The sequence below is a fragment of the Vulpes lagopus genome, chromosome 2, assembly GCF_018345385.1.
Source record: "Vulpes lagopus strain Blue_001 chromosome 2, ASM1834538v1, whole genome shotgun sequence".
Lineage (NCBI taxonomy): Eukaryota > Metazoa > Chordata > Mammalia > Carnivora > Canidae > Vulpes > Vulpes lagopus.
In genome coordinates, this window is record NC_054825.1 from 84,723,642 (window position 1) to 84,784,589 (window position 60,948).

The following is a 60,948-nucleotide window of genomic DNA, read 5'->3' on the forward strand; positions in this document are numbered from 1 at the left end:
GCAACATCGGGGCTACCCCACCCCTGGAGCGGAGGCGCGGTGCTCGGGGACGTGGACTGAGCCCACTGGGAGGAGGCAGGTGCGCGAGGCCGCCCGGGACCCCCGGAGAGAGGCGACCCCGCCCCCCCAACACAAAGTTAAATTAAACCCACATTCTGAGTCAACCAAGTGACTGCTACTATAAAAGCTTTAGTTGTTCATATATATTTACATATTTACACGTCCCCTAGGGTTTGGACTGATTTTCGGGGCCCACCCTTCCCCTTCCCAGGTCGCCGGGCCACCTTGGGTGGGCGGGAAGGGTTTGCCCCGACGGAACAGTGATAAACGCCGTCGGTGGGCCAGTGCTCAGCACCGCCCGAGACACGATCTGAGACCCATTTCTAGTAACCAAAACAACATTTTCAATTCTAGAAACAAAGGAAAAGTGAGATTTGTACAGAAAGCTAAGAGTAGATTCTGAGAGCCTCTGTTAACACATCACAGTCTTGCTCTGCAAACTCCTTAGGAACAACTGGCTATCTGAAAGAATGAAATAAATTGTAATAGCTACAATTTATTTCATTCAATTATCCTTCTCTAGATACCATGTTTCCTACACTAATCAACTAAATAGTAATTAAAGCCAAATTCTAGACTAAATAATAAAGTTGGTCCAGTTTTTGGCTTTTGGTGTTCTAGAACATATTACTGACAGAAATGAGAAAGAATCATTAATTTCTTAGGTTTCAGCTCTAATCCCACAAAGACTTTCTGAATATCTATACTACTAACAAAATGTATGATTGCATTTCATTTTGTGTATTAGGATATAATAAATAAGATTCTATATCCAAGTGTCTTGGCAGACCGAATGATCTTTTTATATCACCTCATTCTCCTTCCCTCCCACCTCAACACAAGCAGAGGCACACATTTTTCTGAGATTTATTAATCTAGTTTTGATTTGCTATAACGATTAATTTTATCCTATGGCAGTAGTTATCATTTTTAAAAAACAAAAGTCAGGGAATCTCTCTTTTACCAACTTTTTAGATAGAAACCTAAATGGTGAAATAAGAGACTTCTCTTTCTCTTCCCCTGGAAGCTGTTCTCGGAGCAGTTTGAAACCACTGACATAGTGAATTAAACTTTTGAATCTAGAGTTATTATAGACAACATGAAGCATATAATACAGTAAGTAAGATTCATAAGAATTTTAAGGTCAAAAGGACTACCTTTATATGTGGCAAGTTCTCAATTAGCTTCAGAAAAAAATTCATAGTTAGACTCTAAGATAGGCATAGGCAAACAATATAAAGAAGAACAATTCTCTTGGGTTCTTAGAAAAGCCAAAACTACTGTAGTGCAAATTCTATTTATTGTACAGAACTATTATTTCATGTAGTTGGGTTGGAAGTCCTCATTAAATGCCAGTTCTCTACTGTGAGAATCCACCTCTCAATTCAGAACCTCATGAGAACTACACTGAATCCCTATCTTACCAATCCATGGCCCATCAACCTGGCTTTTAGTAGCTCCTCCAGCCCCACCTCCTCAATCACCCAGGCCATGTACTGTGCTTTGGAATTCTCTCTTTTTTTTTTTTAATTTTATTTATTTATGATAGTCACACAGAGAGAGAGAGGCAGAGACACAGGCAGAGGGAGAAGCAGGCTCCATGCACCGGGAGCCCGATGTGGGACTCGATTCCGGGTCTCCAGGATCATGCCCTGGGCCAAAGACAGACGCTAAACCGCTGCGCCACCCAGGGATCCCTGCTTTGGAATTCTCTACAGAGGCTCCGTCTGATGGGAATTTCCACCTCCTGGTCCCCATCAAGTTAATTGGCATGTTGTTCTGTTTTAGTTTTAATTTAGCCTCAAACTTGCCTGAAGTCTTTCCTGAGAATTTCTGTCTGTAAAGAGCTCTGCCTCCTTTTAGGGCCCCTTGGACTTTCTGCATTGAGTTGAACTAAATCATTGCCTTGTCTTTGTATTCTTGTCAAGTCGTTCCAATGTGTAGGTGAGTCACAGGGTCATCCCTAAAGGACAAATTCCCCAAAGACAAGACCCTATTTTTTCTCCTTTGTTCCCTATCTTTTGGCTATAAGACATACAATAACTTTGCAAATAATGCTTGCTAAAATAGAATTTCGTATATAGTTAAAAAAACAAACAATGGATGATTATGAACCCAGGCATCAACAGGCCAGTCATGGGAATAATAGCACACTTAGCTGAGAACAGAGTATTTATGGTTAATGCTATGTAATAACTTCACTAAGACATGGGATGTCCAGATGTTTGGCCAAACATTATTCTGAATGTCTCCATGAGGGCCTTTTAGGATGAGATGAACATTCAAATCGATATGCTCAGTAAAGCTAATTACCCTTCAAAATGTGGGTAAGCCTCATCCAGTCAGCTGAAGACCTCACTAGAATAAAAGTCTGATCTTGCTCCACGTAGGAGAGAATTCACCTGCCTTTAAACTTGGACATCAGCTCTACAGATTTTGGACTTGACAGCCTCCATAATAGCCTTACAATTAATTAATTAATTACTAATTAATTAATTAATTAGAATATGAATATGAACCTATGGGTCTGTTTGTCTGGAGAGCCCTGAGTAAATGAAGAAGAGTGACTATCACAAGACCCTATATGAGCATGCTAGATAGGTCCTGTGAACTTAGCCCAGACCCCAAGAAAAGAGCAACAGAAACAGAATACATGAGCAACCTCAGCTTTTTAGCCCAAGAGAGACTGCTGATATTACAGGATGGAAATGACACACAGGTCACCATAGCCACAGGGGCAGAAATGGACTTGGTTTTGTGGGACTACAGCTCAGACCATGTGTGTCCCTAGCTGGGGGAGAGGGGTGGTTAAGAAAAAGAATCTGAAATAACAAAATTCTTCAGAAATATAAAAATTCGGGTGAACAGTTTATTTGGGGACCTTTCACAGTCTTGGAAAGAGCTCATCTAAGGAACAGGCTCTGAGGTTTAAGTTTATTTACTTCATAGTAAGTCCACTTCTGCACAGGAAAATTGAGCTGTATGACTCAAAATCCTCCACCTAAAGATTCTGGCTCAGGGCTTACCCTGCTTCAAAGTTGAGGACGAAAGAAAAACAGAAGGAAGAATGAGGGCCACTGACAAATTTTGACAACTAACTTTTGAAATTATTTCCAGACTGAAGCAGCAGATGCCCTCCTAAAATAAAAACAAGTCACAAATAAAGAAGATATATGCATTTTTACAAAGAAAAAAATCCCCTAAATAAATAAAATATGGTTCATAGATACAAATGAAATGGCAGCTGCTTACAATCCTGGCAGATTGTCAATGTCTAGTCAAATGAATGCCAGGGGTATAGATAGTGACTTCATCTCAAATCTGAGACAAGGGCACTAAAATTGGCTCATTTCAAAGTTGCTCAAGCAAACATACCCATTCACACGCTGTATGTGTTAATAAATGCAAGCTGTGAGTTAAAGGATGCTAGTTTCTTGTTTTTAATGCTTGCAGTGAAAAGAATGGGTTGGTTTTCTGAAAAGTCTTAAGGGCTAATAAATATTATGTTTATACAATGAAAGCTAGTTTTAAAGTTTGGTTTACCTGAGACTGAGAGTTCATTTTGGTGAAAACTGACCCTACCTCTTCAAGAAACAGCATGCTTCCACCCAAATTTCTTCTGAATTTAGCACAGGTTACTTAAACTGTGCCCAGGAAATAGCTATTTTGTTCTCTGCTGGGGCCATATAGCTTCTGGGAGATTCTGTTTCTTCATTTTGAGCCTCAGAAGCTTAACTTATGAATGAGGGATTCACAAGTACCAAAACTAGTCACAGTTCTTGCCTTTATTCCTTTCAAAGATAAGGTATTCTGGGGCAGGTAAGGCCCCTTGGCTCATTCCAAGGGACCTAGTTTCTCTGTTCTTGCTGATGAGCTAGTATAGAACAGAAGACTGCTAGGTCCTCTTCTCATCTGCTTTGACCAGCACAGTCACCATCACCAAAAGAGCAGGTGATCCCTACTTCCCTCCAGGGGAAGGTAGAAATGGTGGGCACTATGTGGGTATCCTCCCTGGGATAAACCTAAACTATGGAAGGCTCGCCATGCTTCTGTGCTCATTGTATACTTCAGGTATTCTTTTCACTTGTTCACCATCGCAGAGCCTAGGGGAAAAAGAGTAAGTGTGCAGAACCAGAGCTTCAGGAACAGGAAAGGAGGAGTGAAGAAGAAATACAAATGAACTTTACGGCAGTGATCACAAAGCCATTAGAAATGGTGATATGCCTTCCCTAAGGATCTCCCCTCACCTCAGTGTCATGACAAGTCCTTTGCTTAAACCAGTCATCTCCCTGCCTCAGAATAATGCACAAGGTGGACTTGTAAAGTAATGAACTTGTTTCATATACCCCCACAGACTGGTGTGCAAGCATGCACATATGTGTGTTCATACATGCACATGTATGTATCTATATATCCACACACATATATATAAGCATATGTCATCGATTCTCCTTATTCATGATAATTATGTTCTATCAAATCACTGTGAGCACAGAATCCATGAATGTTGAGGCATTGCTCCTGACGAGAAATACAAGGTGTACAGGGTTAGGTTCCTGCAAAGTTCTGATCACATTTGCATTAACAGATCAATATATAACTTTGTTTTATGTGTGTATCTGTTTAAAAATGACTTATTTACTATGTGCTGTTGACTCATTAACATTGAGCTCACAGCCAACAGCAGTATACCTCATGACTGAATAAAGCTGATCCAACACACGTATTCTCTCTGAAAGGCATATCAGCTTTCTTGCTCTTGTGCTTGGAAACATTAGCACTTTAGCACTAAGTCTGGGGGCTGTTTTAAAAAGTGAAATTGTCGGGATCCCTGGGTGGCGCAGCGGTTTAGCGGCTGCCTTTGGCCCAAGGCGCGATCCTGGAGACCCGGGATTGAAACCCACGTCGGGCTCCCAGTGAATGGAGCCTGCTTCTCCCTCTGCCTATGTCTCTGCCTCTGTGTGTGTGTGTGTGTGTGTGTGTGTGTGTGTGTGTGTGACTATCATAAATAAATAAAAATTTAAAAAAAATTAAAAAGTGAAATTGTCAACAAAAACCACAAAAATGTGGCAATAAACAGACCATGAAAAAGACACTTGTTTATATTATGGGAGCTGAATCAGAAGGCAGAACAGGACTTTTGTTCACCCTCGGCTGGGACGTGAACAATGGGCACCTCATATTTGTCACCCCTCCACACATATCTATAAATGACAGTGAAAGCACTCTGAATTTTGGGATTACATATAAATTTTAGTGACCAGGTGGATTCACAAATGCAGAATCTGCAAATAATGAGGGTTACCTGTACGTGTATGTGTATTCATAAAATTGGTGTCATTATTTTATAGTTTTATTATGATTCAATCAATATTTATTGATATCTATTATTGGCTATAGGCTTCTGTGGTAGATGCTCAGAGAGCCAGAAAATGTAACTTACAATAGCGTTCCTCAAGAAGTGCATAGATTATTGGGAATCAAAGCACTTACAATATAAAATGAGAAAGCCAGTGGTGACTGAGTGATGGAGATAATACATGTTATAAAAAACTACACAGACTTTATTCCTGTATGGATGTTTCATTAATTATTTCCTATATAGTCTTTGTAGGGAAAATGAATTAAAAGTTTAGATCTGTACCATCCAATTATGGTAGGTACTAGCTACATGGAGCTATTTAAATTAAAATGGAATTAAATTAAAATACATAAAATTAAATATTCAGTCCTTCAGTCTCACCAGCCACATGTCAAATGCTTGCTAGAGACATGTGGCTGGTGATTATGGTATTAGACAGCGTAGCTACAGAACATTTTCATCAACACAGCAAGTTCTGTTGGACAGTGCTCATTCAGATTTTCTAATTTTTATGTGTGGAAAACCAATGAGGGAAAACCACCAAAGGCAGAAAATTTCCCACTTGGAATTATTAAAACTATAAATTATATAGAATATTTTAAGTCTTACCCTTACACAATTTGAAAAGGAGAGTTTTAAACTTATCATTTCTTGAACACTGGCAATAGTTTATGGTAACAGCCCAGAAACACTGTGAACTTTCTACAAGGTCTTCAGATAACAGTAATATAAGCAATCTCCTGACACTGAGTGCTCAAAGAGGGCTTATTACATATTAAAAATAAACATATTCCATTTTTCTGACTGTCTCCTTCATTTGTTAGTTAATTCTCTCAGAGAGGCACTGAAAGTTCACATGTACTGTCCTGGAGAAGGAAGCAGAAGACACATATTTAATCACAATTCTCTCAGTTCCTCACTATGGAAACTTTACCACACAATGATCAAGAACTTGGGATAGTATTGTGCTTTCATTTACTTCTATGAATTTCCCCCCAGAAACTTCCAAATGTCTTCCCACATACTCTGGGTCTCCAGGAACCTTGGTAGCTTCTCCAACACAGATTCCCCGGGGCCACAAGCATAGGAACAGCAGCTGTTTTATGAGGGCACTCTTGTGAGCCATTTTGTGAGGACAGTTCCCTCAAGGCTTTAACCAGGAGTAAGACACAGATCGATTCCATTTTCACAACCCCAAGTAGACAAGAACATTCCATAACATGTCAATGCCCATCTCACCTTTTCATCTCAAGATTCTCTCCTCATTCCCACCCCAGCTTCAGAGGTATTTCTCCCATCTGGATGAGACAAGGGAAAGGACACAATGATTTGCTTCCAATATCTTTCCATCTTGCACTTGGACCTTGAGCTTTTAAGTTTACTTGCTGTCTTTGCTCTCAAGTACAGTCCTGCAACTTCCCCAAATCTCCCAACTTCGGTGAGGTGTGGGCACAAGAAGAAAAGAACATACAGGTTGATTTCTCAAGTTATTATCCCACCACAGACATCAACTGTAGAGTGGATGTTTCTTTAAATAGATTAATCATCAGTCTTACTTGAACCAGCCTATCAGGTTGTGCCAAGTACTGAGCAATTTTCTATCCCATTATCATCAGTAGCCATAAAGGATATGAAGAAGGAACTAATCTGGAGCCAGAAATGCATTTCTGAACAAACCAATGACAAATATACTCATGGTCTATAGTTCAATCTTGGATACTTCTCTCATGCTCTGATCTAAATTATACTTCTTTTTAAAAAATTACTTAGTTTAGTCCTGACCTTTTTTTTTTTTTGATAATTTATTTTATTTATTCATGAGAGACACAGAGAGAGAGGCAGAGACATAGGCAGAGGGAAAAGCAGGCTCCCTGTGGGGAGCCCGATGCGGGACTCGATGCCAGGACCCCGGGATCACCACCTGAGCCAAAAGCAGATGCTCAACCACTGAGTCACCCAGGTGCTCCTAGTCCTGAACTTCTAAGTTTACTTCAGAGACTGCTTGGAGAAAGAGACTAGAGAAATGGAGTTTATACTCCTGAAACTTGTAGGAAATATTGCCTTCCATCCCCTGTGTAAAAAATAAAATAAAATAAAATAAAATAAAATCTGACACATCAAGAGGTTGAATTTTTTCCTTAATGTCCATTATTCAAGAGATGTTGCCAACATCAGATAGATTTAGTTTTTAGAAAAAGATAATGCAGACTTCAGAAGTGATTAAATTAAAGAATATTAAGTAAGAGAGTCAGGGAACCTGCCTCAACTAGCACTAGGAATGTAACATACTGCCCTAGAAAAAGTGTTCTTCAAAAGAAAGACTAAAAATTTTTAAACTAAGTCCTGAGTGTAAACTTTCTGAGTATGCAATTTTTTGTTCTGAAAAATGCTTTTCAGCACAACTAGGATTTTCCCAGTAACTGAACACGCTAGACAGTTGTAAGCCCTCACCTAGGACATAAAAAGTGATTTGCATTCAAAAATAGAAGATAAGAAATTGAGGAAGCAAATTTAAAATATGATAGTAGCAACCTTTTCATTTTATTGTTTTCTGGTAAGAGGATTCATTCCAAGGATGAATTCCATCTCCAGGTATTGTACTGTGCAGGAAACAACAGATTGAGGTGTGATTAGTAGTTTCAGTGTTAAGATAGTCTGATTCTTCATCTCACCCACTTGCAAATTACAGATGGGCAGAGTTCATTTCAGGCGACAATGCTGTCAAAGGAGGAAAAAAATGCTGTCTTATCAAATACAATTGTGCGTGGCCGTGTGTGTGTGTGTGTGTGTGTGTGTGCGCGCGCGCGCATGCATGTGTGCTGCTCAGCAGTTAGCACATTTTCATGAGCTTCTTTTTTTCTTAGACTGCCCATGCAGCGGTGGGTTATGACCGGGGTTCAGTCTGAGTCTGCAGTGACCACCGAGCACAGGAGAAAGAACTTAAGGTGTGCCCTGGTCTCTTCTACAGGCTCCTGGGAGTGGATATCATTTCTACTTCTGTGTTACTGCAGTCCATGATACTTGGCATCCTTTAGAGTAGGATCTTAATGCCTACCATGGATGATCTTCTCTTAAGGAATGTATAAAACATTATAGGAACAAACCAGACATCTTAGGAGGTGATTTTATACTGATAAGTCTCTCATGTTCACCCAGCATTTACATCTAGTGTACACTCAGAGCAGAGCATTGTTCACTCTCTTCCTCTATAGGACAAAATTACCTTGAGTACAAATATGAAATGAAACAAATAATAATACTAGTCAGAAAATAAATCCAGAGTTAAAAATGTCTTTTATTAAACTTTGTATATATAATCATACCAATAAAAATTTAAAAAGTGATTTGAATAAAGCTGAAACATCCATAGAAGTTAAAATTTTGCATCTAAATCATACCAAGAATAACTTTCTTCATTCTTTTGTTTAGTTTTAAACAATAATTAAGAAGAAGAAGAAAATTCTTTTTTTTTTTAAGATTTTATTTATTTATTTGACAGAGAGCAAGAGAGCATAGGCAGGGGGAGCAGCAGAAGGAGAGGAAGAAGCAGGCTTCCTGCTGAGCAGGGAATCCAAAGCATGAACCTTGGGGCTTGGGGTTTGGGGCTCAACCCTAGGACCCTGGGATCATGATCTTAGCCAAAGGCAGATGTTTAACCAACTGAGCCAACCAGGCACCCCAGAAAATTCCATTTTAAAGCTATTAGTCAAATTCAGAAAACTGTATTTTGTAGGATGAGATTTGTACTAACCAAATACAAATATTATACCCTGCAGCCAGAACTATTTCCCTGTTTCTCATTTAAACACAAATAAATACAAAGTGGTGACAAAGAATAAAGAATTGAAATGATTCAAGTTCTGTTTCTCCCTCTTTATAACATCTGTACCTCATTGTTTGTTTCAAATCGACTACTTCAATGCAGGGAGCATGCAGTACCCTAGGGGCTAGAGACACAAACTTTGTCAGGAGAGAACTTGAACAAATTCAAACTATTGTAAACTTAATCTAGAAAAGGCTTGTGTGCTGTTGGGAAATTCTCCAAATTAATTTCCATGTACAATATAATGTTTATTAAAGGACAAGTAATACACGTGTGAATTTAGAGCTAGTATATGTACATATTATTAAAGCTTAGTAGTAAGCATAAAAATTGTTTGGAACTTAAACCAATAACAGATTTTTTTCCAAGGAGCATTTCATCACTGACATTGTTTAGAATTGCTAGCACATGGCGATGTACGAAAAGCAGGCTGACCCATAGTTAGTTTTATTACTGTTTTTAAATTCTCTGTATACAATGCATTTCCGTATTGCTACACAGAAAGTTGACAGCTCCTAGCACCCCACACCCAGACACCACTGGCTTCCACTAATGGATTTGAAATAGCATGTAACTGCAGAAACTGAATTTGCACACAAGTTAAAAAATACTGGAATAAATTCCCAATGGGGTAAATTCCCATTGGATTTTTACAGTTTCATTTAATGATATAACATGTAGGGGATCATAGTTGGTACTTATTCCACTCCAAGAGGTTTGGAATCAACTGAAAACTTAGCTAGTTTTCCATGATAATTTACAGTACTGCTTTCATCCCAGAATTTCTCTGAACGCTTTTGAAACCTATTTATATTTTCATCATGGCCCACGTTAGGGGGTTGGAAGTGCTGTATATTTAATACCTGCTATTTATTTACTTACTTCTACTTATTGTTCACCTTAGACTTTCTTCTTTCAAGCTTTAACAGCAATCTTGTGGGTTCTGGATTCCATCATCTTTATATAACCTTGGTCACATTTCAGAAGTACATTCAGAGAACGTCAAGTGAAACCTCTGAGGTTGTCCTATTATTTTCAGATAAGTTTTTTGCCTCCACCTCATGTTGCTAATTAGACATAAAACTGAATTGAGAAAGGAGAAAAGCAGTGCCCCCCACCACCAAATAACTGAGGATAATTTGCAATAATACACCAACACGTTCAATAGTTTAGACTGTGAGGATGTACCAGGATCCCAGAATCACGAGGCTGCCTCCAATTTGCATTTTAAACCTGGAATGATTGAACAGCAGTTGTACCCTCCACTGAAAACACAAACACACCTGTGCTTCCTATTTGTGTTCACCTGCTAACTAATTAATACCCTCGCCTTTTCACATAATGACTTTCCCGACAGACAACTTTACTGTGTATAATATTTTAATCTATTACATTCCCACTGTAATACAAATGTGTTCATCCCAATCTATCTATAGCTGGATATAAGTGATGGGATGCTGGAGCCGGCTTCTACCTGCTCCCAAGAGCTGATGCTTAATCTCTCCCCAATTTGTATTTAGTGATGTCACCCTGGTGGTTTTAAATTGGCCACATTGGAAACATTTACACCACAGAAAACAACAAATGCCACAAGTCAGCCCTCCCCCTTTACCAAAAGAGCTAATTTTTAACACTTACCAGCATACCCTTGGAGATATATATATATACTTGGGTTGATTTTGTTTTGTTATGTCTGTTATTATATCACACAGGGAACCTCATCCCTACTCTTTTCTAGCCTGGCTTGTATGTGCCTGGTGAAAACCACAAGAATGCATGAATGATGAAAAAGGTACAAGAATTCGAGATGAGCAATGGGGGCTTAAATTCTATTCTCTCTCTATAAAGTAGCAAAAGGAGAAAGGATACCAAAGTTTGCCAAAATACATGATATTGCATTAGTTAGCTAGTAGGAAGCTAGCAGAGAAAGCAAGTGTCCTCTGAGATCTGAGTGTGGATAAGTGGGGATGAGTATGAGTATGCATCAGCATACTTAAAGGTTTAACTTTAAGGGGTCCTAGGGTGAAGTTCCGCATCAGGCTCCTCACTGGGAGCCTGCTTCCCCCTCTACTTGTGTCTCTGACTCTCTGTGTCTCTCATGAATAAATAAATAAAATTAAAAAAAATAATGAAGAACGATGAAGCAACAGAAAAATGGGAGCAAGTACTATTCCTAAGCCTGAGGGAAAAGGGAGGAGATGCTCTTCTTGGAGCCAACCACTAGGAGCTCTAACCACAGGCAGAGAAACTCCCAAAACTGTGTCAAGGCATGCCAGAACAGGGGGAGATAAAATCCCAGACCCCTTTCTAAGGCCTCCTTCCCTCCCTCTCAATAGTCCCATTGGCCAGACCACCCAGAAAGCAGAGGGCAAGAGCTCAGATGACATGGTCCGTTGAGGTCATGTCTCAGGGCATAGAACAGGGCACCCAAAGAAGAAGATGAACCTGAGGAATGGACATGAAGGCAAATAGCCCTCCCTTCATCATTGCTCCTAGGCTCCTAGGCTCTCCCTTCCCTTCATTCTCCGTTCCTTCTTCCACCTCCATGCAGCCTCCCAAACAAGTAGGGCAGTGAATCACTTAGCTATATGCTCACATGCTTTTAAAAAATAAAAAGATTTTTTTTAAAATTCTGATGAAAAGAAGGACCCTGAGAGAGAAAGAAGGGGTTTGGAGGCGGTTAGCCTACCATGGCTGTAATTGCAAACAGAACTCCAATCGCAAAGCATTTTTCACATTTTACTTAGAAAAGCCATAAAGAAAAAAAAAAAGAAAAGAAAAGAAAAGCCATAAAGATTTAAAAGGGCAGAGTAGAAGGACAGTGTCAATGGTGTCAACTCTGGAACTGTCTTTAACAGGTGATAGGAAGCTAAGACAGACCCTTCTTTGACACAGAACAGCAGCATCATTCCAATAATTTTGTAGGGCTCGACAAATGGATGATTACCCACCTGAATCACTCTGCTCGAATGTGTTAAGGACCATTTCTTTACTCCAGCTTTCCACAGCACTTATGGGAGAGCCACTCCGCTTTCACGTCCCTCCGACAGGCACAGAGATAAGGAAAATGCATTTGAAGATCCTAAGAATTGTTATAATGTGCTAGCCCTAACACTCCGTAAGTGCTCGGCAAAATTATAACAGCAACCCACAGTGGCATAAGAATCTCTATGGAATATGCAGGCTCTTGCACTCAGGCCTTAGGGGAGTGTGTGAGTTGGCCAGGGCACACATACAAAGTCCTGCAGACTGGGGCTTCAACAGCACAGATGTATTTCCTCACAGTCTGAAGGCAGAGTTGGTTTCTTCTGAAGCCTCTCTCCTTGGCTTGTAGGACGCTGCCTTGCCCCTGTCTGTGCATGGTCGCCCTTGCATAGGAGTCTGTGTCTTAATCTCCTCTTCCTATGAGGACACTTGTCCAATTAGAACCAACCCTCATGGCCTTTTTAACTTAATCACCTATTTAAAGACCCTGTCTCCAAATACAGTCATAGTCTGAGGTCCTGGAGATCAGGACTTCAACGGATGAATTTGGAAAGGGACACAATTCATCCCCTCACAGCTAATATTTATTTCCTCTCTCCCACCCCATACATGCTATAGCCTCCTCGAGCAAAGACATCTTTTCCCCGGTCACCCACTCAAAATGCATCATTCCTGGGTTCCTGTCTTTGAGGCCATGCTTTCTACTTGCAAGCATCATAGGCAAATTACCCAACCAGTTAGAAACTGCAATTTTATTTTTTTAATTCGTAAGTATATCTATCTCCCAGGTAACAGAAACCTTCTGAGAACAATGCCCTGTTACTGAACGAAAAAAAAAAAAAGAACAGGACTAGCATGGCAAGAATTTATGGAATCTTTAAGGCTGGAAATGGGAATGTGTGAGGGAAGGTAGAGATTTCTTGGCTTCCAATAAAGACATGCGTGGACAGTCCCCATGCAGGCCTGGTACACGGTGGGGTCTGAATTCTCCTCACGTCCCTCCTGCACAGAGACAGGTGTCACTAGCCCCGGCCGCTATCCGTGATGGTCAGGCTCTGGCCGCTGAGAAGCGTGAGAGAAGCACTGGCACAGCATGCCAGACTGCTGGAGCCCTGGTCCAGGGCAAGGAGGGGCCCGTGGCTGAGCGGGGCTCCCACGGTTCTCAATCACGTTTCCCATTTCTCTGTTTTTGGGCTCTGCATGTGCTCAGCTGTCCCGTGGTCTTCAGCTGCACGGTGTTCCTTAGCCACAAGAATCAAATGCAAGAACTGCATATTTAACCTCCTGAAAGGTGAAGAGAAAATCAAGCATGGTCTTCTAATGATTGAAACTTTATGATTGTGATAAAGACTGTGATGTGTACTATAATCTTGGTTGGTAACAGGGAAGTCCCCTGAGGCTTGCCTTTCTTTAGGCTCAAAATCATTCATCCCTAAACTGAAAATATACCATCCACACTTGCCAACACATTCACATTTTCTTGTACACACACACACACACACACACACACACACAACACACCCCTTGTATAACTCTGCTTCCCCTATGACACTCTCTAGTGCCCTTTATTCTACCTGCCTGGTTTCCAAAATAAAACTGGAAGTCATCCTGGACTCACCTCCCCTCTCCATCGGCACTGGGTAGTTACCATGGCTATGGTCTATCTTCTTTCCCACCCTGAAGTCTGTCCACTTCTCCTCCTACCTCCATCACCGAGCACTGTGCAGTTTAATCACCAAAACCACTGCCTGTCTCTTCCCTAAAGGTACAGACCTGCCTTCACATAATCTTTGTGCCTTAGGCCCTGAAAACATAGTGCCTGGCACCTAGCAGGTCTTCAATCATGTTTGCTAAATGGATGATTTTCTTATACAACCTCTTCATGCATTTGCAAGAACATATGGCTGCCCAGGTGGTATGACTGGCAGGCAACCAAATGGAGTACAGGAGTGATTTAAACCCACCACCCTCCCAATATGATCTAATGCCAGAAATCTCCACTGGCAGGACAGACTTAATTCCTGAGCTAAAGCATTATGTTTCCAGGAGGCCTGTGTTTAAAAAAATCTAAGACAAGAATCATCACATCATATCAATTTATTTGGTCAGTTAGCAAGGTTCTGAATTGGACATAAGACAAACGAGTTTTGACAGCTGTTTAGGTCAAGTGAGATCCATGGCATAAGGTGTTACCCCAGGGAGGGGGTGAGTCTGAAGGAAAATCAGAAGAATAAAATTCAATATTTAGGCTTTGCCTCTAGAATTAGATGTATCATAAGATGGAAAAGGCAATCATTCATGTTTGAGTCAGAAATAGTAGAGCTGTACTTCCTGGCTCCGGTTATCGAGCTCTGCTCTGTATGCTCTGCTTTCACTTACAACGATAATTCTCATTCTAGACATGAATCTAATAAAACCATGTGTCTGGATTTCCTGGAATTTTTCTGACTCTGAATATGGACTTGTTCCCAAAAACTTCCATGTTCCATGTGCCCTCATGATTGGGTCGTTTCCATGATGTCAGTGGATGCCTGATGCCTGCTTACTGCTGCCAGACTTGACAGCTGTGGTGGGTCAAAATTTATCCTCACCAAGAGAAGCAAGGCCTGAATTCACCTTTTAATTTATTGCTTGAGTCAAAATGAGGATGAAGTGAGAACTGATAAAATAACCTAGTTGACCAGAAAGTGTTTTACATCTTATTTCTAAAAGTGCTCTAAACCACATTAAATCATCTCCAGATCTCCCAGATGTCACTGGTGATTAGAATTCCTGCAAGTTCACTGGGCTTCCTCCTCCTTCCCTCCCTGTCCATCTCCGCCCCCCTCCATTCTTTCCCCACTCCTCCCTCTCCGCTGCTCCCCAGCTCCTCCCCCTCCCTCTTCCCCTCTATCTCTTCCTTCTCTCTTTTCCTCCCTCTCTCTCCTCCCATTCATGTTTTCTTTCCCTTCCTTCTTTTCCCTTCTGTTTCTCCTTCCCTCTCTTCCTTTTTACCTTCTTTTTTTTTCTTCATTTCCTTCCATCCTTCACTTATTCAGCAAATGCTTGTTCAGGGCTTATCTTAGGTCAGATGCTACAAAGAAGAATAAGATAAAGATAATTGTACAGGGATGCCTGGGTGACTCAGTGGCTGAGCATCTGCCTTCAGCTCAGGTCGTGATCCCGGGGTCCTGGGATAGAATCTTGCAACGGGTTCCCCGTGGGGAGCCTGCTTCTCCTTCTGCCTGTGTCTCTGCCTCTCTCTCTCTGTGTGTGTGTGTCTCTCATGAATAAATAAATAAAATCTTTAAAAAAGAGAAAAGAAATCAATGTCGGCTGTTGTCACACTGTAGTTAACGGCACAGCGTACCTGATGCTAAGTGGCATGCTAAAGACTAGAGCAGGATTTGCCAACTAGGAGGACCTCTGGGTTTGACTCCTGACTCTGCCTTTGACTTTATGAATGACCTTGACTAGGGATCTGGGCTATCAGATCCGCACTGAAGAAAGGAAGGGTGGGCCTAGGTGCCTCCTCAAGTTCCTCAACTGACTATAAGATCTGAAAGATCCTCTGGGAGTGTGAAGGGCTCAGGGATAATGAGGAATCCTGGTCTTCCAAGGTCAGAAATGGGAAAGTGAAAGCCATAAAAAGTGAGTAAATAAAGATCTTGCTCTTTGAAACCCTTGCCTATCAAGGAATCTACAACAAATGTAAGCAAGTCTTATTTCCACTAGCACAAAAGAGTCCAACTGCTTTTCTGGTCAGGCCTTTGCAGGAGCAAAGTGAAGGAGCGGGAGGCTAGAGGGCAGATCCTGAGATCCTTCCGCAGAAGAGCAGCGCCCCCTGCTGCCGCTCAGTGGTGCTGCACTTGATGAATAGACCTCCTGAGGCATCTCCAGCCTGGGGCTTCCCTGACTATGGAATCAAAAGCACCAGTTTTCATCAGAAGCTGAGCTTCTAACTTTGACAAGACCATCAGACTGCGGGACGATTTCTCCACAGGTTAATTTTGTCCATGTTTTAGATTTACTTTGGCATCAAACTGTTCAGCCATGCTACATACCTTTGTAATAAATCAACCTCCATGATTTGTACTAACAATACACAGTCAAAATCTGTGATTCCAAGTTCAAGGCTAGGTTCAAAGATCTGAAGTGTCCTTTAGTTCCCTCCGTTACTCAATCAACCAACCGATCAGATGGCCAAATCTCCCTCCAGCTCTAAAATTCAGCCTCCTGGAGAAAATCATGTACCTGTTGATGTGTTGAGCACAAGATGTTTTATATATTGAGGAATAGAGAGATTTAAGACACATTCCTCGTCTGTCATTGTGGAGAATTGGCATGAAAATACACAAACGTAAATAGCGATTATAAAAAGTAAATATTGATGCTGAGCAACAAAGAAAAAATGCCCCAGGGCGGAACGGACCATAAGTGCTTTGAGAGCCAGTGCTTCAGGCAGACAGGCAGCCAGAGAGGCCTTCAGAGAGGAAAAGTTTCTTGAGCTACAGCTGTAGATTTAATAGTATTTGGATATATTCAGGGATGATGGAAAAAAAAAATAAGCAAGCACAAAACACAGAGGCAGAAAACATGTTAAAAGTTTTGGCTAAAAAAAACAAAACAAAAAACCCCGTGAAATGCAATGTACTTGAGAAATACCAGGAAGATTAACTTAACCTGAGTAAGACTTTTTAGAATAGTGTGAGATAAGGCAGGAAAGGGAAATTGAGACATGATTAGATATTTCGTAAATGCAAGGATACGGAATTAGAGCTTTGTTCCTGTAAGCAGCTGAAAAGCACTGTAGATTTCTGGGAAAGAAAAGAAAATCATCAGACGTGTGTTTTGAGAAGACTCACCTGGCAATTAGATAGAGGATGAAATGATTCAAAGATGGGAAAAAGATGCCCTGAGTGTATGAAAAACACAGAGCTGGGGGCACCTGCATAGTTCAGCATCTTCTTCAGCTTAGGTCATGATCCTGCGGCCCTGGGATGGAGTCCAGCATTGGGCTCCCTGCAAGGAGCCTGCTTTTCCCTCTGCCTGTGTCTCTGCCTCTCTCTGTGTGTCTCTTATGAATAAATAAATAAAAGCTTTAAAACACACACACACACACACACACACACACAGAGCTAAAGAAGAAGGATCTCAAGGTCTCAAATGTGTACCTAAAAGCAGAAATGAATCTGGCTCTGTGATACTTTTCTATATCGAGGAATATATAATAACTTAACATTATTCTGAATATCAAACCCAGTTTGATAGTTTGATGCTCACTATATGGTAAGGAGGAAGAAAAGGAGACACACACACACACACACATACAAAGCCACAAAAGGAGCTACTGTAGAGGGAAAAGGATCTTGACCCAAAGTCTGAGAGAGGCAATAGCAATGTCAAGGCCCAGAAACATCTAGAAGGATTAGAATTGGAAAAGAATTGGTTGGACACATTGTAGATAGTGCACAAATAATGAATGAAAGAACTGATTGGTTACTTGTTTAATATTCTTTCATTATACAGATTTGGGCAGGAAGGAAACTTAGAAATGATTGTTCTCTTGAAGCAATGACAATTTGTACCACATCTTCCCAAATAGCTTTCCAGTTTCAGGGTTGTGTCCAGTGACATGAGCTCACTCCCATGCTAGGTGGACCACCAAGAGATTTCTGTCAACATTCAGAAGGGGCACTGGATCTCACTCCCACACCTCCCAATGCCTGTTCTTTTCCCTAAGGCTAGATAACCACAATCATTCCGGATTGTTCTATTTTGCCAATGTCTTTCTAGAGCACTGAGCACATGGGACTGCCCTAAAAATCAGAGCGCTGAACAGGACAGTAACATCTCCCGGCTTTAGTCCCTGTAAAGAGTAGAGCCTGCGGTATATTTAGTGTGAGTCTGCGCTGGACTCAGGGCTGGGAATCTGTTTATTAGCAACTCCTAATGAGCAAGGTCACTTGGGTCCTTCATTGTGCTAAACCTCCGACATATGCTCTATGTCATTCCCTATAGAGTTCTTTTTCTTTTAGACAGCATTTAAGCTCAGACTTAGCATTGAATTTGGTACCTGGTAAATATTTAATAAATATTTAATGTTCCAACTTAAAATTTTAAGTCTGGTTGCTTCAGTGTTCCACCAATAGCTAACCTTTTTCATTTCTTCCCCTTACGTTCTATCTCTATCTCCTCATAAAAATCTGAGTTTGTTTGGGGCAATGATTATGTCTTAGTATGCCCAGTTCACCAAAACCTGGCACAGCAATTGGCATGAACTAATGAACTAATATTTAAAATAGTAGTGCAAATTATTGACGGATTGGACAGTGTTTTATAAAATGAATGTTCCATTTCCATATTAGAAATAATATCTCAGAGATATAATTTTATGATGCTCCTAAAATGTCAGCAGGGAGATTTTCTTCTTGTCTGTATCACTTATTTAAACGATACCTATACTTATGAGTCAATTCGTACATCCATACAATGAAATATGATTCAGTAGTAAAAAAAAAAACAAAAAAACAAGCTACAGATATGTTCTGTACCGTGGATGAGCTCCAAAAATACTATGCTCAGTTTTTAAAAGTCCAGACAAAAGAGACCACGTTATGTGATTCTATTTATACAAAATATCCAGAAAAGGCAAAGCTATGAAGACAAAAAGATTCATGGGTGACTGGAAGGGGGGGGGGCAGGCTAAGGGGGTGGGTAGGGTAAGGAGACAATGGAGATTAGTAGTAAATGTATCCATTGGGGTGATGAAAGTGTTCTAAAACAGATCGATGGTGCAGGTTGCACAACTTTGTCAATTTACTAAAAAAAAATAATAATAACTTGAAAGGGATGAATGTACAATATGTAAAATGTGATAATATAGCGATATTTTTTAAGTCAATTTAGGTCTCTGAAAGCTTTTCAACGTTCTTAAGGCTGCAGGAAGTTCCAAGGAGACATGAACATCCTTCATGGGCAGGCACAGGCAGAGGGAGCAGCAGGCTCCTGCGGGGAGCCCGACGCGGGACTCGATCCCGGGTCTCGGGTCTCCGGGGTCACGCCCTGGGCTGAAGGCGGCGCTAAACCGCTGCGCCACCGGGGCTGCCCGCAAGGTGGTTTTTGAATGAAGAACACACCGAGGCATTTGAGGAGTGCAGCCCCCCCCCCCCCCCGCCCCATCATTACTGGACCCTCTATTGTGCCTGTTGCAGTTGCCAACCAGCATCTGCCGAACGCTGCGGGCTCCCTCCCCGCAAGCCCCGCGCCACCTGCGCTCTGGGCGCTGCGGGCTCCGCACCGGCCTTCCCGGGAGCGGCTGCGGCTGCGGCGGCCTCAGCTTCACTGGTCAGTGCGGGGCGTCCGAGGCAGTGGGACCCTGAGTTCTGAGGGGTTTTGACCAAAGGTCAGTGCAACATTTACAAGAACAGATCATTTACTCTGCCCCGCGTGACTACTGCTGGGCATTATCCTTCCTTGCTCCCTGCCAGGAGGCCCGACGGCGCGCCCCGCGCTGCGCTCCACGGTCAGGACGCCCTTCTGTGTGCTCTGTGTGTGCACAGACATGCTTCGGGATGAAGAGCTGGGGAGGAAAACCCCAAATCATCAGGCCGCCGATGAAATGAACTGATGGTGTTCCCACTGCTTCGTTGCCTTTTTTGGTTTTTTTTCCACATTACACCACAAACATCTTTCCTTGAGTCAAAACTTGTGTTTTATTTTGGCAGCAGCTCACCCATCTAGAATTCACAGCATTGTGCTATTCTGGTTGGAGAAGGGTGTGGGGTGCACCGAGCACCCCCTGCCTTCAGGCTGTCCCCCCTGAGCTCGGGGACACAGTTGGAAAGGTGATGATCCCAACACCCACACCTGTGGCTGAGTAACATTTTATTTATGGATGAAACATGACTTTTCAAACATGTTTCCTCTGTAGGACATGGAGTTTATGTCCACTTTTCATTATTTTATAGAAGACTGCAGTAAGCAGCATGTAGTTAAATCATGCATATTTAGAATATTTTCTTTGTGTGTGTTTTTTTGCTTTGTTTTTAAGACTTTATTTATTTATTCATGAGAGACACACAGAGAGAGGCAGGGACACAGGCAGAGGGAGAAGAGGCCCTATGCAGGGAGCCGGACGTGGGACCCGATCCGAGGACCCCGGGATCATGCCCTGAGCCAAAGGCAGACCCTCAATCACTGAGTCACCCAGGAGCTCCAGGATATTTTCTGAAATAAACTCCTAAAAGTGTTACTGCTGGTTCAAATATATGCACCTATGTATACAGATCGAAAATTAGACTCTAAAAATTTAGTTCTGATTAATTTTTAGCAGCAGAATATGAGAGTGTTTGCTTCCTTAGCCATTGGATAGTGTCCTTTTAAAAATTCCTGCCAAACAGTGTATGTTCTCATTCATTTGGGGAATATAAATAATAGTGAGAGGGAATATAAGGGAAGGGAGAAGAAATGGGTGGGAAATATCAGGAAGGGAGACAGAACATAAAGACTCCTAACTCTGGGAAACGAACTAGGGGCGGGGGAAGGGGAGGAGGGCAGGGGTGGAGGTGAGTGGGTGACGGGCACTGAGGGCGACACTTGACGGGATGAGCACTGGGTGTTATTCTGTATGTTGGCAAATTGAACACCAATAAAAAATTAATTTATTAAAAAATAAATAAATAAATAATAAATAAATAAAAATAAAAAAATAAAAATTCCTGTCAAAAACTAAACTAACCTAAACTAAAATTAAAATAAAATAAAAATCCCTGTCAATTTGAAAGGTGGAAAATTATATTCATTGTTCAAATTTACAACTGTTTGAATCCTCATGAGGCTGGATAATTTTTCTATATTTAGTAGCCATTTGTGTTGTTGTTGTTCTATCTCTATCTCTTGATTTTTGTTGTTGTTGTTGTTTTCTCAGAATTCTTAAGAAGAAAGCTTGAGTTCATTTTCCGCTCTCCTGGAGCGAAGGTTCAAAGTAGAGTTTGGAATCCAAGCACCAGCCAGTAAGGCAGACCACAGGGTTTGTGACTCAGGTCAGAGGCAGTTCTGGATGATTTTCCATCACCTTCAAGAACTTGATCATCGACTCTTGAAGCACAATCAAATTTCTTGGATGCAGATAGCCCTTGAACACATAATTTCATAGAAAACTTCAAAGAGTTCCCTGTGCCTTTTCTGAGGAGAAAGACAAGCTCAGAGGTCTTGGAGGCAGTAATCAGATAAGTACCTCCCTATTGAACTAAGCATCAGGCTTGCAATAGAATCTTTGCAAGATAAATTTAAATCACAATGAAGTCTTGTGTAACATTAAAAAGGAGTCATGAGACTGTGGCAGGCATCTGAGCAGTCCTCAGGATTCCCTTATCTTGACTACTCAATTTCCTTCCCTCCTTCCTGCCTTCTTTCCCTCTATCCCTCCCTTTCTGTCTCCCTCCTCCCCTCCCTTTCCCCCTCTTTCTTTCCTTTGTACCTTTAGCTTCCTATTTGGGAATACCTGTACAAAGTATTGTGGGAGTTTTTACAAAAAAGGAAGATAATAAACCCTGTTCCAAAGGTGTACATAGGACATGCATTCGGAAAATTATTTATAAATTAGTCCTTTCCTTTTGAAAGAAAAACTGTTCAATGTTTTGATAGCAGTACTTTCTACAACCTAGTAAAAAGCTATTTGAAGGTGAATTATTGTTTAGATTTTTGTATATGTAAAAGTAACAAATGTTTGTTTTGAAAACTTAAGCAATATAAAACCACATAAAGCAAAGTAAAAGTGGCCCCATGCATGCACAATAACATGGGTAAAAAGACACAGACATCCCGTTCCCCGGAGTAAGAGTGTGAGTGTGCCCCTACAAACATGTCCCCATGTGTGGACACATCTGTAACATGTACATAGCAAAATGCAGCATGAGCTTTCTTTAATCTTGACATCTTGGCTAAAGCTCCAAAGCCAAGGCCCGTCTCCACAAAGTCACACATTGTAAATAGTGTCAATGAGCTGTCTCAATTTCCTTCAGCCTTATAGTGTTGGCAAAACTGGTCCTTCCACCTTACCCCCCCCCCCCCCCACTCCATCCATCCTCCAGAAGCAGGTCAGCCTCATGGAAGGAGAAAGGGAGTCATCCAGGTAACTAAGTGCAAGCCTGAGGAAAGGTGCTTTGTCAGGAACAGGGATGCTGGCCTCTAGTCCCCAAACCAATCCATGGGAGGGTTGCGTGAGCACCAGGCATAGGGAAGGAGGTTGTCTACCTGCATGCTTACTCAGCCAGGAGACGCATGGCAGAGCCTGCTCTGTACCCCTTAGCATGTGAGCACACGAGGATGGGAACCTGCTTTTCCTGTCTCACCTACTGCTGAGTGTCCACAAGGCTGACTGTGATGCCAGAGCAAGGAGAGAGGACAGCACCAGTGCAAGGGGCCCAGCCACTGTCAGCACAGTGAGTTGTGGTCTGAGTCCCTGGTGATGAGGAAAATACAAGTGCAAATTTTGAAACAATGGTTTAAAACAATGGGGTTTGCAAAACAATTTTTGAATTCGGAAAATTCTGTGTTGACAACGGTCGGTGGGAAAGGGGTCTCTTAGACATTAGATCTAAGTCTGCAAATTTAAATATCTTCTTTAGAGAAATATTGGTAGTATCTAACGAAATTATAAAGCCTTTTCACCTAGCAATTCCACTTCTAGCAGTCAACCTTACAAAATAACAACAATATTCTTCCAAGGCTGTTGGGAGACTTTGGATACATCCAGACAAGGACTTGCACCAAGGGAATGGCAGTGAGGATGAAGAGGAAGACGGGCACGAAGACGGGTAATAGGTAGAATTAACAGGGTTTAGAGGCTGCCATGGATCTAATTTTGTCCCTCAGAAAGACGTACTGAAGTCCCAGGATCCATGAATGTGACCGTATTTGGAAATAAAGTCTTTGTAGGGGATCCCTGGGTGGCGCAGCAGTTTGGCGCCTGCCTTTGGCCCAGGGCGCGATCCTGGAGACCCGGGATCGAATCCCACATCAGGCTCCCGGTGCATGGAGCCTGCTTCTCCCTCTGCCTGTGTCTCTGCCTCTCTCTCTTTCTCTCTGTATGACTATCATAAATAAATAAAATTAAAAAAAAAATAAAGTCTTTGTAGATGTAGTCCAGTTTAGGTCAAGGAAGCCAAGGTAAGGTCACACCAGTTAGGGGGAGTCCTAAATCCAGTACAGCTAGTGTCCTCATAAGAAGAAGAAAACAGACGCAGAAGCCCAGGAGAATGTCATGTGATGACAAAGACAGAGGTCGGAGTGTTGCATCCCTAAGCCAAGAAATGCCAAGATTATCAGAAACTAAGAGAAAGGTGTGGGGACAGATTCCCCCCTCGAGTCTTCGGGCAGAGCTGGGCCTGGAGCCATCTTCATTGGGGACTTCGGGTCTGTAAGACAGTAAATTTCTGTTGGTTTAAGCAACACATTTGTGATCTTTTTTTTGTTGTTTAAGATTTATTTATTTATTTATTTATTTATGACAGAGAGAGAGGAGAGAGAGAGAGAGAGAGAGAGGCAGAGACACAGGCAGAGGGAGAAGCAGGCTCCATGCACCGGGAGCCCGACGTGGGATTCGATCCTGGGTCTCCAGGATCGCGCCCTGGGCCAAAGGCAGGCGCCAAACCGCTGCGCCACCCAGGGGTGCCCCATTTGTGATCATTTAAGGTGGCCCAGGAAGCTAATACAGAGGCCAGGCTGTGGGGGCCTCCGGGAGGAAGGAGGAATCCTGTGGCCAGTGTGTCCAGCCGGGGCCACTGCGCAATAGTCCATTGTGTGTAAACGCCACATTTTGTTCACACAATCATCTGTTGATAGTTCCCTGAACTCTTACTTCATTCTGTAGGAAACAGCATTTTAATTTTCCTTTGAGAAATTTCCTCCTCCCATTGGGTGAAGTCTGCTAGTCGGCCAGTGGGCTAGGAGGTGTAAGGTGCTCTGGGCTGGGGGCGCCTGGGCTACTCATTTGGTTAAGTGCCTAACTTGACTTCTGCTCAGGTCATGATCTCAGAGTTGTGAGATCAAGCCCCCCCCCGCCCCCCGTCAGCTCCACACTGGCTGTGAAGCCTGCTGAAGACTCTTTTCTCCCTCTGCTCCTCTCTCTCTCTCTCTCTCTCTCTCCCCCTCCCTATTTAAAAAAAAAAAAAATGCTCTGGGCTGAGACCAACCCAAGCAGCTGTTCTCTCCTAGAATAAAAAGCAAGATGATAAATAGAATAAAAATGGGATTGTTTTTGGTAATACGCAGCTATAACCAAGCAAAACTAAGTAGTGGTTTTGGCTACATAGAAACGTTTCAGTTTGTATTTATTCCCAAGCCCTGGCTTCCAGTTTTCCCTAAATTATGTGACTTACATGACAGCCAATACCAGATTCTGCTGCTAAAAAATCAGAGAACTCTACACTTATCGAAACCAAATGAATGGCACCCCACTTCTACAGCCTCCATTCAGGCTATGGACATGAGATCTTTTCCCCTAAAAGAATGTATTCAGTGTTTATTTTTATGTTACTTATTCTACTATTTATTCTACTCTATTCTATTATCTACTCCACATAGATTTGTGTGGAGAAGATACAGAGTGTAGGAGGTAGGGAGAAGGAAAAGAACAGGCTAGGAGTTTGCTGCCATGTTTTTGCCCAATAGATGAACTTGAATCTCCTTAAGGAATCTACTGATCTTCATTTTTGCTTTTTATGGCAAACCTGGGCTACTGTGGAAGGACTTATTTGGAAGCTGTGTAACTCCACACAGTCTGGTGTCCCTAGATGCCTTGGGAGGCATGGATATGTATTTCCAGAACAACCTATGTTCATCAGTGCTCTACAAGCTGATGAACGGCCATACTCCTGCTTTTGCCTACTGAAAATCTTTTATTTCTCCCAAAATATTCATTCATTCAGTAAATAATTGTTGAACACCTGAAATCTACCAGCACTGGGGTTGCTAGGGATCCAGCAGCTAACAGGACAGACACACTCTGGGTCCTTGTGAAGCTCACCTTCTGGTGGGAGAGAGACCAAAGATAATGAACTAGCCAAGCAAAACTACGTAAAATTCTAACTCAGCTAAGTGCTCTGAGAAGCTCTGAAAGAGGATGTCACCTTGTCAGGATTGCAGACAAGGCTTCCCGGGGAAAGGGTGATTGACCTGAGTTTCAGAAGATTAAGTCGAATAAATAGGAGATGCCAAAGTAGTGGAACAGCAGGAAGCTGAATTGGGGCCGAAGAATAGACACTGGCAAAAGTTCGACAGTTGGAAACATCCTGGCATCTCTGTCTCAGAAAACTTCAGTTCTTCCATCTTATTTTACCTAATAGTTTTCATATGGATTTCTTTCCACAATGCTTTAAGATACCCTAGCTAACGTTGAACTCACAGCTGCCATGCCAGACTGGTTTTGGCTGGGTCCCAGCTTCTGCGGCCCATTTCTCCATCCACTTCCTTCCCTTCTTCCACAATGCGCCATCCACTTGAACTTGACAAATAGGCTGAGCATCCTCTGGGCTGAAAAATAAGGGATTAAAGGAGCTTCCAGTTCAAGTCAATGTGGTGGTTCATTTAACCCTGACCTTGTGCCTTGGTTCTGATAACCAGGTCGTGGAGATAAGACTGTTTTGCCTGCAGGCCTGGTGACAGGTCCCCCTCTGGGTAACCTGGTGCTCCCAGCACCGAGCACCGTTTAGCATTAGGGTTCTGTCTTGTTTTTTTCCTGTCTCCCTGCTGGGAATCGGAGCCCCATTTGTGAATTCCAGCAGGGCCTCTCTGTCTACAATATGTCCTGAGGCCACTCCCTGCTTTCCAGAGTTTGGGAACTTCTCCTCTGTATTTCCAGTTACAAGGGGTGGCCCTTCGTAAGAGGTGCCCTTTGGCTCCCGGGTGTTTGCAGTGACCGCCCCCTGGTGGTCATGGCCTCAGGGTGCTCTCACTTCCTAGGCCAGCAGTCCTGGGCTTACGGTCCTTAGGCATCAGCCCCACTCCCTTGGCGGACCTGCAGCATGGGGGCCTGGCTCTTTCTAGTCTTCTACAGTTAGCCAGGCCGTGCCACAGTCATACCAGACCCCAGACTGAACCACAGCTGGGTACCCCCTACCCCCTAATCCAGGGCTCTACACTCTCCATGCACATCCTATACCTAGTAAATAAAACTAGCTATGTTAACTAGGATTTGTGAACTCTGATTCAAATGTAAAAAACAATTTGTGATTAGAGAAAGATTTTATTTTCATTACTCAAGGAGCACTATGATGGTCAGTATGTATTTCTTTAGCCAGTCCAGAAGCATTCTCAATGAAGCCATCTCCAGCCTGTTGTCATTCATACTGTCTGCAGATTAACAGAAACTGTGAGCCATGAACCAAGAGGGCAGGATCCATGAGGATTCAATTGGTGCATACAAATAGACCCCAAATCTCACGCACTTCCCCTCCGTGAGATTGGCCAGGACTCCAGTGGGGAAGGTGATAGATGGCTGCGGTTCTCTGCCCAGCACTCGGGGCACCTCTCTCCCGCCCTGGGCTCTCCCACTCCAGGACACTCGAGGCAGCAGAGAGGGAAACAGCATCAATTCTTCCCAGTAAGGAGCAGCCCCATGGAAGGAACCAGCCAGCTCACAAGGAGCCCATATTTCACCAGCCACCCTAGCAATTATCGTACCAGGAGAGCACCTCGGTGTGTGTTAGCCCATACAGCAGGTCAACGCCAAGGATGACTAGCCAAGCTGGACTGTCCCTCAGTTCCTGCTCTATGGCACAATTTGAAGAGAAGATGAGTGTTCCCTAATATGTTTCGCATTCTCTGCCACCTGACCAGAACGAAACCACTCAGCCATTTCCTTGAAAACTACACAGATTACAGAGAGGCCAAGCTCAGAAAATATGCCAGGGAACATTAGTTGTCACCCCACCTCACATGATGTTTCAGAGTCTGTAACCTAATACAAATCCCCATAATCTTAACACTTCATCTTACTTAGCAATACTCAGCGAGAGAGATGCCTGTACAGGTCGCCAGGGATATGAGCTCTGAGTACAGGCTGTTCTGACCGTATCTGAGAAATACCTAAGGCTGGGGGAGGCAGAGGGAGGCGAGGTGGGGAATGTTTGATGATGCAGATATTAAAAAAAAAAAAAATCCAGAGTTGGCACATCAATAAAACATACCAAAAACTAAAAAGAAGGAAGGGGGAGGACAAGGAGGAAGAGGAGGCAGGAAAGGAATGCAAATGAGACAAAGCAAGGAGCCCCCATAATCCCCCCTGGGGTGAAGCGCCCACGTGGGCCTTACACTCACCGTGACGGCTGTCACTGCAAGCCCTCAGTCCAGTTCCATAGAGTATAATAGTGTTTTATTTTTAAATGATCAACCCCCACCTGCTCAACTTTGGCAAGCAGATGTCACCAGGATGGGAAAAGCTCTGCATGCAAACAAAAGTGGGAGCTGTGGTCCTGGTTCCCTGGACGGTAGCCAAATGCAGTTCAATCATGCCATTCCAGCTGGGGTGGCTTCGGGACTGGGGAAAGCTAGGCTAACTCAGGATCCCATTTTCCCTTTAGCTGAAAGCCACTTGCCAGCGGGGTTGGCTGTGCCCACAGCTTGTAAAGGAGCTTCCTCCGGGCGGCCACGGGTACCCCACGCAGCCTCCCCCGGGCAGCATTCTCCCAGCCACCAGGAGAATGGCACATGGCACTGACCACCCAGCTGTCGCAAAGACCTGGATAGGATCAAACAGGATGTGGGCACGGTGTGCCCCCAAATCCGGCCAGGTCAAATATGTGCATGGTCTCAAGGCTCAAACAGTGTGTGGTAGCCTTAGACATATTTGCATCTTGAAACCCCACGCTGACGTTTTGTAAGGTAAACCCTCCTGGAGAAAGGTAACAGTGTGCAAACATAGTCTATAAAGAATTTAAGACGCTGTTAAAGAAAGTGTTTCTTATGAAATATATGCTTTCAGGGATGTGATTACTCCAGGAAGGCTACCTTTAGTTAAAAACCAGGTCAAGAATACCTGAATGGAAAAACTCCACACGATAAAATAAATATCCACCAGGGCAGCCAGAGGTGCACAGGAGACCAGAAACTCCTGGAAGAAAGCAAATAGGACTGTGAAACTCATCGTGAACCCTAGCTCCACAGAGGAGAGTGAGTGTTCCCAAGTTAGAGACTCTCAGGGCCAGGATGCACTGCTTGTGTCACCCTACCTAGGCACGCCTGGCTTCCTGAAGGAGGCACCCAGGGGACACAGCTCACTCACAGCAATGTTGGGCTCTGCAGAGAGACATGACACTTACCTGTTTCGAAGCAAATTCTCTTCTGCAAGTGCCAGAAAGATCAGGTATTCCTGAAGAATGGAATCATCCTCCTGAGAGGGGTGACATCATCACAATCACATTTGATTGAAAGTGCCTCCATGCTCAGAAATACAGTTCCTTTTCTCGAATTCCTGCCTGCCTCTTTCCCACCAGTCAACAGAACCCCAACATTTTCCCTGAAGGATATACCAACTCATGGTCATTTCTACCTTGTTTTATCTATTTATTTATATGAGTTTGTGTCATTTAATTTTGCTTCTGTCCTTTGGTTGTTCTTCTCCCATCCTCCCTGGCTTAGAAACTCTATGAGGTGACATATTCAAGATCTGCTTTTCTTACGTGCTCCATTGCCTGATCCTACAAATACTATGGGCATTTGAAATATTCCCATTGAATACAGTAAGGAAGACACATTAAAAATGAAATGTTTGGGATGCCTGGGTGGCTCAATGGTTGAGCGTCTGCCTTCGGCTCAGGGCGTGATCCCGGGGTCCTGGATCAAGTCCCACCTCGAGCTCCCTGCATGGAGCCTGCTTCTCCCTCTGCCTGTTTCTCTGCCTCTCTCTGTGTGTCTCTCATGAATAAATAAATAAGAAAAATCTTTTTTTTTAATGAAAGAATGTTTGAGGAAATCTTTGCTCTAAGTTGTTATTGAAAAGATTCCTTTCAGATATAATACTTTGAGAAAAATATAAAAATGTCCATTTCCATGTTACACTCAAGGCCATGAACTTCCATTCCACTTTATCATACTAGACTAATAAAGGAGTTGGTAGAGTCCTGGTAGGTTAGTTCCGCTCCTTTTCTATAGACCTTCTTAATACAATAACACCACCCACTGGAACTCACTTTTTTCATTTCTTCTCTAGAATAAGCCTGGAGCCCCCAGAGTGTGGAATTTATCCTAACACTTCCATTTATCCTCATTCATACACTGCTCTGTGAGTACATAGAGTCTTGAGGATCCTCCTGAGGTCTAGAAACCCCATACCCACAGCATCTCATCACTTTTCCTTCAATGGGGCATGTTTTTCTCTCAGAATATACTCACCCAACATCCAAATATTTCCTCACTTAGACTGTAGTGGGTTTTTTTTTCCTCTTTAAGAGGCGGAAACATGAAATGAGGGGGATCAGAATATGTCACCCTCCTGCCATAGCCACGGGTGTGCTTAGATTCAAGGAAAAAAGCGAAGACTTTGCAGTGGGCAGGATTCCAAGATGATCCCACTTATTCAATCAAACATGAACCTAGGTACTGCTGTGAGGGGACTTTGGAGAAGTAATTAAGGACTCTAATGTGTAGACCTTAAGATAGGGAGATTATCCAGTGGACCTGATTGAGGTAATCACATAAGCTCTTTAAAAGCAGAGTTTTCTCCAGCTAGTTATAGAAGAGGAAGGCAGAGATCTGAAGCACAAGATTTTGAGACGCTATTGCTGGCTTGAAGATGAGGGGGCGTCGGCAAGAAATGTGAATGGCCTCTAGTTGCTGGGAGCCACCAAGAAAAGGGTGACCGGGTGACCTCAGTCCTCCAGCTGCAAATAATTGAATTTTTCCAAGAACAACAACAAAAATTTGGAAATAGACTCCCACCTGGAGTCTCCAGATCAGAAGTCAGAGATTTCAGTCTTTCGAGACCTTTCCTAGAGACTCCAGTCAACCTGAGAGCTGTGAGCTAATATAGGGGTGCTGCTTTAAGTTTCAAAAAAAAAATACCACTTTGGTACAATGATTATTTTGAACTGAAAGCCCTTGAGAAAAAGCAGACACAGGAAATGCTCTCTGCCCTCCTATCTACCGAAAAGCAGAGCATAAATTCCCATTTTGAAGGTGTCCCCTGCCCTCTGCTATCCCAGGAAGAGAACAACCCTTACCATGGAAACAGAGACAGGACCTAGGCGAGTCTCCAAAAATGAACTTTACTGTATACCCCTCATCCAACATTGCTTTGCTCCGTTTGTTTACCTTCCTACGATTTATGACTCCCTCGAAGCCCAAAGCCCCTTTCCTGTATTTAGTCTCTCCTTCATAATTTGTTGCCTTCTATTTAAATGATATATAATTCCCCCAACCCCAAGTCTAACTGCTATTTTGGGTTTTCATTTTTGAGGGGGCAGGGGAGCCCCCAATGTCTGCAAAATTAAAAATAAAATCTGAATGCTTTTTCTTTTGTTAATCTGTCATTTGTAAGTTTAATTTACAGGCTCTAGGGACAGAACATAAAAAGGGAGAGGAAACGTTTTTCTGCCTTAAAGATATAAGATATAAAACATGGTCACTTAGTTTTTGTTTCTTAGGCATGGATTAAATTAAAAACTTTACACTTGCCATAATCATAGAACTACTTAGGAATAAAGAAGAAGGAGGGGGTGGCTTCAGGGTTTTCAAGAACTAAAGGTAGAAGTTGTAGATGACATGTCCAAGATGTGGCCCCAGAGACTTTTCTGGCACATCACATCATCTCTTTGTTAAATCAGAAATCAGTAAAGACTAACATAATTATTACCACTTGGCTTCAGCCTCATCATCAACAGGAGTGTTATATCCTCTGCACACAAGACGGTTCATATTGTCATATAGTGATTTTAATTTTTATTAGACTCAGTACAGCGAATGTGTATTCAATCTCCACTCTGTCTAAGGCACTGATTTGCCATAGGGATAAGAGAAATCTTGGCATGAATAATATGAAAATCTAATCCCTGATTTCCAGAGGCCAGTACTTTATGGAGAATGGAAGAGTGTTGGAACTTATTTTCAAAGCACTTTATGTGAAGCATGGAGATGATGTTTATATCTGTTTCAAAATATGTCAATCAGCAAAAAAGAAAAAGAAGACTGGGCCACCTAAAACCCTTTAGAACTTAAAAATTAGATGTTGCTTACAACATGGTTGACCTCTAAGGCAATCGAAATAGGATGTAAAAAGCTATCTATCGCCGCCAAGATTTAAATCATTTTTCCAAAATGGGTTTGCCAAGACAAAAGGAGGTGTTTTCTGCAGCAATCTGCCAAACAATCCCAAGTAATCATGGTATTTTTTTTAGGTTTCTGCAGCTATCTGCCCCTTTGCTTATGATAGCAAAGCATAATAAACAGTCAAAAGACAGAAATAGCAACGCTCACCTTATCATGCCAAGGGTTGTCATATTCTTTCTATAAACAATACAGTGCAAAGGTTCAGGAAGAGTGAGAAATCTGACCTGCAGCGATTTTTCCACTACTCATCACTTTGGATAGTTACAAGAAATCAAGAGAAGGGATTTTCTTGCCTAATTATTTCTAACCTTAAGTTCAGGGAGTTAGTCTTTCTCGAGATTAGAAGGCACTAAACACATCCTGAGGAAAGGGTGCAGTACATTTTCTCCAAGTACTGTCCAGGAGATGTGGATTCTGTCCCTTTATTTGGGATCTCAGAGGAAGGGGCAGGAGAGGGGAGGAGGTTCAGCGGGCTCAGCTCTGGCTAAGCGCTTCCGCAGGCCCTTGACGTTGATTCTGTGGGGAGCAGGACAAAGTCCATTCCGCTGGTGGAGCGCAGCCTGACTGCAGGCGGCCCAAGGCCCGCGGCCCAGCCGGGGGCCCCGGATCCCGGACAGTCCTCAACAACCGCTCAGAACTGCTTTCTGGGGATTTATTACTACAGAGAGAGTGCATTTCCCAAAGATACCTAAAGCGAATGCAAAAAGGACTCGAGATGTGTGTATTTTGGTGTACTTCAAACTCAGAGAAATAGTTCCAAAACCTCCAAAAGACATAAATATGCTGATCTTCAAGTTTTTACCTATCTTGATGATTCTCACGTGCATTGATTTCTTAGGAATGTTACATGAAAATCTGATTTTTCCTATGTAGAAAGTTGTGCTCTCCTGAGGCTCATTTCCCAGCGGCAGACCTTGCACTCTGATACGTGGACACCGTGATGCGACGCCGCCGTGGGCCCTCGAGGCCCGCCCCGAAATCTGCTCCCACTCAGGCAGGATCAGTGCCTGCTCCCCCAGCCCCTACCTCGTACCCCTGGCAGGGGCGCCACCTGTGCTGGGAGTCTTCCGGAAAAGGGGCTTTCGCCCTCTTCCACCATTCCCTATTTCTGAGCCAAAACACTAAAAATAAAGTACTCCCAATTTTACATATAAACTCAAATTGTAATTAAGGCCCCTTTTCCCCCCTGTATCTGTCCTCAGTGGATACAGAGGCCAGCTGCTTACTATCTGTGGGAGAAAAGTCCAAAATAGTTACTAGAATTTGCAATTATCTTTCATTGTCCTCAGAACACCCCTGCTCCCTGATGCTAGTCTATTTCGGTACTTCCAGTTCCGCTTAGAGGGACTGTTTGCTGTAAGATCTTTGGCAGGCCAGGTGACCACTTTGTGCCTCAGCTGTCCATCGGGAAATGGGGAGTGACACGGGGTGAGCTCAGGATCCCTAGCAACGCTACCTTGCCATGTTTCAGTGACCTCACCAGGCCTTAATGTTCCGAGGAGTATTTTTCAGTGCATTGTTGGAAATTGTCGAGTCACACTTGAATGGCAATTACAAGATGAGGCTGGAATATAATGATACCTCCTGAAAAAGATTGGACTGAGGCATGTGGGTGAGGAATGCAATGAAGTGTGGGATGGGAAAGTGTATTCCGAGTGAGGACATGACATATCCTTTGCTAACAGACAACATTAGGCAAATTCCCGATGCTTGATGAATGGCCAGCCGCAATCGGAAATAGGACCCTTCCCAGAAAGGCTGCCGATCATATTTTTGGCAGAAGCCTCAGATTAGTGAGAGTGATGCTTTGCACAGGCCCTGGGGTGAGTCAGCACTGACTGGGGTGCTGACGAGGATAGCAGCAGAGATTGACGACGTGAATGCTTGGACCTGCTAAGCTCGTAACCACGAGGACACATTCCAGAAGGCTTGCTTTATTTATTTTTTTAAGATTTTATTTATTTATTTATGAGAGACACAGAGAGAGAGAGAGGCAACGACACAGGCAGAGGGAGAAGCAGGCTCCATGCAGGGAGCCCGACGTGGGACTCGATCCTGGGTCTTCAGGATCACGCCTTGGGCTGAAGGCGGCGCTAAACCGCTGAGCCACCCAGGCTGCCCAGAAGCAACCATTTTTAACCAATTCTAGTTTTAGGTCTTCCATGCCACAGAACTAGTCCGTAAGTGTGTGCCTGTGTTTCTGGCTGTATCAACTTCAAATAATATATATCTGTTTCCTATGAAGAAAGGTGTGTGCATTTAATACACTTTATACTCTGAACTCACCTGCATTTCACCTTCCAGTTTTTGTTAGCTACGTTGGCATTTTGAGATCTTGAATGGTTACAGGCATCGCTGTCAATGATCTGCCTCAGTCCTTGCTTCTGGATTCATCACTTTCTGGCATCATCAACCCATCAAATGGGGAAAGTAGTTGTCCAAGGGCTAATCTCTGGCTCACTCTTTCCTCTTCCTGACATGTCAGCTGATTAATATCATCATCCAGGCTTGACCCTCTATACTGTTGTGTCATTTTAACTTAGTTTTCTGTACTTCATCTATAGCTCGACTTTAAAAATTGAAAGCCATTGAGAGACATTCATTATATCAAGATTATATAAATAGTAATTGCAGAATCAATTAGTATATGAGGCTTATAAAGATAGAAATGCTTCGTTAGGGCTCCTGGGTGGCTCAGTGGTTGAGCATCTGCCTTTGGCTCAGGGTGTGATCCCAGTGTCTTGGGATCGAGTCCCTCATCGGGCTCCCTGCAGGGAGCCTGCTTCTCCCTCTGCCTACATCTCTGTCTCTCTCTGTGTGTCTCTCCTGAATAAAATAATTTTAAAATTAAAAAAGAAATGCGACTTTATGTCACCAAAAATATCCATCCAAAAACTAATGGAAAAATGGATTCCCTTTATTTAGACCCTTTCTCTTTTTCCAAGTCATGTCACATTTCAGTTCACTTCATCCTATGATCACTTCTGAACAGTTTTTGTTCCTTTTATTCTAATGGAGTGAATAGACATGTGGACTTTTCTAAGGATCTACGATCATCCAGATTGTTACACATCTTTTCAGTCAGTGTTCGTTAATCACCACCTCCTGCCTACTGTATCCGACTTTGGGCCAACTGCTTTCTAGGCCTGTTTTACTGCTACTCATTTGAAATTTCTTTTCATTTTGTGCCTCAGCAGTTCTGCTGTTTGTTGGATTCGTTTTTCCTTCTCCTGAAATACATCCCAAGTCACACAGGGAAGAGTAAACAGGAGAAACCTCCTGAGTCATTAGCTTATTTTGCCTGGATTCTTGAGTACCAGACTAGCTGGCAATAAAATTAAGGTTCAAAATAATGTTTCCTGAGAACTTGGAAATCTTGCTCCACTATCTTGTATGATGACAACCTCATGCTTGTATTTGTGGGTGCTGGGGGTTTGTGAGGGGACTGTTCTTGCAGGTGTCCTGGTCATTTTCCCGGCAAGCTTTATGCTAGGTTTTTTTTTAATTTCGGCAGAATAGTTCCTGGCGCATGGTGAGTGTTTTTCATCGGAAAGGTATTTTTTTAGTTCAGGGGTACTCCTTTGTATATTTTATTTGCTTTTCTACCCCTGTACTCTCAGCTCAGGTGAATTACATCTTATCAGCTTTCTGGATCTGTCTTCCGTCTCAAATTCTCACTTATATTTTCCCTTTCTGTCATTCTCTGCATCCTGAGCTATTTTCTCAACTGTAGCTTCCAGATTAGTATGTTAGCTGTCAGCCAAACCAATGATTCCACTCTATTGACGTTTCATTGTGGGGGGTGGGGACAAGGTTTAATTTTCAAGGCCGGTGTCCTGTCCCTCGCTGGCTGCTTCTGCACAGCAGCCTGAGGCTGCGGGCAATCGTGCTGCGCTCTCGAATCTCCCAGACGGATTCGAAGTGTGATTCCTTCTTCTTTATCTGCTTCTCCCACGGTGAGCTGCTCTTTCACACGTCTTAGTATTTCTCTTTCACCAAATGTTCCATGATCCTCGGTCGATCAGTAATAACGGTGGATCAAACGCCTACGGGCTGATTATCCTACGTAGCCGGCAAAGTTCATCTCCGTGGGTTGGAAGAACAGGTCCCCCCAGGGGGGGCGCTGAGCCGGCCGGCCTCGGCCTCTGCGCGCTGCGTGGACCGCTCCGCGCCCACTCCCAGCCTCCCACCTGCTCTGACCGCCCGCCAGGGTCCCGAGTCCGCCCGGGCTCGCCAACGACCACGCGGGACGCCTGCCCCAGGAGGACCTCCTGGGTGTCTGAGCCCCTCGTCTGTGCCCGGGGGGCAAGGGCAGGAGGCAGCGGCTCCCGACTCCCGGGAGGGCGGGGAGGAGGCATCTGAGTGGCAGCTCGGACCAGTGTCCTCTACCTAATTCCTTGACACTCCAAGGACAATCAGGCCTCACCCAGACCTACTGGATCTCAACCTGCACGTGTACCAGAGACCTCAGTGGCTGGGAAGCTGAGCTAAGCGAGCTCAGAAGCTGGCAACGCCAAGCACTGACTCCTGCCGCGTCCATCCGCCACCTCTGAGGGCGCCTCTGTGCCTCTGCGGCTCTGCTGCAGGAGGGGCTCTGCTGCAGGAAGGGCTCTGCTGCAGGAGGGGCTCTGCTGCAGGAAGGGCTCTGCTGCAGGAGGGGCTCTGCTGCAGGAAGGGCTCTGCTGCAGGAGGGGCTCTGCTGCAGGAGGGGCTCTGCTGCAAGGAGGGGCTCTGCTGCAGGAGGGGCTCTGCTGCAGGAGGGGCTCTGCTGCAGGAGGGGCTCTGCTGCAGGAAGGGCTCTGCTGCAAGGAGGGGCTCTGCTGCAGGAAGGGCTCTGCTGCAAGGAGGGGCTCTGCTGCAGGAGGGGCTCTGCTGCAAGGAGGGGCTCTGCTGCAGGAGGGGCTCTGCTGCAGGAGGGGCTCTGCTGCAGGAGGGGCTCTGCATGGTCTCCGCTGCTTCTGTGCAGCTCCAGGCTGCCCTTCACCATGATCCATTTTCCCTTTTTGGTATGTACTTCCTCCGTGTGAAATAGTATAGCAAACACCCAAGCACCCATCACCCAGCTCAGAAATAAAACTCAACAGATAGTCATTGAAACCCCTGGGTCCACCATGAGTGTTTCCATCATGAGTCCTGAGCCCCACAGGGCAGGGGGCACGGCAGCCCTGCAGCCACAGAGGCGTTGCCCTGCTGGGACTCTGGCCCGCTCCCACACAGACCCCCAGAGCACCCTTAATGGACCTGAGGCCTGAGATAGCGTGGGATGCCCTCGGAGCGGGAGGTAAGGGAACTAAACTCACCCACTTGCATAGACTAGAACAGATGAAGAAAGGCCCAGTGGGGTGCTAAGATGTCATAGCTGAGACTATAGGCCAGTGTTGGGTTAACAGAGAAGAGCATCTGGTCAAATATGCGTTAATGAGATGGCCTCGGGAGTCGGGGAGAAGCTTCGAAAGATCTGAAGAGACACAGACGAGGGAAATGGCATCCAGAATGTCTGTTAGCAGGAAGCAGTGTCCTCCGCAAGACAGGATCCAGAGCCCAGACAAGAAGTGACAGGAGCAGGGCAAGAGAACAGTCTTGTAGGCAGAAATCCAGCATGGTGGGAGGTGGGTATTGAGGCATACGGAGCAAAGACATTCAGCCGCCAGAATCTGGAATCAAGACGCTACACCAAGTCCAAGAACAAAGATGCGGGGTCTTAAGAGGCCAGGAGCTGCTGAAATTCCTCCTACTGACTCTTGGAATTGATCCTAGACTTAAATAATGAAGACTCTAAGGGCCTGAGCTGGAGAAAAAGGCAGGTGAGACAAGAAAAGGGGAGGGAAGGGGAGGAAGAAACTAGGAACCAGATGTGATCCGACACCATCACCTGACCTCAAAAGGGCACAAGCATTCTTCAGCATTTGTGACAAGCCAACATATCCAAAAACCTACACAAAACTGTGAAGACTATTCTGTCCTCCCGCCCCAACCCAAACCCCATCCATTTACACCACACAACGAATAATGAGGAAGACCTTGTTCCATTCCTGGAAATTGTTTTGAGCACCTTGTGTGTGCCAGGTGCTGTACTGTGAATGGGGACTTCAGGGGCGAGTAGCACCTGCCTGGGCCTCCAGGCAGTTCCTGTCCAGCTGGGCAGTCAGATATGCAAACAGAGGGTTTCAGTTGGTGTAGGAAGTGTTGTGCCTGAGGAGTTCCTGGGTCTCATGAATGCATGGGGCAGGGGAGAGGGGGAGAGGGAGGGAGACATAGAGAGCAGACCCAACACAATGTGTTCCATGAACCATGTGTGTGGCTGCTTCTGGAGCAAAACCCAAGGCAAGTGTGAGGTGGTCAGAGATCATGGCTGTGGAGACTGAGAGCCAGCTCTGGGTTCAAATCCTTCCTCTGCCCCATACCATTCATGTGACCATGATCATTCTACTTAATGTCTGTAAATCTCAGTTTTCTCCTCTCATCATTAGGGGATCCAGAAAAAGCCATTAGAAACACCTTGATTACTTTGTATAAAGTCCATACCCTAAGAGGATGAAGATAAAGAGGAATAAAGGATAATTCAAGAAGATATATGCTATATTCAGCCTCTAAACTTAACATTTATTCTTTTAGGATTTATAGGTTGTCTCATGAGATACAGATACGAAGAATTGGCATTGATTAGACTCCATAGTAGAAATGGATCAAACTATTTCCTCTTCTTGCTTCAATTTCCCTCCAAAAGTAGTCATTATTTTATTTTTCTTTGTTCTTGTTTAGATATATTTAGTGGGAGCTACCATATATGCCTGCTCTGACAAACTCCATGTTATGTTTATCATCATTTACATATATATGTATATGTGCATATGTTTATATACTTAAACATGAAAAAATTATCTGTAAATTTCCAAGAATTCAGTCAAAACGATGAAAACAAAAAGTGAAGACACAACAGACAAGGAGCCTGACAATTACTTGGCTTCCTTTCTGTGCCTCCCTGTTCAGAAGTCTTCTCTTCTTTGACTCCACAGTGAACATAGCCTCTCTTTGACAGCAAATTAAAGTACTAATTACTGAGGAGAAGGTGGAGAAAACCTGCTGTGCCAAGTTGTGGCTGGAATTTATGCTGGTATATCTGCTCACTGCACTGGATGACTGAGTCTACAGCCAAGCATTGACCATAACAGCTTCTCTACTGGCCAAGATCAGTGTTTAATGGTGATGGTTTTGACTTCAGTGAAAAATTCATAAGAGTCCTTGCCTCCTTCTCTACCTACCCCAGAGCTCTTCATCCCCCCAAAAGGGAGGTTCAGCTCTCTGATGAGCCAGCAGTTGGTCCAGACCAAGCCTGACTGCAACTTCTTAGCTACCCTGTGAACACGGCCCACGTTGCATGACCACACTGTTGCTGCCAGCCCATATTTAACGCTGTTGGCTCTTTGAATCACTTCCTCTTCACTATCAAAGGGGACGACACATGTCACTGGACCAAATATCTCTTCCTTCATGCAGCAAGATTCATCCTTAATGTGTGTTATCACTGTGGGAAGCATAAAGTATCCTCCTTGATTCTTGGCGGGGAGACTCAATGTATCCACCCCCTCACCACACAGAATTCGGGCCCCTTCCGAACGGGCTTTCTTGATGTAACTTCTGACCTGGGTGGGGGAAAAACCCTGATTAGCAACATTTTACCATTTGAATTGACACAAAGCAGCAGAAAATACAGTATTTTTGAATCATCTAGGAAAGGTCATTGCTGAGAAATATAAAGTTGATTATCTTATTGCTCAGCTGCTAATCCTGAGGACTGGATCATTTGGGCATTCAGCCTTCAAACGTAAGAAGAGGGGACTAATTTATTTACTAAGTCCCAGACATGTACATAAATGCTTTTCATACATTCTCATTTAAGTCTCTCAAAACTCTATTACCTATGTGTTATTATCTCTTATTTACTGATGATAAAATTGAGCCTCAGAAAGGATAGATGGTTCATACAACTAATAAACAGGAAAGCTAGAATTCACACTCAGGTTTATTCAGTCATTAAATACACAAAAGAACAGTGACTCACTTGGGGTAAGAGGGAGCTTTGTCCATTGCAGAATATGGGAAGTTGAATGATGTATAGATTTTATGAAAGACCAAGATGCTCTTCAAAAGCTAGGCTTCCAGAACAAATAATCTCTAACTTCTGGTCTCATTATTGATTATATTCTGAAAATACATCTAGGTAATATAGTATAGCTGACTATAATGGGAAATAAACTATGTAATAAGTAAACCCAGTGACTTGAAGACAATGGCAGATATTAATTAACAATGGTTGTAAGGCAGCCCGGGTGGCTCAGCGGTTTAGCGCCACCTTTGGCCCAGGGCGTGATCCTGGAGACCTGGGATCGAGTCCCACATGGGGCTCCCCATAGGGAGCATGCTTCTCTCTCTGCTTGTGTCTCTGCCTCTCTCTCCGTGTGTCTCTCATAAATAAATAAAATCTTTTTTAAAAAAAAGGAAACATTCAGCTATGTTTATCTTTAAAAAAAACACAATGGTTGTAGAAATGACTCATTATAAAATAATATGTAATGTTTATATATCGAAATTTCATTGTAGTCACAATGATACATTATCCTACCCCCGAGGGGTATTATAAACACGGGACAAGTAGAAAAGTAATCCCCCAAATTAAAAGTATAGGACAACAGTTAAGCAGTACACCAAAGGCAGGGTAAAATTTTGAAGTCATATTTTGGATTCCTACTTATCACATATTTATCTGAGCATCCTGCTCCAGTATTAGATTATTACTCTATTGTACAAGTATATTCAATGTAGAGCTATGTGTTTGCCATGTAAAAATTTAAAAGTAATGTTGTTTTATTATTAAAAATATAAGTAATGTTGTTTTATTATTAATTTTGCTCTAGTTTATAGAAGTTAATAAGCCATGAAGTCAAAGACTTTTAAAAAATAGAATACTTGGAACAGCTCTGTATTCCTCTCTGCTACCCATTTCCCCCCAACACACGCAATGACCTCAAACGTCTCCCAGAAAAGCCGTAGTTTAGTTTGTGGGTAGAGATGAAATTAGGTCTGGACTTCTCTTTTCCCTATTCTCTTGATCCTCTTGAAACAACCCACTCATATTAATTAAAAGATGCCAAAGGCAGCATAATGCATAAACAGGGGAAGTCGAGGCAAAGACTCCAGGGGCACCTGCTGCACAGAGGACCAGAACTTATTTCCACGATTCAAACTTGGAGCAGCTTTAGATCATCTCGTCTACATAGAATTTCATAATCCTCTCTTAGAGGCTCTTGGATAATAAAATATGGAGGAAAGTATTAGTTTTCAAATTGTGAACTTTTCAAAATTGTTCATATATAAGATGATTCACACTAAAATTTATTTCCTGGAGAAAGTATCACTGGATGATAGAATGATATCTACACTAGTGGCTCAAGAACTGAGATTTTCAGGAAAATCTAAACAAAGAAAATGTTGTGACTGGTAATATGCCATAAAATGTAATAAATTATTATTATAAAACTTTTTTTTTTTTTTGAGAGCATAAAGGAGTTAGCACTTGGTAGCTTTGCACATAAAATCAGAGGATGGAAGTCAGATGGATGGGCTGGGGAGTGCAAGTGTTCAAATCCCAGGGCCTCTTCTTTCTTGCTGAAGATTTTTAAATGCTCAGTTTCCCCTCTGAAAAAATGGTATTAACGTCCCCACCTATTCATAAGATTAGATAAAATGTATGTAAAATATTTAGCATAATTCCTGGAAAGCAGTAAGTCTTCTGAATGCCTGTCACTACTGGTGCTATTGGTGAAGGAGGTAATGGTATAATAAACCATAGATCTGATGCCTCCCAGATAGGAGACTTCAGAACTGCTCCTACCCTACACATCAAGGTTTTTTTTAAAACTGACAAAAGAAGACAGCAAACTGCAAAAGTGGACTTTTGTTAGGCCTGAGGCCTGGCCCTATTGGGGAATGCACCTGTGAATTTCCCCATTGCTTCCGCCAGCCTCACTGTCCACACTCAAGATTTCCATCTCCAATTACCTATATCTTTGGGCAGGCTGGCATATAGCCAGATTCTCCAGACAGCAAATGGAAAAAAATGTGAGAGGGTAAAAATAAAAACAAGAATAAAACCAAAAAACAACCCTGTGAAACAGGGAGAGAGCCTTTTCTTCACTCCTTGAGGACAGTCGCCTACATCACTGGGAGGCAGACAAGTCACACATCCACTTAGGAGCATGCTGCATGTCCATGAGTTTCTGAGCGCTTTGCCATTACAGAACAGCTTCTACATATTCCAATTGGATTCTTCTGTTACTGCATCACTATCTATCGTGACAACCACACAGAAGTAAGATGGACACAGAGTAAGTAAGAAGTAGGATGGACTCTACAGGGCTAATTTGATTCAGAGAAGACATAGACAAATGGCAGAAGAGAAGTGGAATACAAAGATGGCAGCCAGACCCCCCTTGGTTCGCACCCCCAAAACTTTCTGTTTTGGGCAAGGAAAGATGACCACCAGTGGACCCTGTCCACTCCTTCTTTGATCCCAGAGGGTTTGGTATACCATACTGAAAAGAATTCCACTGAAAAGGCCACATTTACACTTCCCTTGCTGCTTCCATTAGCTCTCTCTCAAGGGCAGAGACACCCCAGGCCTTCTCACAAGCATTGATCTGAAAGCCCCCCATTGTGGGTCCACCTGATGGGAGATGTTGCTGGGGGGAGCCGTGACTCCTTACATCTAGGCACACATGCTCAGGATGGAGCAATGAGGATGGCAGATGTTGAGGAACCCTTTGAACTTCAGCAGGATTACCCTGTGGCTTCACACAAGAGAGGAAACGGAAGTCAGCCTGAGAGGTACTCTATTCTATTCTAGGTAGGAGAGATCCATATGTAGAAGCAAAAACAAGAGAGCTCCATACATCACAGCAGTGTATCTGTAGTGAAGAAATGGGAATACCATTGTTAGTGCTCTTCCCTAGAAAACTAAAAATAAAATAAATTGGCCAATGATAGAAAACTATTTCTAAATGTTTAACTGTGTGTACAAAATCTTTCTTCTTAAAAGCAGTAGAGCCATGGAGCTTTCTGAGATGAGTGCAGAGTAATTAATTGTAATTTATTTTAATAAGGAAGTGGCTGAAAAGATTATTTTCTATAAGGATCAAGTAGAAAGTCATGAGAAGTTGATTGAAAAGTCTACAGTTTGGTTCATAGTAATGTGCTAATGTGGGTTTCTTACTGTGGACAATTGTATTGTGGACATGGAAGATGTTAACAAAAGGGAAAGCTGCATGAGTGGATATAGAAACTCTCTGCCTTATCTTTGAGATTTTTCTATTCATCTTAAGTTATTCCAAAATAGAAATTTTATTTCTTTTCTTAGTTTTTTGACTGAGATAGAAAACATATGATGGTAAAAATATATGGGAGTTTTAAAAACTTCTGTTTGGAAGATAAATATGGGCTTATGTTTGAATGTAGTCAGAAAAAAACTAGTAACTGTAAGCTTCATCCTTTTCAGAATTATTCACGGCACCTAAGTATACTACACGGAAATGATATAGTAAGAAAACAAAGTCCAACCAATGTGTTAAATAAATGCTTGTCCTTCCAGCAAAATGTAGTTTCATAGAAGATGGCAGTTCTGGACTAAGATATGTGAGGGGGAGGTTGACACCAGGCCTAAAACTTCATCAATGATTCAACTCTTAAAATAAAAAGAAAGAAAGAAATATCATTTGTGTTTTAGATCTATTAGGATTCTTGGCTTTTGTCCACAGCTTCTGTGGCTACAATGCTAGAAATGTGAGAATCCCTCCCGATGTCCTACAGGACTGTTTCACACCCTCCCCTCCCTTCTGAACCCTCAGCATCTTCTCCCCTCCTCACCCTGCTTCTTAGTTCACTGAGAAAACAGAAGGAATAAGAAGAAACCATCAAGCTACTACTCCCACCGCTAAGAGCATCTGTGTTCCACAATGTTGTAAAGGTCAAAGTTAAAGTGTGTTAATCTGCTAAATGTGTGCAGTATCAAAGATGTCTACAGACTTCAGTCAAGGCTCTGTCTCTCACTGGCTGACTGGCAGGAGCATATTTTCCTTCGTGGTCTCAGTTACCACAGCTGAAGACAAGGTCCTCCAGCTCCAAAATCCTATGACTTATTTTGAGAGTCACATCAGGTGATATATTAAAATGACCTTAAAGACCTAATTTCCAGAAATCACCCAGAGACCATCAACAACTTCTCCCATGTAGACTATCACTAGCCCCACCCACTTAAGGACCACATAATTTAGATCATGCATCCTGGCATGTCCAGAATTCTAACTTCTGTAAGCCACGGGCAGAACCCTTTCCACTGGGAACCTTTATCTATGGAAATTCCTGCCACGTTGAGTTCACATCATTCTTATTAGCTGATCCTTATGTTTTGAAATTTATCTTCCTCACTCTCAATGGCATCTCCATGCTGACTTCTCAAATTCATTCATTCCATGTAGATGCTGTTTTAACCTGAACTACATTTGTGTATTCATATCGAACATTTGTAGACTCTGTATCCAGAGACCTAAAGGTCAGAATTTTTTTAAGAATAGGGTCGTAATTCTTACAACCCAGAAACTGCACTACTGGGTATTTACCCCAAAGATACAGATGGCAGTGAAACACCAGGACACCTGCACCCCAGTGTTCATATCAGCAATATCCACAATAGCCAAACTGTGGAAGGAGCCTCAATGTCCTTCAACAGATGAATGGATAAAAAAGATGTGGTCTATATATACAATGGAATATTACTCAGTCATCAGAAAGGATGAATACCCACCATTTGCTTCAACGTGGATGGAACTGAAGGGTATTATGCTGAGTGAAGTAAGTCAATTGGAGGACAATCATCATATGGTTTTGCTCATACGGGGAATATAAAAAATAGTGAAAGGGATTATAGGGAAAGAAGGGGAACTGAGTGGGAAAAATTAGAGAGGGAGACAAACCATGAGAGACTCCTAACTCTGGGAAATGAAAACAGGTTGCAGAAGGGGAGGTGGGTGGGGGGATGGGGTGACTGGGTGACGGGCACTGAGAAGGGCACTTAATGCGATGAGCACTGGGTGTCATACTATATGTTGGCGAATCGAACTTCAATTAAAAAAAATAGGGTCATAATTAACAACATTGCAAAGCACAGAGTATGCTATGTTCTGCGCTGAGCTTCTCCCCAGACTTCTATTGCAGAGATTTACTTACTTTCTCCAAATGAGCTTTACTTATCAGAGCTCCCATGCTGGCCAATGGATCGGAGGGAATGCCAACTTTCCACCTTCTGGTAGCTTCTACAAACTTCTCCAAAAATTCCTTATAGATGCTCCTCTGAACAAAGATTCTGCTGGTACAGAGGCAGATTTCACCCTGCCAAACAAGAATGACACATGAGGACAATGACGAGACACAGTCCTTCATGGATAGGTCACTCTGCATTTCTGAGCACCTGCCAGTTACCAAGCTCCGGTCTAGGCAATGGGAGACACAGATAAACAAGACAAAGTCCCACCACAAGGAACACATAGTCCTGTGGGGAAGTCAGGCAATAGCATAAGTACATGAGCTCAATCAATAATATAATTTCAGGTCATGACCAAAGCAATACAAGAAAAATGAAGCAGAGGATGAGAATAGATATCAATGGAAAAGTGCCACTTTTACTCCTTTTTAGTAAAAGGAGTCCTGGAAGGCTCTTGTGAAGAGGGGGTGTTTGAATTGACACTCGATTGACGTGAAGGAGCTAGTTGGGCTAGATGTGGAGGAAGGCAGTTCTTAGCAGGCAGGGTAGAGGGGCTGCTTGCTGCAGGGGGGAGCCTGCAGTGGTGCAGTGTATGAGGCAAGGCAGGAGGCAAGCAGGGCTGAGGCCAGGAGTGGAGGCAGGAATGGTGGTAGCCAGTGTAGGAAATGAGGGCCGGGGGTGAGTTCCGGCAGTCCATGCCGAGTCCCAGAGGCTCACAAGGAGTTTGCATCTTGTTCCCAGTATCATGAAAAGACCAAGGAAGGCTTCAAGCAGCTGGATGATAGGATGGGGTTTACATTGTTAAATGATCGCTCTGGCAGCTGTGTAGAGAGTAGAAAGGAAAGGAACAAGAGTGGGATCAGAGTAAAGAGAGTATTCCAGAAGTCCAGATAAGTGGAGATAGCTTGGACCAGGGCGGGAACAACAGAGATGAACAACATGATAGGCATCTACTGACATCACCAGATTTGTAAAGGAACGTGTGACCCTAAGGTGCAAGAAAACTGGTATCGATGCTCTGCGAAAGTGTTGAGTTCCAGGATATATTTTAATAATTGAGCCAATAGGAGTGACTGATGGATTAGTGAGATATAAGGAAAAGGGAAGGTAAGAACAAGGGTGAGTCCCAAGTTTTTGATGGAGCCTCAGAGCAGATGGCAGCCTTCTTCCCCAGAAAGGCAAGGCCAAGGCAGGGAGAGGAAAGGTATTGTACAGAAAGGAAAGGGAGAGAAATCAAGAGTTCTGCTTTGCACAGGTCAAGATTCAGATGCCTAATAGAGATATTGGATGTTCTGGGCAGAGGTGCTAACAGGTGCCTGAGGGAAGAATGATCTTCACTATCATTTGAATAATGCCATCTTTTACAAACCACAGTCTAGACATCTCAGAGCATTATGAATGTATGATAAGTATCTATCTGCATAAATAATATTTTTACCACATGAATATTTGATCTCCACAATAATCCTAAGGATAGAATATCTCTAATTATTTTGATAGTTGTGCAAAGGTGTATTGTCCAAATTAAATAGTCACTGTTTTGAAACAAAGAATTCTCTCTGCAACCAGAATCACCATTAGAATCATCAGCATATCTGGCTTGGGAAATCTGCAAACACAAGTGCCCTCTGCCATGTGGGGAGGGAGGGTGTGGTAAAGAGAGTTGAGGGGTTAACCAATCAGGGTTTTCCCGATTACTTAGTGCCAGGAAAACATAGGTAATACTAGGATCTCTAGTGGCATGACTTTAGAGGAAATGAGAAAAGGGAAATACTGTTATTGAGTGCCTATTGTGTGCCAGGCACCATGAATTATTATGAGTTATCTTACAATATTATCTTATAACTCATAATAATTCTGTGGTGTATTACTTTTCCCAGTTTACAGTTAGAAAATGGAGCTTTGAATAAACATAAGCCCGAGGCCACCAGGCATGAGAAGTTTCAACTTCAGTCTGAGTGATGTGGAAGTCCACATTCATTTCCTCTGTGTCTCACAGCGTGTCTAAGTCTGTGTGTGCCCCGAGCCAAAGGAGACCACGCACGATAGAGATGTTTCAAAAGAGCCCGTTATATTCAACTGAGGAAGAAGAACTCACCATGTGAGACTCATCTCTGCGTTAAGGAAAAAGAAAACAGCCCCCCTGTTTTGCTTAAAATCTGTGATCTTGAATTAGCCAGTTGGGCTCCTGTCCTCTTCCCCACTGACATTTAAAATACCCCTCAAGAGGAAGGCTCTCAGCAATGTCATGTTCTTGCACAATTCTGGCAGCCAAGAAGCTACAATCCATTTTGGCAATCAGAGTGCGTTTACTTTCATGCAGTTTTCATGTAATGTCCTCTCAGCTGTTTCTCAGTCCACAGCTTGTCCCTCCCCTTGTTGTCACTAAGTCACCAAAATGCTTGATTTAATTGTTTGTTTTGATACTTGTTTATTTTATTTTTTTAAGATTTTATTTATTTATTTGAGAGAGAGTATAAGCAGGGGAGGGGAGATGGGCAGAGGGAGAGGGAGAAGCAGGCTCCTCACTGAGTAGAGATCCCGAGGGACTCTGGGATCATGACCTGAGCCAAAGGCAGATGCTTAACTGACTGAGACACCTAGGAACCACAGATACTTGTTTATTTTAATGATTAAAATAGCTGTATCATAGAATTGCAAGTCTATTTTCTAAAATCTAAAATGTAAGTCTATTGATCCAGAAATATATAGAGATATATAGAGAGATACAGAATGAAGCCACTTTCTCTAAGAATTACTGTGAGAGAAATAATTACAATTATAATGATCACGAAAATAACCACTGTCAAGAACGGTGTTCATTCTACACTCACAAAATTGCTACTGGAAGGCATCATTATCGCTTCCATGATTTTATAGGTAAAGAAATGAAAGTTCAAAAGGTTACAACAACTTAAGCAAGTTAAATAAAAATATCTCATTTCACTTATCTTTCTTTCTATAGCAATTCTAGCTCTTTAGTTAATTCTTTGTTCACTGCTAAAATTTTTAAAGAGCAGATCCTTTGGAGAAAATCATTCAGTGTTTGTGCACTCCTGCTCTACCCTAGGCCTAGTCCTGGGTGTTGAAGGTCAAATGTGGCCCCAAAGCAGACACAGATGGCCTCTTTGTGATGCTTACAGTCGGTCTATCTGGGTCAGCATTCCTAAGCCTTTGGGTGCCATGGCCTCCAAGAATCTGCCGAGTACTGTGGCCTCCAAAAAAATATCTACTACACAATTTGAGGAGAAGCAAAGTTGCTCATGACCCCAACATAAGAAACGTGCCCTAGACTGGCTCAGGCATTTATTTCTAAGTGTGTGCTGCATTTGGGATGCTCCTGGGGGAACACAAGATTTATTGGAGATAAAACATTTAGACAGCAAGAAGAGAATGGGGGTAACTCTGTGTGTAAAGGGATGAAAAAGCTTGGAGAAGCAAAAATTCAATCATTTTGCCCATGGCTGGTACCTGATAAAAGCTGTGTAACTCAAGAAGAGGAGCTTGCTGAACAGGAGCTGTGATTCTACAAGACCACAGATTGGCACTGAGATAAAACAGATAGTCAACAGAATAACACAACTTAATAATCTCCTTTCACTGAAATAGCACCTACTATTGACTACTAGTTGACCTACTAACTCCTGGCTTTGCACTGTGATGAAACAGATCCAGTCTGACAGGGTCACAGAGTTTAAAAATTAACTAAAAACAAAACAAGCAAACCCAAAGGACACACCTGGTTGGCAAAGCTGGACTTGACAGTCGTCGGAATACACTCCTCCAGGTTGGCGTCCTCAAAGATGATGGCAGGGTTCTTGCCCCCCAGCTCCAGGGAGAGCTTCTTGCAGTGGGGAGCACTCAGATGTATGATCCGCTCAGCTGTGGGCTGACTCCCCGTGAAGGAAATGAGGGGTACCTCTGGATGGGCCACCAGGGCCTCGCCTACCCTGGGCCCCGTTCCAAACACAATATTTACCACACCTGGTGGAACACCTGGCCAGGAAACAGAACAGTATCCAGGTCTGTATCTGGTTAAAATACAGAAACAGTAACAGAAATTATAATAGTAATTCTCCGTGTGTTGAGAACTTCCGGTTACACACAGGTTCTCCTTGAAAATCCAGTAGCTTGCATGGGCGGGTGTAGACTTCTATGGCTGTCTCTAGTTTAATAGCAGAGCAAAGACTATAGCGCCACCTCCACCTACAATGCACCCTAGGTGGGATTTCTCCAGGTGCTTTGTCTTAGAAAAATTAAGAGGAGAATATTCTAATTAATCCATTCCATAATATTGACTAGGCATCAGGGGCTGAGGACACAGAGATATCCTCAGGCAAGTCAAGCCCCATAGGGTAGGAGGGTCCTGCCCTAAGTTGGTGTTCAGGAGTCACAATTCAGTGTGAAAAGGTTAAGTGGAGGGAAGAAGAGATTGACTGTCTTGGCCCAGGGAAGTGAGGGAGGGCTTCCCCAGGAAGGTGAGCTTCAGTTAAGGGTCTTCTGTCCCATGATATGGATGTATCATTACACTCTAGGACTACCTTAAAGTGTTAAGAACACCCAAAAACAGATGTTCCAGATTTTCTAGCACAAGACCCTACTGCCCTACATTTGTATTTTTTATTTTAATGTGTTTATGGCTGTACCTATTTATTGCCTAGCCATCACCGGGAGGTGCGCTATCTCAGGGCAGAAATGTCCTGTCTGTGTTTTGCTCCTCACAGCCTTCCCTGTGCCATGGCCTAGTTTGCCAGACAGATTAATACCCACAAGAGCTTGCATTCACTGTGGGACCATCTTTGCAGGAAGTGATTTAGATCTCCCAGCAACTGGATGAGGCAGGTCAGATTGATATCCTCATCTCACCCAAACCGAGGCAAAGTAAGGTTAAGTAGCAACCCCTAGGAAGCAAAACTGGGTGTAGATGGTTAACAAATACTTAGGTGAATGAATGAATGAATGAATGAATGAATGAATGAATGAATGAGTGCTTCATGTACATTATCCAATTCAGAAATGGTCCTTGACTCTGGAAAGCTTTATAAGTCCAGAAAGAAAATCTATGTGCAAATATGTTGTGTCTGGGAAGCTCTTAGGGTTTGTCTGGAGGTAGCTCAGTTTATTCTCCATGTTTCTTCAGCCTGGAAGCACAGAAGATGCAGAAAACCTCCAATGTGGAAGGCCTTTGAACTGCTTCCCCGCCCCTCATATCTTTCCCTGTCCAGGTTAGACAGTCTCTCCTTAATAGAAACACACTCTGTTGGATTAAAGCCATCTCTTCCAGAATATGCTTTTAAAATATAAATAAGAAGTTCTCCTTGAAGATCCATTATCATCCAGAACACCCTCCCACAGAGCCAGAGCCTTAGCCTGATCACTTGAGGGAACAAAGGAGACCCCATTCAGGTTAGCCTCAGAGGCAGGTATGAAGAATCAATGGTTCCTGGTGGCAGAGCTTCACCTCTAGTGGCCCCACCTTTACACACAGGTGCACACTTACTGAATACACCCAACCCCAGCGTGGGCCGATCCTGGACCACAGGGTCACTGCCATGGAGGACATCCCCGGGGCCAGGCACCATGTGAGAGCAGCTGAGCCCTGCGTTGGGGCAAAGAGGAGGCTCCGGAGAGGGGCCCCTCACAGCAGTTATGGGAGAGAAACAAGGACCAGTTTCCTAGCATTTGCAGGCTGGGGTCTTGCAAGTGGGCCTGTGAATACTTGCCTGATATTTTCAGATTGGGATTTGGGGGCAAGAGAAGGTGGACTACTGGGCTTTATAAATCCTGAAGGCAAAACTGGATCAAATCATTTCTAATGTATACAACAGCATTTTAAAGAAGAGTGAAGAAAACTTAGAAACACCACACACTTATCATGCAGGAAAATGAGTTCATTTCACCAACTGCCTTCTACGACTGCATTGGCGCTTCACATTTCCTTGAACTTTGGTGTTAATATGTGAAGAGCTACCTACTGGCCATTACTTTCAGGACCACTTTGCAATTTGATCAAGACAGGGATGAAATTTTTCTAGAGATATCTGCCCCCTATTCTTAAGATGTACCGGTTATCAAAGAAAGAAGGCACTATATTGGCAAAGAGTAATTCATTACAACTCAGACCAGGTGGCCAATGGACAAAAAGGGCCATAACATTCCTCCAGCGCTAGGATGTGCCAGGGTGGCAACAAGCTTCAATGGGGCAGAACAAAAATAGGAGGGGCCAGAAATCTACTTTCAGTGGACACTCCAGGAATGAGGGCAAACATTTGGTGCCCCTCAAGAAGAAATGAATATTCTAGAACGTTAAAGACGTACTCACTATATACTTTTTTTAAATGATTCTACTTCACAGGAAGTCTGGATGCTCAGGACTCAAAGACTGGCCCTTTAAATACCCGGAATGCACCAACAAATCATTTTAGCTTTCTTTTTCTTACAATATTAAAAGAGTCTCTTACAGATTCTCATTCAAATGGAGAAACTGAGGGCTCGAGATAGGTGCAATTTGAGCCATCCACTCTCCATGTCGGCCAGAGGAAGAAAGTTTAGCAAAGCCAAGCAGAGGCAGGGAAGGAGAGAAGAACCGTCTTGACATAACAAGCTTATTCATTCACAAGAAATAAGATTAATGCTGTGCAAATACATGGAAACATGAAACTCTCACACAGATCAGGTTCTAGGTGTATGGAAGGGAAGAGTGCTGAGGGAAGAGAAATCATCATAGGTCAAGAAGTGGTTGACTTCAAGAGAGAGTGGTTCTGGGAACACAGCTCTGTGGCACCACCCTACCTGTATGTGTGCCCTCCCCCAACGCGGATCACAGCTGAGCATCGGCCCCACTTATATCCACTCAAGGGAACCAACAGTCAACAGATAGGGAAGAAAGGCCTTGGAACTCTGTAGACATAAGGCACTTAATTTTGCGAAGAATGGCATTAGAACACTGGCCCTCGTTTAAGGAAGGAATGACATGTGGAGCATGGGAAAGGTAGGCACATTTCTACCATACACCCAACCCCCCAGAAGCCTCCGGCATGCATAAATGTCATCCCAAAGACTGAAGCTGGGAGGCCTCATTCCTCTCAATATAATACAAGGGAAATGGGCAGCTAGACTAGATCATCAGGCCACACAGTTCAACCTGCCATCTAAATCCTGGAGTAAAGAACTGGCCCAACTTTCTTGGAAACCAATACGTATGTTTTTGCTTAGAGAGATAAGGTATCCAGGAGAGGGAAGTACCACCTACTTTATGGATATGGGTGAGCTCAGCATTACCTTCTCCATGGGCTTGAAGGAGGTATGCACAAGCAGAGGCTGATAAGCAGGAAGACACCCAACAGGCTGTCCCACCACCACCTGCCATCCCACCCCAGGGTGTGTACGAGACCTGAGCTGAGGGACGTAATAATAGCAAGGGGCTTTCTTGTCACAAGCTAGGGTCTTCTGACACCCTCAGGTCCTGGTGCAGTGGCCAGCTGTGCAGAGTTATACCCCAGAACGTAACTAGGAACATACCTTGAATGTGACCACCATGCTGCTGACACAAAGAGAACAAAGAGCCAGATCATATCAGCTTCCACAGGGTGGCTCCAAATGAAGGGAAATCTAAGGAAGGTGTATTCAACTCTCTTGAAAATGGTGATTTCCAGTGAGTATTGTATAACCAAACAAACCAGAGAAGTACCCAACAGTAGTCTTGTTTTCATCAAGATTATCATGTGGTTCAAATATAAAATTGAATTTGACCATTGAAGACAATCTCTGGAGCAGGCTAGTGTCTGATTTGATTGGGTTCTTTAAGCCTGCTGTCATTTCAAACTGTGCTATGAACAAACAAACAAACAACTGTGCTATGGTCTTACTGCCTGCCAACCACCTGCTGGGGGAGCTGCTCCTGCAGTAGACATACAGGGGTGAAGAGAAGAAAAACTGTGAGCTAATCCTGTACATGTAGGGGATTTCTTAGAAAAGAATCAGCGAGAGGAAAACTAAAGATGTCAATGGAATCAATTTTGCTCTATGCAGATTCTATTCAAAACAAGATTTCAGTGACACCGAGGTGGCTAAAGCCCACAACACTTGCAACCCCAAAGCCAATCCTGTGCCTCTCCAGACCCACAGCTAATTTACCTGCTTTCTCCAGGAGCTTGCACATCATCCACGCGGTCACTGAAGTCAGCTCGCTGGGCTTGGCTATCACGGTATTGCCAGCGGCGATGGCCGGTGCCACCTTCCAGGTCAGCAAGTAGAGTGGCAAGTTCCAGGGGCTGATCAGACCAGCTACAAGGGCAGGACAGAAACACTGCCACCAGTGGCATGCCTCCCAAACTAGACTGGCCAAAACTAGGTTTATTAATGTGGAATTCCTTCACCCTGCATAAAACTTAGGCTTACTTTTCTAAAGCCCCAAACTTGGGCAGCCCAGGTGGCTCAGCAAGTTAGTGCCACCTTCGACCCAGGGCTTGGTCCTGGAGACCTGGGATCGAGTCCTGCATCGGGTCCCTGCATGGGGCCTGCTTCTCTCTCTGCCTCTTTCTCTCTCTCTGTCTGTCATGAATAAATAAATAAAATCTTAAAAAATAATAATAAAGCCCCAAACTTTGCTTACTTGTAGTCAACTGCAGGGAAATAACTCCAAAACGTATTGCAAGCAACTGTGCCTTATAACACTATAAATCAATAGTTTACTCTGAGTTTTGAAATTTTTAGGCTTTTACCTTCTTTTAAAACTTCTCTCTCCTTCATTATCAAACTGTCTAGCTACTATTTCTTGTAAGTTTTTTTTTTATCACTGTTTCTAATCCATTGTGGATTAAAACATAAAATCTCAAGTTTTTTAGAATTATTGGTAAAATAAGAGCAAATGGGTTCTGAGTCTGCCCTGTGGGGACCGTCCTGTTAGTAAAGCCAGTGAATTTTGATGTATGGACTATAAAATCCATTTTGGTTAGCCAGAGGATTTTTTTTTAAAGATTGCATGTATTTATTTGAGAGAGAGACAGAGAGGATATGAGTAGGGGACGGAGAAAGAGGGAGAAACAGACTCCCTGTTGAGCAAGCAGCCCAATGCAGGGCTCAGTCCCTGGACCCTGAGATCATGACCTGAGTGAAAGGCAGACACCTGACTGACTGAGCCACCCAGGTGTCCCTAGCCAGAGGACTTTTTAATAAAGAATTCTCTCTAGGTTCTCACTTGTATCATGACCAGATAGGATTGCTAAATAAGTAACAGAAACAGCATCTAGAACTGTCTCCATGCAATATTCTGAAACCATCCAGGTTTCCAACCATAAAAGACACACACATACACACACACACACACACACAAAATCTACCTTATGAATAGGTAAATGGATTCATCTTACTATATATTCTTACCTTAAACCTATGCTGTGAAAGTAAACATTTATTTTATATGCTTGTATTTCTCATTAGAAAATCTTTTCTTTAGAGGATAAGAGAATATTTTTCAGCATTATGTATCTCCGTAGTTCTAAGAAGGAGGCCTGAGCTTTTCCTAATTCCTTCAAAATATTATTTCCAAAGGATTCAAATGACCCAAGTGGTAATAGGACCCATTTTCTTTCCTTTTCATTTATTTGCTTTTATCCTATCATGAAACGTGACCAGCGGACGTGGGTGCTTGGTGGTTGGCGGAGCAGTGACATCTGGTGGTGTCTGGGTCATTGCTCCTGTCCTCCAAAAGAGAGCGGCAAGGAGCTAATTCAGTCAAGACCAATCGACTGTCCTAAGTGTCCTACCTTTACTAATTCATTTAATTCACATTAAAGTACACGAATCTGAAATCAAACTGTTGTCCCGGGCTTTCAGAGAAGACCCCTGAAGAATACGAGTGCCAAGAGGCCGGCCCTGCACGTCCCCCCAAGCCGTGCCCTCAACCACAAGACCCTGAGCCTTGCGGCGAGTTCCCCCGGGTCAGCCGGGCGGCAGGTGCCGGGCTCCGGGCTGCAGGTGCCGGGCTGCGGGCTCCGGGCTGCAGGTGCCGGGCTGCGGGCTGCAGGTGCCGGGCTGCGGGCTCCGGGCTGCAGGTGCCGGGCTGCGGGCTCCGGGCTGCAGGTGCCGGGCTGCGGGCTGCGGGCGCGGGCTGCGGGCGGCACCCACCGATGCCCACGGGCGCCCGCACGGTGTAGTGCACACAGCCCGCGGGGTCCGCCTGCGTGCACTCCGACGTGTGGTGCAGGACCGACGACGCGAAGAACCGGAGGTTCTGCACCGCCCGGGGGATGTCCAGGCTTCTCGCCAAGGTCACGGTCTTCCCTGCAAGGAGCCGGGAGGGAGGCGGGTCAGCGCGCCCGGGGGCCCGGGTGCACGGCGGAGCGTGCGTTCATGAGACGGGGAAATGAGCGGGTGTGTGGCCACAGGAGGCGGCGGAGGGGGGTAAAACCCAGGGAAAGCCCCTTTGCTTCGTAGACTGAACAATTCGTAGCTACCGCGAATGGGCCAGATGCCCGCCGCTCCGCTCACGGCAGCGCGCTCGACCCCAGATCACCAGCTGTGCCCGCGCCGCGGGGGGGCTGCGCCACGGGGCCAAACACCAAGTGCACGAAGTGTCCCCCGCGCAGCGTGGAGCCGCGAAGACCGGCGCGCGCAGGACCCGGGAGGGGCCTGCGGAGACTGCGCTCACTCCCTGCGTGCCCCATCCAAGTCCTGGCTCCCGGAATGAACACAAAGAGAAACAGCTTTTCTGGGTTGTTCCTTAGTCGCCCTTGGTGACCTAGGGGCGCTCCCTGAGGCCAGCAGCACCAGCAGGAAACATCTTCTTAAGGGCTTGGACTCAGGCTGCTCCCTAACTTTACGCTGATTTACAACATCCATATAATTCTAAAAGATCTCCGGTTTTCCTAACAGATATTACTGCAAGGATTTATGGACATTTAGCCCTTTACCCAGGCCTTTGGGAAGGAGTTAAAAATTGGGAAGTTGTGGGCTCCTGGGTGGATAAGTTGGTTAAGTATCTGCTCTCAGCTCAGGACCCCTGGGGTCCTGGGGTGGAGCCCTGCCTCGGGCTTCCTGCCTCTGCTGCTCCCCCCCTGTTTGTGTTCTCTCTCTTTCTCCCTCTCTCATATGTGTGTGTGTGTGTGTGTGTGTGTGTGTGTGTGTGTGTGTGTGTATAAATATTTAGAAGTTCGCTTTGAAATGGTCTACCTAGAATTGGTGGGGAATTGCATGCTCATCTCTCTTCTTCCTCTCTCCCCATATCCACGCCCTTTGCCAAAAGCCTTTGCAGTGCCTTCCACCAAATGGACAAAGTGTATTTATTGCCTTGACCCGGGAACTTGGGCTCAGCCATGCCTGCTCAGGCCATCAGAATGGGACAGAAGTGAGCCAGTTGCAAGCCTCCTGGGTGTTTTTTCTGTCCACCTCCACCTCTTCCATGAGGGGCACAGGTGTGGGCTAGCCTGATGGGCCCAGGAGGGCCACTGTGGAAGTGCCCTGAGTCCCCGTCCATTGTGGTTAAGAGGCACCAGGTCACCCGACAACTGGAATGAGGGTATGAATCGCTAGCATCCGAGTAATCATACTGCACTTTCCATAAAGCACAGCCCTCACCTTGGTCTCTGGACTCCGCCTGGGCCAGCTCCTCCAGGGACTGCTCCAACAGGTCGGCCAGCTGGTGCAGCACCTTCGAGCGCTCCTGGGGGCTCCGGGCAGACCAGCCAGGAAAGGCTGCCCGGGCAGCCTCCACCGCCGCTTCAATCTTTGAGGTTGCAAAAAGGAGAGGGTCGCCTTTAGACTATTGCTCCTGAGGTTGGACGCATCCAGAATCCACAGGTCCACACACACCTAATTTTTTTCTGCCTCATTTCAAATATTCAATGCTTCCTAGTGCTGAGTCACCTGCAAAGTGGTATTTCCGTGATGATGCGGCAATCAGATCGAAGCTATTTGAATTTTAATAGATGCATGTTTTCAATCATGTCAAAATATAGAATTTTTTTGGAATATCATATGAGAGAGAAAACTTCATCTAGGTGCGTGGAATTTCTAAGTCTTTTATCCAGCTGCAACCTATCTGACAAAATCTAAAATTTCATTTGAAATCGTATCCTCAGATCGTCATTTCCACTTGCAATGACTAATCTTTATAAATAAAAGAGTATGCTAAACATACAAATTATTTCAAGTAACCTGTTTTAAAATTCTGTACCATGACTATGGCTATGCCTATTTTGCAGATGAGGAAATCAAGGCACAGAGAACTGAAGCAATTTGGCAGAGGTCACACAGGTAACAAGTGGCAGCGTCAGGATTCAGACCCAGATCTCTGTGGCTCCCAAGGCCAGAGCTGGCTTGCTGTGGCATAGCCACGGTCCCTGCGCCCTGCCTGGCTCAGCCCAGTGAAAGATGCCTCTGTGGGAAAAGAGGCCAACTGTGTTTGGAGAGATTGGAAACCTGGTTTTAGAGCAAATCCAAAAGGAAACAATATATGGAAAGGTTCGAGCAAGGCCAATTCTTTCAAGGCAAGATAAGTCTCTGGCGAAGTCTAAGGAACATCTTTACGAGAGATGGCAAATCCATAGCCTGTGTCTCAACCCTCTTGCCTCTCACATGCAGAACAAGACTTTATAATCACTCACGGCTTTCTCCCACCCCTGGGCCCAGGTCCAGCCTCACAGTCCTTTTCCACAGGCTTCTGGACCCTGAGCAGCTTTCTCGAATCACGTGATCTGACAATTCAGCCGTCCTCTCCCACAAAATCTGATCGACACTCCTCCTTTGTTTTCTTTGTAAACAGAATCACTTCCAGCTGAGCTGAATAAAGGATAAAATGATTCTCATCTTAATTATTAACTTCTGGAAAAGTGGTATTTTTGGTTCCAAAGATGAGTCTCTACTGCAGACTTGCAGACAGGATGAAGGAATAACATGGACTGTGGTGCTCTTCCACCAGGAACTGCAGCCTCCTAGAGGCCTGCTGGCAGCCAACAAGAGCAGGGCTCTTTCCTACCAGGGCCAGTGTAAAATCTAATCTTCCTGATGTTGTCCATGTAAAATCTGAGCTTTTTGCTATACAGAAAAATCAAGTGTAGTCATATTTTGGAAGTTGCCCTATGTCTGTGTAATACAGAATACATGTTAATGTAACATGAGCAAAAGCTAATACCTAGAAAGCATTTACTAAATACTAAACACAAAGGGCTTTACATATATCACTCTGCTTAAGCCTCAGAATAACACTATAAGGTAGGTGTTATTGTTATCCCCATTTTATAGGTAAGGAGACTGAGGTGGAAGGAAATTCAGCTCTAAGTCAAGACCATAGGTACTACGTGGTGCAGTCTGTCTTTGAAGCCAGGCAGTCTGACTCTGGCCTGTGCTTATGACTGCGAAGCTACAATATAAATGCCACCACGAACGTGTGTGTGTCCATGTGTGTGCGCATGCGTGTGTGTGTGCGTGCACGCACGCGGGGTGTGTGTGGTGTGCGTGGCCACTGATATAAGCATCAGAGATGAGAATGTTAGCTGTCATCTGTGGAATAAGGATGATGACGGAGTTTTATTTGCAGGTTGTTACGATTCATATTAGAGGTGATCTGTGTTAGAAGGCTTAGTAATGTGGAGCACAGGGAAAAACCTGTTAGCAGCACCAGCAGCACTTTTTTTGAGAGACTTTCTGAAGAATTGGGCACATAGTTTGTATGTGGATAATATTTTTCAAGCCAGAAAAAAGTGGGACTTGGGGGATCATCAGAGAGGATATTTGCAAGTTAAATTGCTGGGAAATCCAAAATATTTATTCCTCTGCTAGCAGATGCATCCATCATTCTATCTTCTGAAAAGCCATGAACCATTAGCTGTAGAAAATATTTCAGGTGCATTCATCATATTTGTCATTTTTAACTTCAGTTTGTAAAACACTCTGAGACCAGGAGGGCTATTAAACAGAAAGATGGATTTCCCACATCCCTCCCCATCATTCGAAACAAAACTGCGAGTTACAGTGTAACCAACAGATTAGCCAATGTTTGCTAACTTTTACCCACAAGTCTAAAGGTTTTTTTTAATGCAAGACAGGCTTAAATTATTAACAAAAGAAAAATAATAGCTTAGTATATATGAAGGCTTATTTATATATGAATATTTGTATATGAAGGCTACAATTATCTTTTAAATCTTGCTCTGTGTGCCTTAAAAAATAATATGTGGGGGTGACTGGGTGACACATTTACGCTGTCAGTGCAATCATTGATAACTAATCACATATATCACCAACATTTTATAAAATTCTCAGATAAAATTAATTCCACATCACTTAAACAATTTTAATGTTTGTGCCATTAAGCACTTTGATTAAGAAAAAGGATGGGATGGTGTTAAGTTTAAAAGCAAATATATATGGGAATTTGATTTTGTATTTCATCATTCAAATGATCACTTTTACTTTACTAGATATTTTAAAGACATAAGGAATTATTAGAGGATAATCTAAAATAAACCCCTGGGTTTTTCACTTTTGCTTGTTTTAGTGAAGTAACAAGTTGTTGTTGTTGTTGTTTTAAAGAAATCCATGAATATAGTGTCAACGTTAGGTAACACTTGATACCGAAAAGAAAGCAGAAACACACACTCACACACAAAAAAAAAAAAAAAAGAAAAGAAAGCAGAAACACTGACCAGTCTTAACAAATAATACTTTTTACTAGACCCCCTAATAAGGAATGTCTGAGAAATGCATCGTGTGTCAGGCTGCCTAAATTAAATCACTTGCTTCTGCTCACAGCCATCTGGGTTTTGCCCCAGGTATAAATATCAAAGTTCATGTGAGGCCACTTTGCTTTCATCAGCACCTATTTTTGCTAACAACAAGAATAACAAAAATACAAAGAGGATTTTCACTTTTATGAAAAAAGCCATTACCATTCTTACATATTTCTTTCCCAAAAGCAAGGTGGCATAACAGGAACTTTCTGAAAATGGAGGATACTCTTCACTTTATGCAAACACTCCCCCTTTGGATAATGAGGGGAAACCTGCATCCTAAAAGTCCCATTACAAAGCCAACCTTCCCAGAACTCAGATCTTCCTTCTGCTAGTGTTTAGCAATTCTACACCTTTTCCCAACTCCCTTGCTCCCAGAGAAGTAAGAGACGTGTAATTCATCAACACATGAAATACATTTCAGTCTTCCCTAAGTGGATATACTCACATCTCTCTCTCTCTCTCTCTCTCTCTCTCTCTCTCTCTCTCTCTCTCGAAAAGATTTATTTATTTCATTGTGAGAAAGAGAGGGAGTGGGGGAGAAAGAGGCTTTGAGCATATTCGGCACTGAGCACAGCCCGCTGCGGGGCTCGAGTCATGACCCCGAGATCACACAGGACCTGAGCCGAAACCAAGGGGTGCTCAGCTGACTGCACCACCCAGGCGCCCCACTCACCTCTTCTTTTCCACTGTTTGGCACTTGGCAGTACACTTCTCCCGTAGATGGATCATAAGAATCAATATAGGAGTTACAAGGTACAAACTTCCCATTAATGAAGTTCTCCAGTGTCATAAGTGTATTTGTTCCCGCCATGGCGGAGGCCACTCCTGTCTTTCTCCTTGGCAGTTCTTCTGTTAGGTTCCCCCTGAACCCTTCTCCACCCTGAGTTAGCCCAACCTCACCTCCAGCCCCAAAGTCCTCATTTGCCAGTCAGTGAAAGTGGGAGGTGGCCTGACACTCAGGAGTGCTCCAGTCTCCAAACCGTGAGGGAAGAGGATTCTGGAACATTTCACAGACTTCCAGTACATGATCAGAAAGGGATAGTACTATGGTAAATTAATTCAGCTTATGTGTCTGTGGCCCTTTGAAATGTCAGAAGGCATCCGAGTTATCTCCTTTTGTTGGGTTCACACTATAAACTGTGTATTGCTCAAACAGATCCTGAAGCAAGTCCTTGACATGGGTTTACTCATTTATTCCTACACAACAATCCTATATAAAGTAAATGTCATTAAATCCTCTGTATTGTAGGAGAAACTGAGCCTCCAAGAAGTTAATTTGTCCAAAGTTGCAGTTAGTAAGGGATGAACATTAATCCGTTTATCTCCAAGTCACGTGTTTTCTTCAACAAATCACTGCCCTGACCCCACA

At 43.6% G+C, this 60,948-nt stretch overlaps 1 protein-coding gene and 1 long non-coding RNA gene across 3 annotated transcripts; both read right to left on the reverse strand.

Moving 5' to 3' along the window:
* Nucleotides 1–23,779: 23,779 nt before the first annotated feature.
* Nucleotides 23,780–36,168, reverse strand: LOC121485765. The gene is made up of 3 exons (XR_005986359.1): nt 28,532–36,168; nt 28,249–28,323; nt 23,780–25,745 (listed from the first exon to the last, which is right to left on the reverse strand). It is a non-coding gene; the product is annotated as an uncharacterized LOC121485765 (long non-coding RNA).
* A 1,949-nt stretch (nt 36,169–38,117) lies between these two features.
* Nucleotides 38,118–60,469, reverse strand: ALDH8A1 (aldehyde dehydrogenase 8 family member A1). 2 transcript variants are annotated; one of them, XM_041745671.1, is made up of 7 exons: nt 60,253–60,465; nt 56,425–56,572; nt 54,976–55,131; nt 52,984–53,133; nt 48,587–48,843; nt 44,814–44,975; nt 38,118–39,178 (listed from the first exon to the last, which is right to left on the reverse strand). In XM_041745671.1, exons 1-7 carry the CDS (start codon nt 60,388–60,390, stop codon nt 38,726–38,728), a joined length of 1,464 nt encoding a protein of 487 aa, XP_041601605.1. In that variant the 5' UTR covers nt 60,391–60,465; the 3' UTR covers nt 38,118–38,725. The 2 variants fall into 2 exon arrangements, with proteins under 2 accessions (XP_041601605.1, XP_041601606.1); XM_041745672.1 differs by lacking the exon at nt 54,976–55,131 and having other exon boundaries at nt 60,253–60,469.
* Between the last annotated feature and the right edge of the window lie 479 nt (nt 60,470–60,948).

Coding starts and splice junctions, on each gene's coding strand:
- ALDH8A1 (XM_041745671.1), bottom strand. CDS start 60,390: ATGGCGGGAACAAATACACTTATGACACTGGAGAACTTCATTAATGGG. Junction 55,132..56,424: donor GGCGGAGTCCAGAGACCAAG/GTGAGGGCTGTG, acceptor GGCTCCTTGCAG/GGAAGACCGTGACCTTGGCG. Junction 53,134..54,975: donor GCGGGCGCCCGTGGGCATCG/GTGGGTGCCGCC, acceptor CTGCCCTTGTAG/CTGGTCTGATCAGCCCCTGG.